The following is a 71,294-nucleotide window of genomic DNA, read 5'->3' as shown; positions in this document are numbered from 1 at the left end:
AACAATTTGTTTTGCTCTTGCCCTGACTTCTTCAGGGTCAATCTTAGACTGAGGGCGGACAACAAAATCCAGAGGCATTGCTTCAGGCCTAGAAGCATGCTGCCGAGAAGCTGAGCTACCAGGTTTTCTCCCTCTGCAACAATATAGATATGTCATAAACGAGGGTATTACAACACAGATCAATAGAAAGAATTGATTGAACAATGTATCCTCTTACTGTGAAAATTCAGCCAAATCAAGATCATCATCCCGAGACTGGATGCCAGTAGATTTAGCAACTTGCCTTTAATCAACAAAACAAGAAAAGAGAGATCGTCAAACCAACCACAAAAAGGAAAACATACTAATATAAGTACAACAATGCCATGAAAGACAAGAAACTGGAGCAATTACTTTTGAGATGGAGGCCTTCTATATGGAACCCTGTCATCGTCAATCCTTCTCATATCCTCAAATCTAGTACTCTTGTTAAATATTGGTCGACTCTGCAGAGAGAGGACGGAGAGAAGATAGTTTACTTTATCAAACTTGAAAATGGCAAAAATATAACACAAGCTTAACAGAAATTCATTGAAAAAAAGATTGCCCATTGCATTTCTAAAGGTCTCATTACCCATTTATCAACTAATTCTTTAGCAAGTTTTCTATTCGCCGTTGTCTCCTCATCTGACTTTGACAGAAACATAATCACCTGAAATATAACATTATATCAATCAGATACGATGAAAGAAAATCAAAATGACAAGTAGAATGTAGTATTTAACCTTTCCAAGACCACTCTTTTTTAGTTGTTCTCTCCTGTCAAATTGCTCCAAATCAATTGGCAACTGCATGACAAAAGCAAATTATAATGGCCCACAAACAGTCAACATCCAGTGACAAAATAATACCACTATGCTGCAAAAACAAACAGTTCCCTATTACTATACTTGATCAACCTGAATATTTTAATGTTTGTAATAATTTCCTATCAACCTGTATATCTTAATGTATACTGTAGCATTATGCTGCAAAAGCATACAGTTCGCTATGACTATTGTTAACAGACCTGTATATCTTAGTGTTTGTAATAGTAAGATAAAATAATGTTTTTACAAAATAAGATTAATCCTAGAAAGAAAAAAAATAAGGAACTCCTTTGTACTTACATCAGAAAGAAGCCTTAGTATTGCAGACCGAATGTTCATGTTAGGCAAACAGCCATCAGGTAGCGGTTCAAGCCAATTCTTGAGTAGAGTTAGTACCCCATGATCAAGAAATTCTTGCTGAAGCTTTTTTCTGCGTTTAGGAGAAGCTCAAAGATGTCAGCTGAGCAAAACTGTTCTATGTGTCATATTCTGGCATAACTAATAACTCTAGAAACCATAATCATCATGTTATGAGAAATTTTACTTTGACAATACTTCAATAAGCAATGGGAGCTTTCTCAGTTTGTTAATGGCTGGTTTATTTTGTCTGTTCAACTCTGCATCTTCTTCAGCTGTAACTTCTAACTCAGCCATAAGATTCTCAACTATCAAAGCAATTTCAGCTGGTGATTTCTCATTTTTCTTCTTTTTCTTTCCGCCCTTAAAAAGCTGTTTGATTTCATCTTCTTCACCCTCTTCAGCCTACAAGGGACAAAAGGCATTAAGAACAAGATCAAGTACATGGTACCCATGGCAACCATCATAATTGATCTAACAAAATAAACAATTGAACAAGGTCAAGTCCTCAGCATCATGTGGAGTGATTGAAGAAATAACTAAAAATGCATCAGCTTGCATACATTTGATTAAGAACCCCACAGCATTAAGCACAAGAATGAAAGCTTGGGGTATGACGAGTATATTAAAATGAATCGGAAACTAAGGCACAAATCACTTGAAATTTGAAAACAAAGATCAATTCATTCCCAAAGTTGACTTTGAGATTTAACAAATTCCAAAAGGATATTTGTTTGTATAAATTTAGGTTGTCCAAGACAAGCAATTCAAAGTAAGCTAACATCTAGAGACTAGAGTTAGCATCAGTAGAATAGCGCAAAGGCTTCAGAAAAACTTTTATGTGATAACTTGATGTTCTATAGCATTATTAACAGTTAAAGAGAACAATATCTTCCAAGGTCACATATTTTCATAATTGCAATTCATTTGTGCTTAATCATACTTTGGTTTTATTTGAAAAGGCTACCACGCCATTGGTTTCATGGTCAAAAATCGTGCAGGAGTCAGTCTATCATAAACTAAGGTATTAGGAACAGACTTACTCCATATAGGTAGTTTGAGTGGTTCAAGTAGGAAGTCTTGTAAACAGATTTTGCAAGAGATGGGCCAGATTTGTTTGTAAGGAAGTTTGAGTTGCTACAAAAAAAATGGCATCAACTTACAATTTTCCATAATCATAGTTATATAGCAACTTAAGATATGGCATTCTCTTACATAGACAAATGTTGGAGATCCTTAGGTTGTCACCTTCACCATCAAACCGTATTTGTTTCCTCTCTACAACTGAGATCCTCTCAATTGTTTTCTCATATTAAGATTGTTTTCTCTCTTCTCCTCAAAGAGTTCACCAAGATCAAGGCTTCTTCCTAGCCAACAAAAACTAAGTATTCCCTCTTCATTCATGGATTGTTCCTGTTTTTCTGAAAAGATACCTGAGTTTTATAGTACTGACGTTTCATGAACATCTCAAAACCGTAATAGATATAGTGTGCACTATGCAGGCATTATCATAGCAAAGGGGGACAAGGCCAATTATATATACTAGTTGACGTAATTATGCACTCATTATACGCAACTATGCCAGTTAATCAAGCAACGGCCAAAGGTCGCATTGCATGAAAAACCTTCTAACGTTCAAATAGCACTAAAACAGACCCACGAATGTTGGAAATGGACAAACATAGCTCCTGAAGCACAAAACAAGAATCTTATAACAAGAGTTTCAAAAGACTAAACCTGGGGTGCATTCCCAGCAGAATGCTCATTATCACTTCCATAACGATCTGCAGGATCCAGACCACTATCATCGATGAAGTTGTCATCATCCATCGTTCTCATGCCTTCTTGATCATCCTGATTCATTAGCAGAGACACATTTGGAACCAATTAACAAAATAATTCACAAAAAGGTGGAGCAAAATTTTCAGGTAAATGAAGCGCCCAACCTCTGAATCTCCACCAGCTATAGTTTTCCACATTTCCTCCTCTTCCTCTGGATCAGCTTCCCCGCCCCTTGAACCCGCACCATAGCCCTTAAACCCCGATTTTGATCCCTGCCCAGCAAAACTGTCTCCTTTAGATGAGGACAGTTTTCCCTTGTTCTTCTTCAAGATCCCTCCTTTGCCCTCTTTCAGAGATGGAGTGTCTTTCATCTTCTTCTGAGACGAAGTATCTTCGTCCTCCCAATCGTCCAACCCCTCTTCATCAAACGCCGGTTTGGAGCTTCCGATCCGACCCGGCGAGCTTTCCCTACCCCTCTTCACCAGCCTCTTCTTTGGCTTTCCGCTCTTGTAATCGCCCATAGAATTCATCACCGGCGTCGGCGAACGGTCCCGCCGTCCCCAATCGCCTTCGTCCTCGTCATCATCGTCGATAGGGAGAGCCAGCTCCGGCGACACCTCCCTATCCGAGGCCGCGTCAGGATCCATCAAAGGCTCACCGTCCTCATCCATATACCTGCGGAAGAAATCAGATCCAAACCCTAAAAACCAACAAAACAAAAGCTGGACCAAATACCGATCGCCGGGAAGATAAAATTTGAGATACGCACGGATCGTTATCGTAACCCATCTCGGTAAAGAGATTGGAAGATGGAAAGAGATGAATCGATCGACGAAACGCCTTCTCTAATTGTGGCCGAGAAACTTGATCGACGAGATAATAGTATGAGGCATCAGCATTCTAACCCTTAATATAATAAATTTTAGAGGTCGGTTAATTTGATTTTAATTATATTTTTTTTTATTATTTTGTAAAAAAAAAAATTAATTTGATATTAATTAATACAATTTATTTTAAATTTAATTCCGTTAATTCAGTTTTAATAAAATTTTGATTCAATTAAATTAGTGGTCAACATTAAATCAATTTTTGATTAATTTATATATCGAATTAACTTAATACTCATTTAAAGGATTTTTACGCTATAGTCCAATTGTTAATAAAATCATGCGTGAATATTTGTGTGATTGTTCAAAGGGTCTAAATTAAAAAAATAAAAAAAACTAAACTAAACTTGGATGACTAACTATTCAGATAAAAATACTCCTCTCTTTCCTTCAAAACTCACTCATAGATGTAAAAATTTTTAAATCATTTTAAATTAAAACTAATATATCCATTAGAATCTCTTTAATATATTTATACCATTTGATCTTAACTTACAATATACATTCAAAATAGTGAAATTTTAAATTTAATAAAATTTATCACAAGGTCAGTATAAGGTTTAGGATAATAATCTTCACTAATTGACACCGCTAATGAATTCTTAGATTTCTCCTAATTCAAAAGATATTAATTTTTAAAATTTTTTAATAATATAGGTCTGTTAGTCAATTTCACCCTAAACTACATTGTTTGAATTAGAAAATTTTAAATCATTTCATATCAAAATCAATGTATCCTTGAAAATCTCCTTAATATATACACTAGATTAGAATACGATAATAGAAATTGAGAGCAGTAAATTTTTAATTTGATAGAGTAAAAATTTAGAGATGTACTTGTAATTTAATTCACTGTTCTCAATTTCTGCTATTAAATTTAGATCCAAGAGTATAAATACATTAAATAGATTTTTAAGAGTACATTCATTTTAATTTAAAGTGATTCGGTATTCTCTACGTCCATCAGTCAGTTTTGGATGAAAACTAGCTGATAGACCTTTAAAGAAAGATGAGGGATACGTAATTTGGGTATTATAAAGGTTGGATATGTAATTTGGGTAATACAGAAACTTACATGTTTGAGTAAAATATCATTCATTTTTTATCAAAAGAATGTTCTTTCCCACCAGTCCCCTTAAAATGACACAACTGCTTTCAAGTACATTGTCTAGTATTATTATCTCCCATGACATATTAAATCTTGAATTAGTCAGTTGTATGAACAAGATAAGTCTGCTTTGTAGAAGCTACTATTTCGTAGTTATAGCCATTATAATTTTTTAATTGCTAAAACATGAGTATTGATGAATAAGACAAGTTCGTGTTATAACAATTATGAAATCATAACTACTATAATACAGATTTATTCTGTTCATATAATTGATTTAAAATTTAATACGTATAGTAAAAGATAATAATATCAAATAATAATGTATTTGAAGATAATTAGGTCATTTTACTTGAATCGGTGGATGTTTTTTTTTTTTTTTGATAAAACATGAAAGACAGCCATCACTTTGATGAATATGAAAAAAAAGAAAGTTCCATTAATTTCTACCCTAACTATTTTGATACCTTTATTAATTTAGATTCAACAATAACACAAAGTTCGATCAGCGATTTACCAAACAATGTAGTTAGTTTTGCATATTACCCCAAAAAACGTACCTATTTTAGAATTGACCAAATCACGTCGTCCCTTCTCATTTTCTTTCCTATAATACCCTCCTATTCCTTTTTACTGTTCATCTAGAAAAAAAAAACTCCGAACCACTTTTTTTCTCCAAAAAAAAAACATAATCTCCTTTTTAATCTCCGCCAAAGAGCTCGCTTATAGAGCGGGTTGATGGTTGCTTTTGTAACGCCCGAAAATTCTCAAAAAAAAAAAAATTAGAAATATTCTATGATTTTTCTGAAATTTTAGGATATTTTTACAGAATTTTTAGAGTAACAGAAGTAGCAAAAATAAATAGAATCGTAGAATAGCCTATGTGAGAATTGAACCCAAGACCTATTGGGTTCTATGACTTAAGGTGAACTCTAGTAACCAAGTGAACCCAACAGGGCCGTGCTGAAAGGAAAGGGAATCAATTATATTTATGTTAGAGTTGGGCCGAATTTATCACTTAATATAAATAGGGAATTAAGGAAGGAGTTTTAATTTTATCGTGACTTACCTCTTCTCCTCACCCTTACACGCCGCCCCCTTCTCCTCTTCTTTCTCTCGGCGCACCAAGCCCCAAGGGCTAGGGTTCCGTCCCAAGGGTTCCAAGAGCACCTTCCGGCGACAACTCCGGCACGAGGACGCTCCTCTCCGTGAGAAAAACACGTAGACGCGAGGAGATCGACGAAGGGATCTTCTCCACCGGAAATCTAGCGATCAGATCGTAAGGAAATCTAGCGCAGGATATCAGAAACCCCTCACCTGCAGTATAAGTAGCTCTTCGTACGTTTTATGCATTAGTTTAGTCATATGCAGAATTTTCAATATATAGGGTGTGAATTAGCGCACACCAAGTGGTTGCTTTAATGCTTAATTCAGTAAAATGTCACCATAGGCATTTCAATAGTTTAGATAAATGCAGTTGATCCTGTCCGAAAGCTGAATCAACGGACGCTGGGCACGTGGCGCTCTCCAAGAGGCTGACGTAGACCTCCTGACTGTCCGCACAGGCCTCCGATGAACCTGCACAAAAGTCGAGCAGGGAAGGGGTTCCCGGCGACGACCCTCCGACGCTCAGGTCAGGTAAGCGGACAACGAAGAAGTGGCTCCAAGTATCAAAGAACGCGTACCTCCGGCGAAGGGTGAGGGCCTTTATATAGGGCTGTGGAGAAGCGAGTGCACACATACCGAGATGCACACGTGTCCTTTCCCATACCGTAGTGTGGGCTTGTCAGAGGAGCTTACCTGACACCATACTGCTACAGTTTGAGCACGTCTTTGATGGGACAGCGGATCCTTCTGTCATAGGATCTTGAGTATGGCCTGAACATAGAACATACCCGCTGTCAGAAAAATATGTCCCCTGTCCTTTTCCCCTTACTCCCTGCCGGGCGTCCGGTCGGCCAGCCTCCGCCTTACGTCCGGCCGGACATATATAGTGGTCTACTTGGGAGATTCTCGGTAATGTGCTTTGTGGAGACTGTTAGCAGTATGCTACCTTATGTCTTCGACCGAGCTTGCCCTCCGCTCGGCCCTACGATCCTATTCCATGAGCGTCGGAGCCCTGACTCCCTCCGGGGCACCTTTTGCTGTCAGTTGGACACCGGTCGGCCGGTCGGCCGGTCGACCAACCCTTATCCGGTCGGCCTATTGATCCAACCTTTTCTCGAGTGTCCGATCGGTTCATCCCTCTACTATCGACCACCTGGCACTTTGACTTCCACGTGGCGTTGACTCCTCAGACCGGGGGTCCCCTGTTCTTACCGCCGGATCAGCAGTAGAAGCATTTTATAGCACATTTAGTCTTGCTATAGCTTTTATGGGACTACGGTCCAATGGGTGGGCTCCCACAGTCGCCTCTAGGTTCAGATAACCTAGCTCTAGGTTCAGATAACCTAGCTCTAGGTTCAGATAACCTAGCTCTAGGTTCAGATAACCTAGAAATAGCAATATAAGAAGAACTCAGCTATAATCAGTATTTTATTTTAGCAGTGACACTGTACTGGATTAGATATCCATTGGGTTGGGCTCCCACAGTCGTCCCTAGGTTTAGATAACCTAGTAAACTCTACTAAATTCGGGACTTGCAAATCCGGGTCTAGTTAGGGATGCGCACATAGCAAGTACAGTTGCCGGGCCCAAACAGCAGCATGATTATGTATTTTAATCTATCTATAATAAATAGTTTTCAAAACTCACAAATCAGTTGTGTATACAGTCTAAACTCAGTTCCAGCTTAGTTTTAGTTTTAGCTCAGTTCATGCTTCAGCTTAGTTTTCATCATTGATATATGTAATAGTTCTAAGATCAGTTTTTGGTTTCCATGTTGTATGATACCATGTCATGCTCTCACCTGTTCAGCGTATCTTTCAAATAGCATGTTTTCAAATCATAAATTGCATCGTATGCATGTTTTGTGAGGTAGATGGTTTCTTACTAAGCGAAAGCTTACAGATACTCTTTCATTATACTGCAGATAAAGGTAAAGGAAAGATGGACTAGCGGAGGCTGGAGGGCAATGCGATGAAGATGTGTGTGGAAGGAACCTGGAATAAAGACATTGGAAGAACTAGAACATTTAAGAACTTAGTGTTTCTTATCATGTTACTCTTTGCTTATTTAGTTATCTAAGTGCATAGAATTATAGAAAATCTGCTTAGATTGTTAGTGATCATGTTTAGGATCTTAGTTATGTGTTATTAGTATGCTTCCAGCTAATATAGAACTCTTGTAGGTAAGTTTGGCACAAAACAGTGCTGAAATCAGAGTTTTGCTGCGAAATCAGAAACCCCAATCAATCAGTGGATCGATTGGGGGGCCTCAATCGATCAATGGATCGATTGGGAGCCTGGTTCCGCGAACAGTAAGCTTCTGGATCGATCAGCCGATCGATCCAGACGCATTCTGTCGCAAACAGAGGGTTCCGGGATCGATCGTCCGATCGATCGGGAAATCGCTCCCGCGAACAGAGAGCGCTGGAATCAATCGCTGGATCGATTGGCCAGTCTAGATCGATCAGCCGATCGATCCAGGTTATTACCCCAAGCACAGTAGCGATCTGAATCGATCCATGGATCGATCCAACAGCTTGCAATCGATCGAGTTCAGTCTAGATCGATTGGGAAGTTGGGTTTCGACCAAGAGACCTTGTAATTCGGCTTCTTGACCATAGGGGATGTAGGATAGGCTATGTATACTTTAGATTGCATCCCTTAGCACATGTAGTACCAAGAACTTGTATTAGCTTAGCAAGGTTTCAAATTGGTACAGTTTTCCGCATCTAGACTTAGTAATGGTCATGGAGATAGCTTAGCACAACATAATGTGACGGTCCGGCCTTACAGCCTAGCCAGTAGAAGGCGGGTCGTTACAGAGTGGTATCAGAGCCAAGTTCCATACTTCCTACACACACATCAGCATTGAACCTGCAGCTTCCAAGTAAGAATATCTCTCACTCTGTTATGTTTATTGCTTTCATATTTGTAGATAACTAAAGTATGCTTAGTTGTGATAGTAACTAACATGATAGTATTAGCCATGTAAACATGATGCTTTAGTTATGTATGTCCTTTGTTCCTTTAGAAATGGCACGAGGACGCCCAGCTAGAAGGGCACCAGCTACTGAGCCCCAGCATGAGGCAGGCAGTTCAGTGCCTCCCCCAGACCTTACAGCAGTAGTTGCTCAGTTACTGAAGCAGCTAGCATAACAACAATAGGAGATAGCCACCTTAAAGGCTAATCAGCAGAATACTCCCACTGTCACCCCGGAACCAAACATAGCAACCCCAGTAGTTATAGAGGTTCCACCAGTGCAGCCTACAGCACCAGTAGCCCCAGCAGCAGAGGCAAAGAGAGAAGCCTATCTGATCCAGTGGCAGAGAGTCAAGCCCGAGAACTTCTCAGGCACCAGTGAACCATGGGATGCTCAAGCCCGGTTCAAAACACTGGAGAGTACGATGGAGCTTCTGGACTGGCCAGAACATGAAAAGGTGAAGTGCGCCTCTTTCTGCTTGGCAGGAGATGCACGTATGTGGTGGGAGAGAATTAGAGCGAAGCGCCCAATGAACCAGATGACATGGGCTGACTTCGAGAAAGAATTCTTCGAGGAGTTCTTTCACATGCGGGTCACAAACCGCCACTACGACGAGTTCACTGAGTTTCGTCAGGGCAACCTATCAGTTGAGGAAGCCGTGAAGAAATTCAATAGATTGGCTCGTCTATGCCCCGAACTAGTCAGCACAGAAAAAGAACGACTCCGATTTATGCTCAAGATGCTGAGGCCGGAAATAGTAATGAACGTGGCTGGCGGCGTTCATAGGCCGCAAACCACCGAAGAACTAGTCAGCAGTGCTCTGACCACCGAGCACTACCAGAACCATATCAAGCAGCAGAAGCAAGTTCTCTCAGAGTCCAAAGGGCAAGGAGGCTCAGGTACTCAGAAACAACAGGGTCACAGCTCTAACTGGAAAGAGAACTCCAGCAACAAACGCAAACCAGGGAGTTACCCAAAGGGAGGACCAGCCAGCAAACAGCCTAGTTATCCCAAATGTGCTACTTGTGGGAAATTTCACCCAGGAGTTTGTCGCAAGGGCACACGAGGATGCTTTGAATGTGGACAAGAAGGGCATATGGCTAAGCAATGCCCGAACAAGACAAGTCTTCCTCAACCACAGCCGATACAGTATGGATGCCAGCCAGCACAGCTACATCATATGCAGGCCGTTTTAGATGGTCCACATATCAGCCAGGGCAGACTAGAAGCCCCTCTAGCTATGACGAATGCAAGGATCTACTCCTTAACCAGAGAGGACGTAGCGAATGTCTCGACAGTCGTTACAGGTCAGATTAGTATTTTACAACAAAGTGCAACTGTTTTATTCGATACTGGGGCAACTCATTCTTATATATCCAGGGCATTCGTCGAAAAGTTAGCAGTACCCCCAGAGGTATTCAGTGGTCAGTTTTTGACCACTCTACCTTCAGGAGAAATTATGGCATCCACGCACTGACTCAGAGAAGTGTCAGTCATTATAGCAGACAGAGAACTCTTTTGTGATCTGATAGTGCTAGATATGACTGATTATGATGTCATCCTTGGAATGGACTTCCTGATCAGATACGGTGCCTCTATAGAGTGTCGTAAACAGAAAGTCGTATTCCAACCTGAAGCAGAAGGGCAATTCGAGTACATCGGAGAACCAAAGAGAAAAGCGAAGAAGTTTCTCTCAGCTTTGAAGGCACAGAAATTGTTAGATTCAGGATGTACGGGATTTTAGCGCAGGTAGTCAATGTCAGTCAGGACGAGGACCAACAGCTAGCAGAAGTCCGAGTCGTATGTGACTACCCAGCAGTCTTCCCTGAAGAGTTACCAGGCCTAGCACCAGACAGGGAGATCGAATTTGAGATAGAGCTCATTCCCGGTATAAATCATATCTCCAAAGCACCTTACCGCATGGCTCCAGCAGAACTGAAGGAACTTCAGGAGAAACTACAGGAGCTGCTTGACAAAGGCTTCATACGTCCTAGTCACTCACCATGGGGAGCGCCTGTATTGTTCGTGAAGAAGAAGGACGGGAGCATACGCCTGTGCATAGACTACCGGGCACTGAACCAAGTCACCATCAAGAACAGGTATCCTCTTCCCAGAATAGATGACCTGTTCGATCAGCTAAAGGGAGCAGCAATGTTCTCTAAGATAGACCTCAGATCAGGTTATCATCAGGTGAAAGTTAAAGAAGGGGATATACCCAAGACAGCATTCAGGACTAGATACAGACACTACGAGTTCGTAGTCATGCCCTTTGGCGTGACAAATGCTCCAGCTACTTTCATGGACCTCATGAACAGAGTATTCAGGGACTACCTAGATAGATTTGTTATTGTGTTTATCGATGACATTCTTATCTATTCAGGAACTCAGGAAGAACACGCAGAGCACCTGAGAATAGTATTGCAGACCCTTCAGAAGAACCAATTGTACGCCAAGTTCACGAAATGTGAATTTTGGTTAGATCAGGTGTCCTTCCTGGGTCACATCATCTCAAAAGATGGTATCATGGTAGACCCCAGTAAAATAGAAGCTGTGAGTAACTGGAAAAGACCCAAGAATGCCAGTGAGATCAAAAGCTTTTTGGGACTAGCAGGTTATTACAGAAAGTTTGTAGAGGACTTCTCTAGAATAACCTCCCCACTGACAGCTCTTACCAGAAAGAACAGAAAATTTCAGTGGACAGAGGACTGTGAGAACAGCTTCAGCGAGTTAAAAAGAAGATTGATCAGTGCTCCCATTTTGACTCTACCAGCCAACACCGACAGCTTTGATATCTATAGTGACGCCTCTAAATTGGGACTAGGAGCAGTACTGATGCAAGAAGGTAAGGTGATCGCCTATGCCTCCAGACAACTCAAGAAATATGAGAAGAATTACCCTACTCATGACCTTGAGCTTGCAGCAGTAGTGCTCGCTCTCAAAATTTGGAAACATTACTTGTATGGAGCTCAGTGCAGAGTGTATATAGATCATCAGAGTCTGAAGTATTTCTTCACTCAGAAGGATCTGAATATGCGACAGCGTAGATGGCTAGAGCTGGTCAAAGACTACGACATAGACATCCTCTACCACCCAGGAAAAGTCAATAAGGTAGCAGACGCACTTAGCAGGAAGTCCAGTGCTACCTTACTATCCCTAGAAGTCATGTCACCGTCCCTACAGAAAGAGATCACAGATTTTGGTCTCGAACTTATAGTGGAATAGCTCTCTACTATGACATTAGCATCTAACCTGCTTGGTGACATCCAGACAGCTCAGGAACAGGATCCTGAAATTCGGAAAATCAAGCAAGGGTTAGCAAAATCAGAAAGTAGAGAATTTAGAGTGTTCGATAGTGGGGTATTGTACTTCGGTGACAGACTCTGTGTTCCAGATCAGGAGGAATTAAAGAGGAAGATTTTAGACGAGGCTCACAGGACTCCTTATGCGATGCATCCAGGTTCCACCAAGATGTACCAAGATCTAAAGAAATATTTTTGGTGGCCCGGGATGAAAAGAGACATCGCTAGATATGTTAGCACCTGTCTGACCTGTCAGAGGGTCAAGGCAGAACATCAGAGACCAGGAGGAGTTTTGCAGCCCATCCAGATCCCAGAATGGAAGTGGGAAGACATTTCTATGGATTTTATAGTGGGACTACCCAAAACCACGAATGGTTTTGATACCATCTGGGCAATAGTTGACAGGTTAACTAAATCAACCCACTTCTTAGCCATCAGGATATCCTACTTCATGGAACAGCTAGCTCAGTTGTATCTCAAGGAGATCGTCAGACTACATGGAGTCCCACGGACCATTATTTCAGACAGAGACAGTCGATTCACATCACACTTCTGGGAGTGTGTACAGTCAGCATTGGGCACTAAGTTAAAATTTAGCACAGCTTTCCATCCTCAGACAGATGGTCAGACGGAGCGAGTAAATCAGGTACTCGAAGATATGCTCCGCGCATGTGCCTTAGACTTCAAGGGAAGTTGGTGCAAATATTTGAGTTTAGCAGAATTTGCATACAACAATAGCTATCAGGACACTATCGGTATGACACCTTATGAGGCTCTCTATGGGCGGAGGTGTAGATCTCCAATCTGCTGGTATGAGAGTGGTGAACAGAAAGAACTAGAACTTCAGACAGATCTAGTGTAGGATCGAAAAGAGGGGGGTGAATATCGATTCGAAAAACAAGAGTTTAAACGCAGCGGAAAAGTAAAAAAGACACAATGGTTTTACTTCGTTCGGAGGCTGTGACGACTCCTACTCGAAGGCCCGTGGTCCTTGACCACTTTCGTTGGGCAATCACTAGCAATTCGGAATAATGATTACAAAAGAACCGTACAGGGAATGCTAATGAAAACTGAAAAACAAATACCGACACAAAGGAAAGAGAGCGGAGCGTAGTGTCGGAGCTTTGTTGGCGTTGCACTGAACGTCGAGCAGCAAGACCAGCAGTAGAAGAGTTCTCAGCTTGATTGATTTGATTGATCTGAAGCTCCTGTCTGGGGCTTCTTTTATATGCTATTCCGGGCGCCTGGAATGTGACGAAACTGCTCAAATCGAGATGCTCCACGTGGCGACGACTTGGCTGGATAGAATTCGCCTTCCGGGCGCCCGGACCACCTTGTTTCAGAAAACTCCATTTTCCTGCAAAACAAAGTTAGTCCGAGGCAAATATACATCCTGTAAAAAATATTGTTAGCACAGTTAAAGTTCAACAGATGGATAAAAAGAGTATGACTTAGATTCCGTCTTTTCGAGACCGGAATTTAGTCACGATCTCGACTTAGACATCCGAAATGGATCTAAGCCGGATCGACGCCTAATGTCCCCTTCCCGGGAACGCGTCCTCACAATCACTCCCCTCCAGTGACTTACCTCACTTACCTGCCAGACGTCCGGTCAGCCCGTCGACCCGTCTGAACTTCTCGCCAAGCGTCCGGTCAGCCCGTCGACCCGCTTGGACTTCTCGCCAGCTATCCGGTCAGCCCGTCGACCTAGCTGGACTTCTCCTGCACACTCGATCAGAGTGTCAGACAACAACAAAACTAACTTAACCTATTTGTTATTCATCAAAACCTGGGTTAAATCGTTAGTGCTAACCGCTAAATTCTTTTCAATCATGGGTTTATAAGAGAAAAGATATCTTCATTGGTCGGGCGGGGCGCCCGGAAGGGATCCGAGAGCTCGGAAGGCGAATTCTATCCAGCCAAGTCGTCGCCACGTGGAGCATCTTGATTTGAGCAGTTTCGTCACATTCCAGGCGCCCAGAAGGGATCCAGGCACCTGGAACAGCATATAAAAGAAGCCCGAGACAGGAGCTTCAGATCAATCAAATCAATCAAGCTGAGAACTCTTCTACTGCTGGTCTTGCTGCTCGACGTTCAGTGCAATGCCAACAAAGCTCCGACACTACGCTCCGCTCTCTTTCCTTTGTGTCGGTATTTGTTTTTCAGTTTTCATTAGCATTCCCTGTACGGTTCTTTTGTAATCATTATTCCGAATTGCTAGTGATTGCCCAACGAAAGTGGTCAAGGACCACGGGCCTTCGAGTAGGAGTCGTCACAGCCTCCGAACGAAGTAAAACCATTGTGTCTTTTTTACTTTTCCGCTGCGTTTAAACTCTTGTTTTTCGAATCGATATTCACCCCCCCTCTATCGAATCTAAACGGTCCTACAAGTGGTCTCAGAGCAGGTACCGCTCTGATTTGGTGCAACCACCAATCAGACAGGGGGTGAATTTTTTTTCTTTGTTTTTGTTAGATAATTAATTTTAAAACTGGTGTTTCGTTAACTTAATATTTATCTAATCAATTTAAATTAGTGCAACACGAATCTAGATTTTTTTTCTATTTGTCTCTTCCCGCACTACTAATCCAAGACCAAGTCTTGGGATTTTTTATTGGTTATTTACCTGTGCACAGAATGTCCCAACAAGAAGGATTCAGCACAGTGCGACCTCCACTCTTCAACGGGGACGACTTCCCTTACTGGAAGAAGCGCATGGAGGTTTACCTCAAAACAGACTTCGACCAGTGGATGAGCATTACGAGACCCTACAAAATTCCAGTGGACAATGCCGGGAATCTAGTGGATCCTGAAGACTGGACAGCAGATCTCAAGAAAAAAGCATCAACAGAAAATAAAGCGATCAACACTCTACAGTGCGGATTGACAAGAGAAGAACTGAACAGAGTCGGTCCACACAAAAACGCTAAAGAGCTATGGGACAAGCTGATCGAACTGCACGGGGGAACGAGCGACGCTAAGGTAACAAAACGAGACCTGCTCCTAAATAAGATTTTTAATATAAAAATGCAGGAAGGAGAAACAGCGAATCAACTACACGCGAGGATCAAGGACATCCTCAACGGGCTTCATGCGATAGGCCACCAAATGGAGAACAGAGACTTAATAAGGTACGCATTAAACGCCTTTCCACGTAATAGTTTGTGGGCATCAATAGTGGATGCCTACAAAATTTCTAAGGATCTTTCTAACTTAAAATTAGATGAGCTTTTCTGTGAATTAGAATTACACGAACAAACTAATGCTGGAGCCAAGAAAGGTATAGCTCTATTTGCAGGTTCCTCCAAAGAAAAGAAAAGCAAGCCTGAATTTGAAGAAGAATCTGACCAAGACCGAAGACGAAGAACACCTCGTGAACTTGGTAAGAAAAATGTTCACCAGAGAAAGAGGAGCTTCAGCAAAAGGACCTTCAAAAGATCAGCTCTCCTCGGAACAAAAGAGCGTGACTTGCTACGCAACAAAAGGGACATTACAAGAACGAATGTCCAAAATCGAAGTTCGACAAACCAAAGCCAACCAAAAGAAAGCACTCAAAGCAACGTGGGACGACTCCTCGGACGAATCGGAGGAAGAAGAGCGGAAACATCAGAGCCACCTCGCGAAGCCGAAACTGAAAATGAGTCGGAAGATGAAGACGGGTCCGAACCCGAAACAAGCCACGAGTCCGTACTCGTTTCCGAAGGCTCGAATGAGGTATATTTTAATTTAAACAAAAAGTTTTTTAGAATTATTTCTTGTTTAAATAGTAAATTAACCAAAGTAGAAAATGAAAACAAATTACTTCTTGAGGAAAATCAGAACCTCAAGGAACAATTAAAAAATTCGAATCCAACTCAAGATCTAACACTTGAGGAGGAGAATTTATCATTAAAAAATGAAATAAACAATTTAAAGGAGATGTTAGAAAAATTCACAACAAGATCAAAAAATTTAGACCTAATCCTAAATAATCAAAAAGCATGTTATAATAAAACCGGACTAGGATATTGTTGGTGCAACCTTAGGTCAAGGTTGACCTGGTTGACCCGACTCGAGTTGACGTGACTCGAGTTGTATTTTGATGTTTGACTTGGGAAGATTGTCGGTGCAACCTTAGGTCAAGGTTGACCTAGTTGTGTTGCATGTTGATGTTTGACACTCGTGAGAGAGTTCTATTCTTGATGTGGGACAAGAATAGATGTTTGGGAAATTATTGGTGCAACCGTAGGTCAAGGTTGACCTGGTTGACCTGATTCGGGAAAAGTCCAAGTATGGAGACTTGGCACGGAAAAGTCCAAGCAGGGAGCTTGGCACTGGAAAAGTCCAAGTATGGGGACTTGGCACGGAAAAGTCCAAGCAGGGAGCTTGGCACGCGAAAAGTTCAAGTATGGAGACTTGGCACGGGGAAAGTCCAAACAGGGAGTTTGGCACGGGGAAAAGTCCTGGTGAGTGAAGCCAGGCAGTCGGGAAATCCTGGTGAGTGAATCCAGGTGAAAATCCTAGTGAGTGAAGCTAGGTGAAGGTGAAAGTCCTGGTGAGTGAAGCCAGGCATTCGGGAAAATCCTGGTGAGTGAAGCCAGGTGAAAATCCTAGTGAGTGAAGCTAGGTGAATGGGAAGTCCTAACTGGGATGTTAGGCAGTGGGGAAAATCCTGGTGAGTGAAGCCAGGTGAAAATCCTAGTGAGTGAAGCTAGGTGAATGAGAAAGTCCTAACTGGGATGTTAGGCAGTGTGGAAAGTCCTGGTGAGTGAAGCCAGGCAGTGTGGAAAGTCCTGGTGAGTGAGGCAGCGGAAAGTCCTAACGGGATGTTAGGCAATGGGAATCCTGGTGAGTGAAGCCGGTGAAAGTCCCGTGAGTGAAGCCGGGAAGGGAAAATCCAGATGGATCGGGGATGATCGGACTTGGTGTTGGAAAGTCCAAGTAGGTCAAAGGATTGACCGGACACTTGGCGAGGAGTTCTAGCAGTCAAGGGAGTGACCGGATGTTAGGGATGAAGTACCAATAGGTCAAGGTTGACCGGATATTGGTTTGAAGTCTTGGGACTTGGTTTGGGCCAAACCCAAGCTCCGGATCGGTCACCAAACCGATCGGATACTTGTTTGCTCGATCGATCGGTGACGATTTGGAGATGCTAATTGATTCCTACAGCACCGGTAGCCCCGCCAGCAGAGGCAAAGAGAGGCGCTGATCGGTCCAGGGCATCGATCAGTTATGTCCCGATCGTGCGGGGACCGATCGAGACGATGTCGCCGAGGTTGGGATCGGCGTGGACCGATCCAGGTCGATCGGTCCGCACCGATCGTAACCCGCATGTAAGGTGGGCAGTTACGGAAGAAAGCCGATCGGGGACCGATCGAATAGGTCTGATCGGTCCCCGACCGATCAGTAAGCCCACCGCCGCAACGGCTAGATTTCTTCTGTGTTTTCTTCGCTTTCGCAGTTATAAAAGGAGGGCTACTACCGCGAGCCAAAAGTTTATTCCCGCTTTTTCTGCTGAATCTTTTACGCTTCTGCCGAGCTTTGGTTGAGCTCTCATTGTCTTGAGTTCTGTTGAACTCGTGAAGCTCGCGTGAGTTTCGGTGTTCTAGCCGGATCCGAAAGCCGCTTGCTTCATCAAGGTTCGATCGACAACAAGAGGCAAGCAAGTGTATTACAATTTCTATTGTTCTTGTTTGTTTTCTCCATTGTTGTACTCCTTTGTTTGCTGTTGCAAAAGAGTGTGGCGAGGTTTCTCCACCCATAAGGAGTTTATATTAGCCGGTTCGCCGGGGACTCATCCACCGACGGATTGACCGGACTCGTCCACCTTACGGACACGCCGAGGAGTAGGAGCCCTAATCTCCGAACCTCGTTACATCCATCGAGTTTGAGGTTTGATTTCTTTCTTTGTCGCTTCTATTGTTTTATTTCCGCTGCGCTAACTCGACATTGTAGAAAGAATCGAACGAATTGGGGTCGGCTATTCACACCCCCCTCTCTAGCCGTACGAAAGATCCTAACAAGTGGTATCAGAGCGAAGGTTCGCTCTTCATCGGATCAACACCCGTGGGAGCAAAGCTAGAGAATGGATCTCTATGGAGAAGATGTCACGATTCAACCCTTCTACGAGTCTCACGACAACTTCACATATTGGAAGGTAAGGATGATGTACTTTCTTAGGACTAATATGTTAAATTGGTTTTGTGTACAAGAAGGTTTTTCCCCTCCGATGGACGAGGAAGGAAAACCTATCAAGAAGAAGGAGTGGACGAAGGAGCAAATCCACAAATCAACCATCAATGATGAGGTAACGAAAATCATTGAATTTTCTTTACCTAATGATGTTTTGTGTAGGGTAGAAGGATACAATAGTGCCAAGGAGTTGTGGAACAACTTGGCCAAACTTCATGAGAAGAACTCCACTTCAAGTCATGAAGAGGAGACAAGTGAGTCATCAAGTAGCTCACTTCATGGAGATAGAGAATTGGGAGTTGAGGGCTACTCAACATCCAAGGAAGAAGAGGAGGAGAGCTCTTCTTCAAGATCGGAGCAAGAAGAAGCATCTACCTCCGGAAGGGATGAGGAAAAGAGCCTTCATCCATCCTCAACCCTAGGTAACTCAAGCATCGTAATTTCAAATAAGTTACATATAATATGCTTTGAGTGTAGGGAGTTTGGGCACTACAAGAGTAAGTGTCCAAGGAGGGTTAGGAAGACTCCACCGGCACCAAAAGTCAAGGGAGCCGGAGTCCCGACACGCAAAGGCAAGGAGCACGTGGTATGCTTCCAATGCAAGCGAAGGGGACATTATCGGAGTCATTGTCCGAGGGGGAGGCAACCTCACAAGGGCAAGAGACCGGGCACATCGATAGGGGGAGCTAAGGCAAACCCTAAGGTAACCTCTAAGGTTCATTCTTGCAATTCTAATAAAATGCATGCTAGGAGTTTTATTGCAATTGCAAATAATGATAAGCATGATAATCTTAGGAATCAATATATGTGCTTAGGTGCCAAACATGTGAGCCTAGATAAGGATAACACTAGGAAGGCTAACCCTAGGATCAACCCATCTAAGGCTAAGGATAACCTAGGTAGGAATCCTAAATCAATTAGACACATGCCTAGGAATACCTCAAGGAAGAGTGATAAATCAAAAATTGAGGTATTAGAGAAGGAGAATCAAGTCTTGAAGTCAAGACTTGATACTTTGGAAAAGACTCTTAAGAATTTGGAGAAGTCATCTCTAGGCTCTAAGAGTCAAAAACCAATGTCCAAGGACAAGAAAGGTTTGGGTCACAAACCTAAGTCCCAAGTGGTCAAGCCCACTTACCACAATGTTCCATTTGATTATGGAACAAAACCTAGGGCTAGGAAGACCATTACCAAGGTCACAAGGGGAGTCACCCTATAGTTGACCTTGATGAGACCCAAATGACCAAGGCTTTAAAGCCTAAGAGGGTCATTAGGAGGGTTGCTAGGAAGTTATTCCTAGTGAATATTTAGTGAACCCAATGAGCTCAAATAGGTATTGGGTTCCTAGGAGCATCTTCTCTACCCCATAAATGGGTTAGAGAGTGTCAACTCCAATAAGAAGGGTAGTTAACCCAACTTTGAGGAAATTGACACTCAAGGAGCATTTTCAAGGTTTTGAGAACTTTTGAAAATGAAATGGAATTATCATTTACTCCCTTGAAGAGCTAAATGTGCCTAATGGTGGAAATATCATTTTTAATCTTAAGTGGCACAATTTGAGGAAAACCTAGAGAAATACCATAATTGGGATTTTGGTTTTCTCTTAGGGATATATGGGCAATCTAGGGTTAGATTTTAAGTTAACTAAGAGATTAAGGATACTTAGATAGGTAATCTAGGTATTTTATTTGTGTTAACTTACCATGGTTGTTTGCCATATGACATGTCATGACATCATGTTTAGTTTTATCATCATTTGAAATGTCATGATAGTGCTAGGCTAGTTTATATGTCATGCTTTATTTAAGTTTTCAAACTTTATGCCATGACATCATGACATTGGCACATGTTTTACTTATGATATCATTATATGCCATGTCATCATCTCTTGCATTAATAATCAATTGAATTGGTTTAAGGATGAAAAACACATTTTGATATTGAGATCAAAGTGTAGTTTAGAAAATGCATGAGAACTTAGCCTAAGTTGACCTTAACCCATATCTCACATCAAATTGACTTGAATGTGGGTTGATACACTTTAGATGTGTGTGAGATATTAGGATCATGAGTTAGGATCAAGGTGCATAATTCTTGTACCTAGATGACCCTAATTCAAGAAATGGAGGATCATAGGGAAAGCTTATGTACAAGTCATGTACATTTAGCCCTAAGATTATGGTCCTAAATTCAAATGGTTTTAAAAGCATTTTAAAATTGATTTGAAAAACCTTGATGAAGCTTTCCTAGTGATAGCATTCATCATTGAACATTGTGATACAAAGTTGAGTTAAAACTTGAACTATTTCAAAGTTTTTGAACTTTGTATCAAGATTTGAAAATGGAAACTATTTTCATAGAAAATTATTTTTCCATGGTAGTGTATGATATGAGGAATGTATCCTCAAAATTTCAGAGGAAAAATCAGAAATCCCTGTGATCAGTGTCTGGATCGGTCGCTGAACCGATCCAGGGAGGGCTGGATCGGTCGCTGGACCGATCCAGGGAGGGCTGGATCGGTCACTGGACCGATCCAGAGTGCTGTGGATCGGTCTGGTGACCGATCCAGTGAGGTCTGATAGCGTGCCAATGTGCTGAAATTCGACTGCATGTCTGAAATTTCGGCTGAAAGTTGGTTTTTAGATTTATAAAGGTTTGAAACTCTCCAAGACATTGTTGGTGCAATGGTCAAGGGGGAGTTGGCCTTTAGGGGGAGTTTTAACTATTAGTCAAGGGGAGTTGACTTTTAGGGGGAGGTTTTACTCCTTGAGGATTAGTGATATGGGATTATCACTAAGTGGATTGTTGAGCTTAGTATCAAGGGGAAAATAAGAGTTTCAATGAAAGGTATGGGACTTTCATTAGGAAGAAACTCTTGACCTTGATACCCTCCTTTTTCTTTTTGATGTGTGTCAAAAAGGGGAGAGTGTTCATTGGAGGATTATTAGAGAACCTAAGTTAGGTTATCGGTTTAACCTAAGCTAGGGGAAGTTTGTCAAGGAATGTTCGAGGAAGAACATTGGAATACTTTTTGATGTGTGTCAAAAAGGGGGAGAATTATTAGAGAACCCAAGTTAGGTTATCGGATTAACCTAAGGGGAGAATGTCCAGAGAATGTTCAAGGAAAGAACATTGGACATTGGAAGATGATTGAAAACCTAAGTTAGGTTATCGGGTTAACCTAACTTGATTATGGTTTTGTCAAACATCAAAAAGGGGGAGATTGTTGGTGCAACCTTAGGTCAAGGTTGACCTGGTTGACCCGACTCGAGTTGTATTTTGATGTTTGACTTGGGAAGATTGTCGGTGCAACCTTAGGTCAAGGTTGACCTAGTTGTGTTGCATGTTGATGTTTGACACTCGTGAGAGAGTTCTATTCTTGATGTGGGACAAGAATAGATGTTTGGGAAATTATTGGTGCAACCGTAGTGACAGGTGAGGTGAACTGATTCGGAAAAGTCCAAGTATGGAGACTTGGCACGGAAAAGTCCAAGCAGGGAGCTTGGCATGGAAAAGTCCAAGTATGGGGACTTGGCGGAAAAGTCCAAGCAGGGAGCTTGGCGCGAAAAGTTCAAGTATGGAGACTTGGCACGGGAAAGTCCAAGCAGGAGTTTGGCACGGAAAGTCCCGTGAGTGAAGCCGGGCAGTGAAATCTGGTGAGTGAATCCAGGTGAAAATCCTAGTGAGTGAAGCTAGGTGAAGGTGAAAGTCCGGTGAGTGAAGCCGGGCATTCGGGAAAATCCTGAGGAAGCGGTGAAAATCCTAGTGAGTGAAGCTAGGTGAATGGGAAGTCCTAGCTGGGATGTTAGGCGGTGTGGAAAGTGAAGTGAAGCGGTGAAAATCCTAGTGAGTGAAGCTAGGTGAATGAGAAAGTCCTAACGGGATGTTAGGCGGTGTGGAAAGTCCCGTGAGTGAAGCCAGGCGGTGTGGAAAGTCCAGTGAGTGAAGCCAGGGGAAAGTCCTAGCTGGGATGTTAGGCAATGTGGAAATCCTGGTGAGTGAAGCGGTGAAAGTCCCGTGAGTGAAGCCGAAGGAAAATCCAGATGGATCGGGGATGATCGGACTTGTGTTGGAAAGTCCAAGTAGGTCAAAGGATTGACCGGACACTTGGCGAGGAGTTCTAGCAGTCAAGGGTGACCGGATGTTAGGGATGAAGTACCAATAGGTCAAGGTTGACGGATATTGGTTTGGAAGTCTTGGGACTTGGTTTGGGCCAAACCCAAGCTCCGGATCGGTCACCAAACCGATCCGGTGATACTGTTTGCTCGATCACGGTGACCGATCGATCATCGGTTTTCTTGATCGACGGTGACCGATCGAACAGAGGCAAAGAGAGGCGGTGATCGGTCCACATCGGGCCGATCTGATGTCCCGATCGGCGGGACCGATCGAGACGATGTCGCTGAGGTTGGGATCGGCGTGGACCGATCCGGTGTCTTTGATCGGTCCACGCACCGATCGTAACCCGCATGAAGGTGGGCGTTTTACGTGAAGAAGCTGATCGGTCCGGGACCGATCAGGAGGTCCTGATCGGTCCCCGACCGATCAGTAAGCCCACAGTACGCATAGCCAGATTTCTTCCGTGTTTTCTTCGCTTTCTTGCAGTTATAAAGGAGGGCTACGCGAGCCAAAGTTTATTCACCTCTTTTCTGCTGAATCTTTTACGCTTCTCCGAGCTTTGGTTGAGCTCTCATTGTGCTGAGTTCTGTTGAACTCGTCGAAGCTCTGCGTGAGTTTCCTGCTGGTGTTCTAGCTGCTGGATCCGAGAAGCTGCTGCTTCATCAAGGTTCCAGTCGACAACAAGAGGCAAGCAAGTGTATTACAATTTCTATTGTTCTTGTTTGTTTTCTCCATTGTTGTACTCCTTTGTTTGCTGTTGCAAAAGAGTGTGGCGAGGTTTCTCCACCCATAAGGAGTTTATATTAGCCGGTTCGCCGGGGACTCATCCACCGACGGATTGACCGGACTCGTCCACCTTACGGACACGCCGAGGAGTAGGAGCCCTAATCTCCGAACCTCGTTGTTGGTGCAACCTTAGGTCAAGGTTGACCTGGTTGACCCGACTCGAGTTGACGTGACTCGAGTTGTATTTTGATGTTTGACTTGGGAAGATTGTCGGTGCAACCTTAGGTCAAGGTTGACCTAGTTGTGTTGCATGTTGATGTTTGACACTTGTGAGAGAGTTCTATTCTTGATGTGGGACAAGAATAGATGTTTGGGAGATTATTGGTGCAACCGTAGGTCAAGGTTGACCTGGTTGACCTGATTCGGGAAAAGTCCAAGTATGGAGACTTGGCACGGAAAAGTCCAAGCAGGGAGCTTGGCACTGGAAAAGTCCAAGTATGGGGACTTGGCACGGAAAAGTCCAAGCAGGGAGCTTGGCACGCGAAAAGTCCAAGTATGGAGACTTGGCACGGGGAAAGTCCAAACAGGGAGTTTGGCACGGGGAAAAGTCCTGGTGAGTGAAGCCAGGCAGTCGGGAAATCCTGGTGAGTGAAGCCAGGTGAAAATCCTAGTGAGTGAAGCTAGGTGAAGGTGAAAGTCCTGGTGAGTGAAGCCAGGCATTCGGGAAAATCCTGGTGAGTGAAGCCAGGTGAAAATCCTAGTGAGTGAAGCTAGGTGAATGGGAAGTCCTAACTGGGATGTTAGGCAGTGTGGAAAATCCTGGTGAGTGAAGCCAGGTGAAAATCCTAGTGAGTGAAGCTAGGTGAATGAGAAAGTCCTAACTGGGATGTTAGGTGTGGAAAGTCCGGTGAGTGAAGCCGGGGGTGAAAGTCCCGTGAGTGAAGCGGGACGGTGGGGAAAGTCCTAAGCGGGATGTTAGGCAATGGAAATCTCGGTGAGTGAAGCGGTGAAAGTCCCGTGAGTGAAGCTGGAGGGAAAATCCAGATGGATCGGGGATGATCGGACTTACGGTGTTGAAAAGTCCAAGTAGGTCAAAGGGATTGACCGGACACTTGGCAGGGAGTTCTAGCTGGTCAAGGGAGTGACCAGATGTTAGGGATGAAGTACCAATAGGTCAAGGTTGACCGGATATTGGTTTGGAAGTCTTGGGACTTGGTTTGGGCCAAACCCAAGCTGGATCGGTCACCAAACCGATCCGGTGATACTGTTTGCTCGATCGGCGGTGACCGATCGACATCGAATAAGCTCTGTTGATTCTTGATCGATCGGTGACCGATCGGCGAACAGAGGCAAAGAGAGGCGGTGATCGGTCCACGATCGGGCCATCTGATCGATGCGGGGGACCGATCGAGACGATGTCGGCGAGGTTGGGATCGATGCGTGGACCGATCCGGATGTCGATCGGTCCGCACCGATCGTAACCCGCACGTAAGGTGGGCAGCTCAGAAGAAGTCGATCGGTCCGGGACCGATCGAATAGGTCTGATCGGTCCCCCGATCGAAGTACCAGCCGCGCCGCAGCCAGATTTCTTCTGTGTTTTCTTCGCTTTCTTCGCAGGTTATAAAAGGAGGGCTACGGCTGCGAGCCAAAAGTTTTTCTCTTCTTCTGCTGAATCTTTTCTGCTTCCTGCTGAGCTTTGGTTGAGCTCTCATTGTGCTGAGTTCTGTTGAACTCGTCGAAGCTCTGCGTGAGTTTCCTGCTGGTGTTCTAGCTGCTGGATCCGAGAAGCTGCTGCTTCATCAAGGTTCCAGTCGACAACAAGAGGCAAGCAAGTGTATTACAATTTCTATTGTTCTTGTTTGTTTTCTCCATTGTTGTACTCCTTTGTTTGCTGTTGCAAAAGAGTGTGGCGAGGTTTCTCCACCCATAAGGAGTTTATATTAGCCGGTTCTCCGGGGACTCATCCACCGACGGATTGACCGGACTCGTCCACCTTACGGACACGCCGAGGAGTAGGAGCCCTAATCTCCGAACCTCGTTACATCCATCGAGTTTGAGGTTTGATTTCTTTCTTTGTCGCTTCTATTGTTTTATTTCCGCTGCGCTAACTCGACATTGTAGAAAGAGGGAGCGAATTGGGGTCGGCTATTCACACCCCCCTCTCTAGCCGTACAAAGGATCCTAACAAGTGGTATCAGAGCGAAGGTTCGCTCTTCATCGGATCAACACCCGTGGGAGCAAAGCTAGAGAATGGATCTCTATGGAGAAGATGTCACGATTCAACCCTTCTACGAGTCTCACGACAACTTCACATATTGGAAGGTAAGGATGATGTACTTTCTTAGGACTAATATGTTAAATTGGTTTTGTGTACAAGAAGGTTTTTCCCCTCCGATGGACGAGGAAGGAAAACCTATCAAGAAGAAGGAGTGGACGAAGGAGCAAATCCACAAATCAACCATCAATGATGAGGTAACGAAAATCATTGAATTTTCTTTACCTAATGATGTTTTGTGTAGGGTAGAAGGATACAATAGTGCCAAGGAGTTGTGGAACAACTTGGCCAAACTTCATGAGAAGAACTCCACTTCAAGTCATGAAGAGGAGACAAGTGAGTCATCAAGTAGCTCACTTCATGGAGATAGAGAATTGGGAGTTGAGGGCTACTCAACATCCAAGGAAGAAGAGGAGGAGAGCTCTTCTTCAAGATCGGAGCAAGAAGAAGCATCTACCTCCGGAAGGGATGAGGAAAAGAGCCTTCATCCATCCTCAACCCTAGGTAACTCAAGCATCGTAATTTCAAATAAGTTACATATAATATGCTTTGAGTGTAGGGAGTTTGGGCACTACAAGAGTAAGTGTCCAAGGAGGGTTAGGAAGACTCCACCGGCACCAAAAGTCAAGGGAGCCGGAGTCCCGACACGCAAAGGCAAGGAGCACGTGGTATGCTTCCAATGCAAGCGAAGGGGACATTATCGGAGTCATTGTCCGAGGGGGAGGCAACCTCACAAGGGCAAGAGACCGGGCACATCGATAGGGGGAGCTAAGGCAAACCCTAAGGTAACCTCTAAGGTTCATTTTTGCAATTCTAATAAAATGCATGCTAGGAGTTTTATTGCAATTGCAAATAATGATAAGCATGATAATCTTAGGAATCAATATATGTGCTTAGGTGCCAAACATGTGAGCCTAGATAAGGATAACACTAGGAAGGCTAACCCTAGGATCAACCCATCTAAGGCTAAGGATAACCTAGGTAGGAATCCTAAATCAATTAGACACATGCCTAGGAATACCTCAAGGAAGAGTGATAAATCAAAAATTGAGGTATTAGAGAAGGAGAATCAAGTCTTGAAGTCAAGACTTGATACTTTGGAAAAGACTCTTAAGAATTTGGAGAAGTCATCTCTAGGCTCTAAGAGTCAAAAACCAATGTCCAAGGACAAGAAAGGTTTGGGTCACAAACCTAAGTCCCAAGTGGTCAAGCCCACCTATCATAATGTTCCATTCGATTATGGAACAAAACCTAGGGCTAGGAAGACTACTACCAAGGTCACAAGGGGAGTCACCCCTAGAGTTGATTTTGATGAGACCCAAATGACCAAGGCTTTAAAGCCTAAGAGGGTCATTAGGAGGGTTGCTAGGGAAGTTATCCCTAGTGAATATTTAGTGAACCCAATGAGCTCAAATAGGTATTGGGTTCCTAGGAGCATCTTCTCTACCCCATAAATGGGTTAGAGAGTGTCAACTCCAATAAGAAGGGTAGTTAACCCAACTTTGAGGAAATTGACACTCAAGGAGCATTTTCAAGGTTTTGAGAACTTTTGAAAATGAAATGGAATTATCATTTACTCCCTTGAAGAGCTAAATGTGCCTAATGGTGGAAATATCATTTTTAATCTTAAGTGGCACAATTTGAGGAAAACCTAGAGAAATACCATAATTGGGATTTTGGTTTTCTCTTAGGGATATATGGGCAATCTAGGGTTAGATTTTAAGTTAACTAAGAGATTAAGGATACTTAGATAGGTAATCTAGGTATTTTATTTGTGTTAACTTACCATGGTTGTTGCCATATGACATGTCATGACATCATGTTTAGTTTTATCATCATTTGAAATGTCATGATAGTGCTAGGCTAGTTTATATGTCATGCTTTATTTAAGTTTTCAAACTTTATGCCATGACATCATGACATTGGCACATGTTTTTACTTATGATATCATTATATGCCATGTCATCATCTCTTGCATTAATAATCAATTGAATTGGTTTAAGGATGAAAAACACATTTTGATATTGAGATCAAAGTGTAGTTTAGAAAATGCATGAGAACTTAGCCTAAGTTGACCTTAACCCATATCTCACATCAAATTGACTTGAATGTGGTTTGATACACTTTAGATGTGTGTGAGATATTAGGATCATGAGTTAGGATCAAGGTGCATAATTCTTGTACCTAGATGACCCTAATTCAAGAAATGAGGGATCATAGGGAAAGCTTGTGTACAAGTCATGTACATTTAGCCCTAAGATTATGGTCCTAAATTCAAATGGTTTTAAAAGCATTTTAAAATTGATTTGGAAAACCTTGATGAAGCTTTCCTAGTGATAGCATTCATCATTGAACATTGTGATACAAAGTTGACTTAACTTTGAACTATTTCAAAGTGGTTGAACTTTGTATCAAGATTTGAAAATGGAAACTATTTTCATAGAAAATTATTTTTCCATGGTAGTGTATGATATGAGGAATGTATCCTCAAAATTTCACAATTTTTTGAATTTTCTGGAATTTATTAGGGGTTTCTGAATTTCGGGAGAGGAAAAATCAGAAATCCCTGTGATCAGTGTGTGGATCGGTCGCTGGACCGATCCAGGGAGGGCTGGATCGGTCACTGGACCGATCCAGAGTGCTGTGGATCGGTCTGGTGACCGATCCAGTGAGGTCTGATAGCGTGCCAATGTGCTGAAATTCGACTGCATGTCTGAAATTTCGGAGGAAAGTTGGTTTTAGATTTCTAAAGGTTTGAAACTCTCCAAGACATTGTTGGTGCAATGGTCAAGGGGAGTTGGCCTTTAGGGGGAGTTTTAACTATTAGTCAAGGGGAGTTGACTTTTAGGGGGAGTTTTTACTCCTTGAGGATTAGTGATATGGGATTATCACTAAGTGGATTGTTGAGCTTAGTATCAAGGGGAAAATAAGAGTTTCAATGAAAGGTATGGGACTTTCATTAGGAAGAAACTCTTGACCTTGATACCCTCCTTTTTCTTTTTGATGTGTGTCAAAAAGGGGAGAGTGTTCATTGGAGGATTATTAGAGAACCTAAGTTAGGTTATCGGTTTAACCTAAGCTAGGGGAAGTTTGTCAAGGAATGTTCGAGGAAGAACATTGGAATACTTTTTGATGTGTGTCAAAAAGGGGGAGAATTATTAGAGAACCCAAGTTAGGTTATCGGATTAACCTAAGGGGAGAATGTCCAGAGAATGTTCAAGGAAAGAACATTGGACATTGGAAGATGATTGAAAACCTAAGTTAGGTTATCGGGTTAACCTAACTTGATTATGGTTTTGTCAAACATCAAAAGGGAGATTGTTGGTGCAACCTTAGGTCAAGGTTGACTGGTTGACCCGACTCGAGTTGACGTGACTCGAGTTGTATTTTGATGTTTGACTTGGGAAGATTGTCGGTGCAACCTTAGGTCAAGGTTGACCTAGGTTATCATGTTGATGTTTGACACTTGAGAGAGTTCTATTCTTGATGTGGGACAAGAATAGATGTTTGGGAGATTATTGGTGCAACCGTAGGTCAAGGTTGACTGGTTGACTGATTCGAAAAGTCCAAGTATGGAGACTTGGCACGGAAAAGTCAGCAGGAGCTTGGCTGAAAAGTCCAAGTATGGGGACTTGGCGGAAAAGTCAAGCGGGAGCTTGGCACGAAAAGTCCAAGTATGGAGACTTGGCGGGGAAAGTCCAAGCAGGAGTTTGGCACGGGAAAGTCCCGTGAGTGAAGCCGGGCAGTCGTGAATGAATCCGGTGAAAATCCTAGTGAGTGAAGCTAGGTGAAGGTGAAAGTCCGGTGAGTGAAGCCGGGCATTGGGAAAATCAGTGAAGCAAGCGGTGAAAATCCTAGTGAGTGAAGCTAGGTGAATGGGAAGTCCTAAGTGGGATGTTAGGCGGTGTGGAAAATCCTGGTGAGTGAAGCGGTGAAAATCCTAGTGAGTGAAGCTAGGTGAATGAGAAAGTCCTAACTGGGATGTTAGGCAGGTGAAAGTCCCGGTGAGTGAAGCCAGGCAGGTGAAAGTCCCGTGAGTGAAGCCGAGCAGTGGGAAAGTCCTAACGGATGTTAGGCAATGTGGAAATCTGGTGAGTGAAGCCGGTGAAAGTCCCGTGAGTGAAGCCGTGCAAGGAAAATCCAGATGGATCGGGGATGATCGGACTTACGGTGTTGAAAAGTCCAAGTAGGTCAATTGACCGGACACTGCGAGGGAGTTCTAGCAGTCGAGGAGTGACCGGATGTTAGGGATGAAGTACCAATAGGTCAAGGTTGACCGGATATTGGTTTGAAGTCTTGGGACTTGGTTTGGGCCAAACCCAAGCTCCGGATCGGTCACCAAACCGATCCGGATACTTTGCTCGATCGGTCCGGTGACCGATCGATCAACAAGCTCTGTTGATTCTTGTCGATCGGTGACCCATCGCAGCAACGAGGCAAAGAGAGGCGGTGATCGGTCCACCGATCGAGGCCATCATCTGATCGATGCGGGACCGATCGAGACGATGTCGCTGAGGTTGGGATCGATCGTGGACCGATCCAGATGTCTTTGATCGGTCCACGCCATCGAGAACCCGCAGAAGGTGGGCGGCTTTGAAGAAAGCGATCGATCCGGGACCGATCGAATAGGTCTGATCGGTCCCCGACCGATCAGTAAGCCCGCAGAACCATATTTCCTTCTGTTTTCTTGGCTTTCGCAGGTTATAAAAGGAGGGCTACGGCTGCGAGCCAAAGTTTTTTCTTCTTCTTCTGCTGAATCTTTTCTGCTTCCTGCTGAGCTTTGGTTGAGCTCTCATTGTGCCGAGTTCTGTTGAACTCGTCGAAGCTCTGCGTGAGTTTCCTGCTGGTGTTCTAGCCGAGAAGCTGCTGCTTCATCAAGGTTCCAGTCGACAACAAGAGGCAAGCAAGTGTATTACAATTTCTATTGTTCTTGTTTGTTTTCTCCATTGTTGTACTCCTTTGTTTGCTGTTGCAAAAGAGTGTGGCGAGGTTTCTCCACCCATAAGGAGTTTATATTAGCCGGTTCTCCGGGGACTCATCCACCGACGGATTGACCGGACTCGTCCACCTTACGGACACGCCGAGGAGTAGGAGCCCTAATCTCCGAACCTCGTTACATCCATCGAGTTTGAGGTTTGATTTCTTTCTTTGTCGCTTCTATTGTTTTATTTCCGCTGCGCTAACTCGACATTGTAGAAAGAATCGAACGAATTGGGGTCGGCTATTCACACCCCCCTCTCTAGCCGTACAAAGGATCCTAACACTCGTTACATCCATCGAGTTTGAGGTTTGATTTCTTTCTTTGTCGCTTCTATTGTTTTATTTCCGCTGCGCTAACTCGACATTGTAGAAAGAATCGAACGAATTGGGGTCGGCTATTCACACCCCCCTCTCTAGCCGTACGAAAGATCCTAACAGATATAAGTCAAATTCAAATAAAACCTTCAAATCATTAATAACCCAATACAAGTCAACCAATCTAGCTTGGGTTCCGAAAGCGTGTCTGACCACGCAAGTAGGACTTAATCAATATTATATACCTAAAGAAAAAATACATTATATAAAAGTGTATAAACCAAACCAAAATCCAAAATACAAACCTAAATCAAATTCAAAATCTAAACAGTTTAAAAATCAACAAAATTATCACCAAGTTAACTATAACTATAAAAAGAATCGACACAAGCCTAAAACCAAAATCTAAATTAATGGCCAATAATTCAGGGGAGGCTCCAGAATAGCTGGCACCTCCAAAACTAACCTACCCGACAGGGTAACCCAAAACAAATTAACCCGGCAGGGTAATTAGGATTAGTTAAAAAGAGACCAAGTTTAACTTGAATCATGGTACTGGTGAAATTTTTGGATGATAGTACGTTAGGGAAGCTTGGGCATCGCATGTCTAGAAAGATATGGCTTCGATCTGGTGCATTTGGCCAAGTGGAACTGACCGAAGCTACCCTTAAATGAATCCTAACCAGTTAGACCAAGATTTAGTTCTAAGTTCCGTGGATAGGACTATTCGGAAAACCTCGAGAGGTTGGTTACTTCTAATGATGTCCATATGACTCACCAAGCTTAGAAGTTTATCCGAAGAATGCCTATTTGTGGAAACCAAAACTAAATCTGAATCTAACACACGTTAAACCAAAACTCCATAATTAAAAATCCAATTTCATCTCACGAAATCATAGGATTCCCTGATTGAAAATATAGATCGGGTGAGATGAATAAGGTTTCAAAATTTTAATTTTAAACTTAAAAATTAATTTCAAAATGTTAATTTTAAACTAAAAAATTAATTTCAAAATTTTAATTTTAAACTTAAAAATTAATTTCAAAATTTTAATTTTAAACTTAAAAATTATTTTCAAAATTTTAATTTTAAACTTAAAAATTAATTTAAAAATTTTAATTTTAAAATTAAAAATTAATTTCAAAATTTTAATTTTAAACTTAAAAATTAATTTCAAATTTTTAATTTTAAACTAAAAATTATTTTCAAAATTTTAATTTTAAACTTAAAAATTAATTTCAAAATTTTAATTTTAAACTTAAAAAAAATTATTTTCAAAATTTTAATTTTAAACTTAAAAATTAATTTCAAAATTTTAATTTTAAACTTAAAAATTAATTTCAAAATTTTAATTTTAAACTTAAAAATTATTTTCAAAATTTTAATTTTAAACTTAAAAAATTATTTTCAAAATTTTAATTTTAAAACTTACAAATTATTTTCAAAATTTTAATTTTAAACTTAAAATTAATTTCAAAATTTTAATTTTAAACTTAAAATTAATTTCAAAATTTTAATTTTAAACTTAAAATTATTTTCAAAATTTTAATTTTAAACTTAAAATTAATTTCAAAATTTTAATTTTAAACTTAAAATTAATTTCAAAATTTTAATTTTAAACTTAAAAATTATTTTCAAAATTTTAATTTTAAACTTAAAATTAATTTCAAAATTTTAATTTTAAACTTAAAAATTAATTTCAAAATTTTAATTTTAAACTTAAAAATTATTTTCAAAATTTTAATTTTAAACTTAAAAATTAATTTCAAAATTTTAATTTTAAACTTAAAAAAAATTATTTTCAAATTTTTAATTTTAAACTTAAAAATTAATTTCAAAATTTTAATTTTAAACTTAAAAATTATTTTCAAAATTTTAATTTTAAACTTAAAAATTATTTTCAAAATTTTAATTTTAAACTTAAAAAAAAAAAAAAAAAAAATTTAATTTTAAACTTAAAAATTATTTTCAAAATTTTAATTTTAAACTTAAAAATTAATTTCAAAATTTTAATTTTAAACTTTAAAAAAAAATCATTTTCAAAATTTTAATTTTAAACTTAAAAATTAATTTCAAAATTTTAATTTTAACTTAAAAATTAATATCAAAATTTTAATTTTAAACTTAAAAATTAATTTCAAAATGTCAATTTTAAACTTAAAAATTATTTTCAAAATTTTAAACTAATTTCAAAATTCTAATTTTAAACTTAAAAAATTAATTTCAAAATTCTAAACTTAAACTTAAAACTTAACTTCAAAATGTTAATTTTAAACTAAAAAATTAATTTCAAAATTTTAATTTTAAACTTAAAAATTAATTTCAAAATTTTAATTTTAAACTTAAAAATTAATTTCAAAATTTTTATTTTAAACTTAAAAAATTATTTTCAAAATTTTAATTTTAAAACTTAAAAAATTATTTTCAAAATTTTAATTTTAAACTTAAAAATTAATTTCAAAATTTTAATTTTAACTTAAAAATTAATTTCAAAATTTTAATTTTAAACTTAAAAATTATTTTCAAAATTTTAAAACTTAAAAATTAATTTCAAAATTTTAATTTTAACTTAAAAATTAATTTCAAAATGTTAATTTTAAACTTAAAATTAATTTCAAATTTTAATTTTAAAAATTAATTTCAAAATTTTAATTTTAAACTTAAAAAATTATTTTCAAAATGTTAATTTTAAACTTAAAATTAATTTCAAAATTTTTATTTTAACTTAAAAATTAATTTCAAAATGTTAATTTTAAACTTAAAATTAATTTCAAATTTTAAACTTAAAAATTAATTTCAAATTTTAATTTTAAAAATTAATTTCAAAATTTTAATTTTAAACTTAAAAATTATTTTCAGAATTTTAAACTTAAAAATTATTTTCAGAATTTTAAACTAATTTCAAAATTTTAATTTTAAACTTAAAAATTAATTTCAAAATTTTAATTTTAAACTTAAAAATTAATTTCAAAATTTTAATTTTAAATTTAAAAAATTAATTTCAAAATTTTAATTTTAAACTTAAAAATTAATTTCAAAATTTTAATTTTAAACTTAAAAATTTATTTCAAATTTTAATTTTAAACTTAAAAATTAATTTCAAAATTTTAATTTTAAACTTAAAAATTAATTTCAAAATTTTAATTTCAAACTTAAAAATTAATTTCAAAATTTTAATTTTAAACTTAAAAAATTAATTTCAAAATTTTAATCTTAAACTTAAAAATTATTTTCAAAATTTTAATTTTAAAACTTAAAAAATTATTTTCAAAATTCTAATTTTAAAACTTAAGAAATTATTTTCAAAATTTTAATTTTAAACTTAAAAATTAATTTCAAAATTTTAAACTTAAAAATTAATTTCAAAATTTTAATTTTAAACTTAAAAATTAATTTCAAAATCTTAATTTTAAACTTTAATTAATGCATGCTCAAAAGACTAACTTTAAATCCTACTTACTGTAGGAAACCAAGTGGATTTTGGACAGTGGTTGCTCCAAACATATGACTGGAGATCACACCAAGTTCATTCAACTCACTTACAAAAGCCTAGGAACAGTTGCCTTTGGAAACAACGGCAAACTCAAGGTAATTGGTATAGGTAATATTGAATTAAAATTAGACTTTATAATTACAAATATCTTACTTGTTGAAAACTTTAAATATAATCTTTTAAGTATAAGTCAATTGTGTGATACGAGGTATAAGGTCAAATTTCTATCTACAGAATGCTCAATCAAACATCTAGATAATCCTACCATAAGCCTAAAAGGTTTTAGAAAAGACAACATCTATGTCATCAACTTAACCATTTCTTCCATTAAGTGTTATTTAACAAAAAAAGAAGAAACTTGGTTATGGCATAGGAGGATGTCTCACACCAACTTTAGAAATATAAGCAAACTAAATGGACTTGTAAAAGGCTTACCAAAGTTACCTAACTTAGATTCAACCATATGTAATGCTTGTCAACAAGGCAAACAAACTAAATCAACCCACAAACAAACAAATCAACCACAAACTACCTCAATCTTAGAACTTCTACATTTAGACCTTTTTGACTCCCATGGAGTCAAATCTATAAATGGAAACTTATATTGCTTAGTAATTATAGACGATTATTCTAGGTTTACTTGGGTCAAATTCTTAAAACATAAAGATGAAACCTTTGAAATTTTCTCAAATTTTTGCAAACAGATTGAAAACGAAAAAGATATTAAAATTAAAAGAATTAGGAGTGACAACGGGGGAGAATTTAAAAATCACCACTTTAACAGTTTTTGTCTAGAAAACGGTTACCATCATGAGTTCTCATGCCCTAAAACCCCCCAACAAAATGGAATTGTAGAAAGAAAAAATAGAACCTTACTTGAAGCTTCTAGAACAATGTTAAATGAGTATAACCTACCAAAATATTTTTGGGCAGAAGCCGTTAGTACAGCCTGCTATGTACAGAACAGAACAACAATAAATAAAACTCATAACAAAACGTTCTTCGAACTGTTTTATAATAAACAACCAAATATAAAATATTTTAAGGTATTTGGGTGCCCAGTTTTCATCTTAAATACAAGAGAACACTTAGGAAAATTCACATCTAAAATTGAAAATTGAATTTTTGTAGGATATTCCCTAAATAGTAGAGGCTACAGAATTTACAATAAGGTTACCTTAAAAATTGAAGAAACTACTAATATAAAGTTTGAAGAAACTAAACAAGACATAGGATCTACACAAACACCTGAGTTTGTTCCAGAAACCAACCAAACTCTGAGTCATGAAGAAGAGGAACAACATCAAGAGAATCAACCTCCTAGAACAATAAGGGTTAACCCAAATCATCCAATTGATCAAATAATCGGTGACCCAGACTTAAGAGTTCAAACCAGATCATCCTTTAGAAACCTAAGTCAAATTTCATTATTCTCAAAAATTGAACCCAAAACTGTGGATGAATACCTACTAGACCCAGATTGGATAATAGCTATGCAAGAAGAACTAGCCCAATTTGAGCGTAATGAGGTCTGGGACCTAGTTCCACCACCTAAGAATAAGAAAATAATAGAAACAAAATGGGTATTCAGAAATAAACTAAGTGAAACTGGGGAAATTACTAGAAATAAGGCTAGGCTGGTTGCCAAAGGATTTAGTCAAGTTGAAGGACTTGACTATGATGAAACATATGCCCCAGTAGCCAGATTAGAATCCATTAGAATGTTACTAAGTTATGCATCCCATAAAGGGTTCAAACTATACCAAATGGATGTTAAGTCTGCCTTTCTTAATGGACTAATAAAAGAAGAAGTTTATGTAGGTCAACCTCCTGGGTTTGAAAGTCTAGAACACCCTGATTATGTATTTAAGTTAAAGAAAGCATTATATGGACTTAAACAAGCACCCAGGGCATGGTATGAAAGGCTAACATCCTACTTAACATCTAAAGGATTCAAACAAGGTCAAATTGACCCAACCTTGTTTGTTAAAACACTAAATTCAAACATATTTATTGCACAAATTTATGTAGATGATATAATATTTGGTTCAACAAATTCAGATTTTTTAGAGGAATTTATTAATCTAATGGAAAAAGAATTTGAAATGAGCCTAGTAGGAAAATTAACTTATTTCTTAGGATTACAAATCAAACAAACAAATGAGGGAAATTACATTTATCAACACAAATACACTAAAGAATTACTTAAAAAATTCGGAATGTAAAATACAAAAGAAATAAAAACACCTATGGCAGTAAACACAATCTTAGATAATGACCCAAATGGAAAATCAGTTGACCTAAAATATTATAGGAGTGCAATAGGAAGCCTACTGTACTTAACTGCAAGCCGACCTGATATTTTATTTGCAGTTAGTATGTGTGCTAGATACCAAACTTGTGCTAAGGAATCCCACTTGACACAAGTTAAAAGAATTTTTAGATATCTAAATTCTTTTCGATCCAACAATAGATTGTTGGTGCGGTTAGCACTAACGATTTAACCCAGGTTTTGATGAATGACAAATAGGTTAAGTTAGTTTTGTTGTTGTCTGACACTCTGATCGAGTGTGCAGGAGAAGTCCAGCTAGGTCGACGGGCTGACCGGATAGCTGGCGAGAAGTCCAAGCGGGTCGACGGGCTGACCGGACGCTTGGCGAGGTCGTTAGGTGCACGTACCTTGTCTCATGAGGTCGAGCTACCTTTGAGAGGATCATGACGGCCCGTCATGGACGCCTCTGGCGGTAAGTGAGGTAAGTCACTGGAGGGGAGTGACTGTGAGGACGCGTTCCCGGGAAGGGGACATTAGGCGTCGATCCGGCTTAGATCCATTTCGGATGTCTAAGTCGAGATCGTGACTAGATTCCGGTCTCGGAAAGACGAAATCTAAGTCATACTCTTTTTATCCATCTGTTGAACTTTAACTGTGCTAACAATCTGTTTTACAGGATGTATATTTGCCTCGGACTAACTTTGTTTTGCAAGAAAAGGGAGTTTTTTGAAACAAGGTGGTCCGGGCGCCCGGAAGGCGAATTCTATCCAGACAAGTCATCGCCACGTGGAGCATCTCGATTTGAGCAGTTTCGTCACATTCCAGGCGCCCGGAAGGGATCCAGGCGCCCGGAACAGCATATAAAAGAAGCCCCAGACAGGAGCTTCAGATCAATAAAATCAATCAAGCTGAGAACTCTTCTACTGCTGGTCTTGCTGCTCGACGTTCAGTGCGACGCCAACAAAGCTCTGACACTACGCTACGCTCTCTTTCCTTTGTGTCGGTATTTGTTTTTCAGTTTTCATTAGCATTCCCTGTACGGTTCTTTTGTAATCATTATTCCGAATTGCTAGTGATTGCCCAACGAAAGTGGTCAAGGACCACGGGCCTTCGAGTAGGAGTCATCACAGGCTCCGAACGAAGTAAAATCATTGTGTCTTTTTTACTTTTCCGCTGCGTTTAAACTCTTGTTTTTCGAATCGATATTCACCCCCCCTCTATCGAATCTAAACGGTCCTACAAGTGGTATCAGAGCAGGTACCGCTCTGATTTGGTGCAACCACCAATCGAAGGGTGAATTTTTTCTTTTGTTTTGTTAGATAATTAATTTTAAAACGGTGTTTCGTTAACTTAATATTTATCTAATCAATTTAAATTAGTGCAACACGAATCTAGATTTTTTCTTCTATTTCTCACACTTTACTAATCCAAGACCAAGTCTTGGGATTTTTATTGTTATTTTGCACAGAATGTCCCAACAAGAAGGATTGACACGGTCGACCTCCACTCTTCAACGGGGACGACTTCCATTCTGGAAGAAGCGCATGGAGGTTTACCTCAAAGCAGACTTCGAGTGGATGAGCATTACGAGACCTACAAAATTCCAGTGGACAATGCCGGAATCTAGTGGATCCTGAAGGCTGGACAGCAGATCTCAAGAAAAAGCATCAACGGAAAATAAAGCGATCAACACTCTACGGTGCGGATTGACAAGAGAAGAACTGAGCAGTCGGTCCACACAAAACGCTAAAGAGCTATGGGACAAGGTGATCGAACTGCACGAGGGCAAGCGACGCTAAGGTAACAAAGCGAGACTGCTCCTAAATAAGATTTTTAATATAAAATGCGGAAGGAGAAACAATGAATCAACTACACGCGAGGATCAAGGACATCCTCAACGGGCTTCATGCGATAGGCCACCAAATGGAGAACAGACACTTAATAAGGTACGCATTAAACGCCTTTCCACATAATAGTTTGTGGGCATCAATAGTGGATGCCTACAAAATTTCTAAGGATCTTTCTAACTTAAAATTAGATGAGCTTTTCTGTGAATTAGAATTACACGAACAAACTAATGCTAGAGCCGAGAAAGGTATAGCTCTATTTGCAGGTTCCTCCAAAGAAAAGAAAAGCAAGCTTGAATTTGAAGAAGAATCGACCAAGACTCTGAAGACGAAGAACACCTGGTGAACTTGGTAAGAAAAATGTTCACCAGGAGAAAGAGGAGCTTCAACAAAAAGGACCTTCAAAAGATCAGCTCTCCCTCAGAACAAAAGAACGTGACTTGCTACGGCTGCAACAAAAAGGGACATTACAAGAACGAATGTCCAAAACTGAAGTTCGACAAACCAAAGCCAACCAAAAAGAAAGCACTCAAAGCAACGTGGGACGACTCCTCGGACGAATCGGAGGAGGAAGAGCAGAAACATCAGAGCCACCTCGCACTGATGGCCCGCGAAGCCGAAACTGAAAATGAGTCGGAAGATGAAGACGGGTCCGAACCCGAAACAAGCCACGAGTCCGTACTCGTTTCCGAAGGCTCGAATGAGGTATATTTTAATTTAAACAAAAAGTTTTTTAGAATCATTTCTTGTTTAAATAGTAAATTAACCAAAGTAGAAAATGAAAACAAATTACTTCTTGAGGAAAATCAGAACCTCAAGGAACAATTAAAAAATTCGAATCCAACTCAAGATCTAACACTTGAGGAGGAGAATTTATCATTAAAAAATGAAATAAACAATTTAAAGGAGATGTTAGAAAAATTCACAACAAGATCAAAAAATTTAGACCTAATCCTAAATAATCAAAAAGCATGTTATAATAAAACCGGACTAGGATATAAGTCAAATTCAAATAAAACCTTCAAATCATTAATAACCCAATACAAGTCAACCAATCTAGCTTGGGTTCCGAAAGCGTGTCTGACCACGCAAGTAGGACTTAATCAATATTATATACCTAAAGAAAAAATACATTATATAAAAATGTATAAACCAAATCAAAATCCAAAATACAAACCTAAATCAAATTCAAAATCTAAACAGTTTAAAAATCAACAAAATTATCACCAAGTTAACTATAACTATAAAGAGAATCGACACAAGCCTAAAACCAAAATCTAAATTAATGGCCAATAATTCAGGGGGAGGCTCCAGAACAAGGTAACCCAAAACTAACCAACCCGGCAGGGTAATTAGGATTAGTTAAAAAGAGACCAAGTTTAACTTGAATCATGGTACTGGTGAAATTTTTGGATGATAGTACGTTAGGGAAGCTTGGGCATCGCATGTCTAGAAAGATATGGCTTCGATCTGGTGCATTTAGCCAAGTGGAACTGACCGAAGCTACCCTTAAATGAATCCTAACCAGTTAGACCAAGATTTAGTTCTAAGTTCCGTGGATAGGACTATTCGGAAAACCTCGAAAGGTTGGTTACTTCTAATGATGTCCATGTGACTCACCAAGCTTAGAAGTTTATCCGAAGAATGCCTATTTGTGGAAACCAAAACTAAATCTGAATCTAACACACGTTAAACCAAAACTCCATAATTAAAAATTCAATTTCATCTCACGAAATCATAGGATTCCCTGATTGAAAATATAGATCGGGTGAGATGAATAAGGTTTCAAAATTTTAATTTTAAAACTCAAAAAATTATTTTCAAAATTTTAATTTTAAACTTAAAAATTAATTTCAAAATTTTAAACTTGGCTATTTTTCTTGGTGTTAAAAATTGTACTTTTATATCTTAATTTTTGAACCAAACTTAGATATATTTCAAAATTTGATTACCTTTTACAGTAACTCTTCACTGTGATTGTTTACCTTTGCTTATTTTTGATGAATGCCAAAGGGGGAGGAGGGTTAGGTGGTTAAGTTAGCTAAACCAATTTGAAAACACAAACTAACTTTAAAACCACATAAAAGCATGTTGTTTCTTGCATATGTTTTCACTAACTTAACCAGGTTGTCATTCCATCAAAAAGGGGGAGATTGTTGGTGCGGTTAGCACTAACGATTTAACCCAGGTTTTGATGAATGACAAATAGGTTAAGTTAGTTTTGTTGTTGTCTGACACTCTGATCGAGTGTGCAGGAGAAGTCCATACAGGTCGATGGGCTGACCAGCAAGGTCGACGGGCTGGCCGGACGCTTAGCGAGAAGTCCGGCTAGGTCGATGGGCTGGATAGGTGGCGAGAAGTCCAAGCGGTCGACGGGCTGGCGTGGCGAGAAGTCCAGACGGGTCGACGGGTGACCGGACGTCTGGCGGTAAGTCACTGGAGGGGAGTGACTGTGAGGACGCGTTCCGGGAAGGGGACATTAGGCGTCGATCCGATTACATCCATTTCGGATGTCTAAGTCGAGATCGTGACTAGATTCATCTCGGAAAGATGGAATCTAAGTCGTACTCTTTTATCCATCTGTTGAACTTTAACTGTGCTAACAATCAGTTTTACGGGATGTATATTTGCCTCGGACTAACTTTGTTTTGCAAGAAAAGGGAGTTTTGAAACAAGGTGGTCGGGCGCGGAGGAATCAGGCGCTCGGAGTCCGGCGCCGGAAGGATCCGGCGCCGGGCGAATCTATCCGGCCAGTCGTCGCCACGTGGAGCATCTCGATTTGAGCAGTTCGTCACATTCGGATCCAGGCGCCCGGAACAGCATATAAAAGAAGCCCCAGACAGGAGCTTCAGATCAATAAAATCAATCAAGCTGTAAACTCTTCTACTGCTGGTCTTGCTGCTCGACGTTCAGTGCGACGCCAACAAAGCTCTGACACTACGCTCCGCTCTCTTTCCTTTGTGTCGGTATTTGTTTTTCAGTTTTCATTAGCATTCCCTGTATGGTTCTTTTGTAATCATTATTCCGAATTGCTAGTGATTGCCCAACGAAAGTGGTCAAGGACCACGGGCCTTCGAGTAGGAGTCGTCACAGGCTCCGAACGAAGTAAAACCATTGTGTCTTTTTTACTTTTCCGCTGCGTTTAAACTCTTGTTTTTCGAATCGATATTCACCCCCCCTCTATCGAATCTAAACGGTCCTACATCTAGTAGCAGATACCACAACAGCTATACAGCAGATCCGCCAGAGGATAGAGACAGCTCAGAGCCGGCAGAAAAGCTATGTTGATACACGGCGTAGACTATTAGAGTTTTCAGTTGGGGATTCAGTGTTCCTCAGAGTAGCTCCCATGAAGAGAGTAATGCGTTTTGGGAAGAAGGGCAAATTGAGTCCCAGATATGTGGGACCATACATTATCACTAGAAGAGTTAGCAAGGTAGCATATGAGCTAGAGCTACCCCAGGAGATGTCAGCTATCCACAATGTATTTCACGTCTCTATGCTAAAGAAGTATATCTCAGATGCCACCCAGGTGATTGAGCCCCAGTCGGTACCAGTCCGCGAAGACCTCAGCTATGATAGTCGGCCTATTCAAATAATAGACCGAGCAGTTAAGAAATTGCGGAACAAGGAGGTACCATTAGTAAAAGTCATTTGGCAAAATCACACAGCGGAAGAGGCAACCTGGGAGACAGAAGCTAGTATGAGGCAGAAGTACCCAGAGTTATTCTAAGTTCGAGGATGAACTTTTTATAAGGTATGGGGGATTGTAACGCTCGAAAATTCTCAAATTTTTTTTAGAAATATTCTATGATTTTTCTGGAATTTTAGGATATTTTTACAGAATTTTTAGAATAGCAGAAGTAGCAAAAATAAATAGAATCGTAAAATAGCCTACGCGAGAATTGAACCCGAGACTTATTGGGTTCTATGACTTAAGGTGAACTCTAGTAACCAAGTGAACCCAGCAAGGTCGTGCTGAAAGGAAAGGGAATCAATTATATTTATGTTAGAGTTGGGCCGAATTTATCACTTAATATAAATAGGGAATTAAGGAAGGAGTTTTAATTTTGTCGTGACTTACCTCTTCTCCTCACCCTTACACGCCGCCTCCTTCTCCTCTTCTTTCTCTCGGCGCACCAAGCCCTAAGGGCTAGGGTTCCGTCCCAAGGGTTCCAAGAGCACCTTCCGGCGACAACTCCGGCACAAGGACGCTCCTCTCCGCGAGAAGAAAACGTAGACGCGAGGAGATCAACGAAGGGATCTTCTCCACCGGAAATCTAGCGATCAGATCGTAAGGAAATCTAGCGCAGGATGTAAGAAACCCCTCACCTGCAGTATAAGTAGCTCTTCGTACGTTTTATGCATTAGTTTAGTCATATGCAGAATTTTCAGTATATAGGGTGTGAATTAGCGCACATCAAGTGGTTGCTTTAATGCTTAATTCAGTAAAATGTCACCATAGACATTTCAATAGTTTAGATAAATGCAGTAGAAGCATTTTATAGCACATTTAGTCTTGCTATAGCTTTTATGGGACTACGGTCCAATGGGTGGGCTCCCACAGTCGCCTCTAGGTTCAGATAACCTAGCTCTAGGTTCAGATAACCTAGAAATAGCAATATAAGAAGAACTCAGCTATAATCAGTATTTTATTTTAGCAGTGACACTGTACTGGATTAAATATCCATTGGGTTGGGCTCCCACAGTCGTCCCTAGGTTTAGATAACCTAGTAAACTCTACTAAATTCGGGACTTGCAAACCCGGGTCTAGTTAGGGATGCGCACATAGCAAGTACAGTTGCCGGGCCCAAACAGCAGCATGATTATGTATTTTAATCTATCTATAATAAATAGTTTTCAAAACTCACAAATCAGTTGTGTATACAGTCTAAACTCAGTTATAGCTTAGTTTTAGTTTTAGCTCAGTTCATGCTTCAGCTTAGTTTTCATCATTGATATATGTAATAGTTCTAAGATCAGTTTTTGGTTTCCATGTTGTATGATACCATGTCATGCTCTCACCTGTTCAGCGTATCTTTCAAATAGCATGTTTTCAAATCATAAATTGCATCGTATGCATGTTTTGTGAGGTAGATGGTTTCTTACTAAGCGAAAGCTTACAAATACTCTTTCCTTATACTGCAGATAAAGGTAAAAGGAAAGATGGACTAGCGGAGGCTAGAGGGCAATGCGATGAAGATGTGTGTGGAAGGAACCTGGAATAAAGACCTTGGAAGAACTAGAACATTTAAGAACTTAGTGTTTCTTATCATGTTACTCTTTGCTTATTTAGTTATCTAAGTGCATAGAATTATAGAAAATCTGCTTAGATTGTTAGTGATCATGTTTAGGATCTTAGTTATGTGTTATTAGTATGCTTCCAGCTAATATAGAACTCTTGTAGGTAAGTTTGGCACAAAACAGTGCTGAAATCAGAGTTTTGCTGCGAAATCAGAAACCCCAATCGATCAGTAGATCGATTGGGGGCCCTCAATCGATCAATGGATCGATTGGGAGCCTGGTTCCGCGAACAATAAGCTTCTGGATTGATCAGCCGATCGATCCAGACGCATTCTGTCGCAAACAGAGGGTTCCGGGATCGATCGTCCGATCGATCGGGAAATCGCTCCCGCGAACAGAGAGCGCTGGAATCGATCGCTGGATCGATTGGCCAGTCTGGATCGATCAGCCGATCGATCCAGGTTATTACCCCCAAGCACAGTAGCGATCTGAATCGATCCATGGATCGATCCAACAGCTTGCAATCGATCGAGTTCAGTCTGGATCGATTGGGAAGTTGGGTTTCGACCAAGAGACCTTGTAATTTGGCTTCTTGACCATAGGGGATGTAGGATAGGCTATGTATACTTTAGATTGCATCCCTTAGCACATGTAGTACCAAGAACTTGTATTAGCTTAGCAAGGTTTCAAATTGGTACAGTTTTCCGCATCTAGACTTAGTAATAGTCATGGAGATAGCTTAGCATAGCATAATGTGACGGTCCGGCCTTACAGCCTAGCCAGTAGAAGGCGGCGTTACAGCTTTGACACGTAGTGATCTTTGTTTAGGAGTGTACGATTGTCACGCGAGGTAGGGTCACCATCACCGAGGCTATCATCGTGACCAAGAAGCACCTTCGTAGCACCAGAAAAGACACGTAGATTGTTTGCACCATCTTTCTCATCCTCGTAGTTTGCTTTATCATCGAGAGGAACTGTGAGTAGTAGCTGAATAATGTTAGATCGAAACACACGTGAGAGGGGGAGGGGTGAATCACGTGGTTTTGAAAAACTTGTTCTTTTCGGTTTTGAAAACAAAGTGTGTTGTGGAAATACAAACAAAAATAAAAAAGTAAAATCAAGTAAAAGGCACGAACTCAAGCAGTTTTACTTGGTTCGGAGCCTTCAACAACTCTTACTCCAAGACTCAGATCTCGCGGATCTATCGATGAGTAATTCATTAAAAGCCTCTCCCGAAATCGTCAAAAGAGGGGATCGAGTACAAAAGAATCGAAAAGTGTAATAGACTACACTTTCCATTTGTAGAAATTAAGCACAAAAATGAAATTATGTTACCAAACACTTTCATAGACGATCTGCTTGAGCTCAGTGTTTGATGGCTTCTCGGCGGTAGTTAGATGTAGTAGAGTCAAAGTAGGGCAGTAGCAGGAAGCTGGAGCAATCGAAAAGCCAAATTGGGCGCGTAGGAGCTCGTGTAGAAGTTGATATTGAATGAAGAGGTTGAATGCTCTTTTATAGAGGGTGGAAGGTGTCTTCCATAGTCTTGAAGGCGCCTACAGTATTCTAAATTTGATTCCGATCAATTCGGCTCTTATCGGCGTTGAATTCTGAATTTTATCTTTTGGAAGGCGCCTTCAATACTATGTATGGAAGGCGCCTCGGGCACTGTTCACCCGAGGCTTTTTTTGCTCCTCTTGCCCTATAAAATATGTTAGTCCAATACACCAAATAATAACTTGCAAAACAATGTTAACATAGTAATAATAAGGAGTAGTAATTAAATTCTATCTTCCCGAGATCAGGATCTAGTTCAGGTCTCAATTTAGATTTATGAAATGGACTTAAATTAGACTGATGACTACTGTCCCTTTGAATGAGGGCGTGTCCTCACTTAGTCACTTTTATCCAATGACTTATCTCTACTTACTAGGTGTAGAGTTATCTTCCGAAATCACACATCTGAACTTCGGGAATCGAACATCACAACTTACTAGAATCGCACATCCGGTCTTTACCTATTGGGAATCAGACATCCCGACTTGCTAGAAATGCACATCCGGTCTTCTCTACTCAGGAATCGCACTCCCCGACTTGCCGAACTCACACATCTGGTCTTTACCCATCAAGAATCGCACATCTCGACCCTTGTCAGAATCCCACATCTAGACTTCAATCCGTCGAGAATCGATCATCCAGACTGGGGTTAGTCAACCCTGCACACTCAGTAGCAAGGTTAGATAGAAGCACATCTAACTTTAACCTATTTGTTATTAATCAAAACTCAAGTTTGACCATTTGTACTATCTGTACCAACAATCTCTCCCATTTTGATACAATGACAACTTAGGTTAAAGTTAGAAAAATAATGCAGAAGAAATAACATAAAAATTAAGCAAGTTCTATTATATTCTCTTGAGCATTTTAGGGTTAAGGTTTTCAAATTTTTAGTTTAGTTTTTAGTTTTTCTTACATAACCCTTATCGTCCTCCTTTAGCATTCATTAAGAAATAAGCAATGGAGGGTTTCATTAGACTCCTTGCAATCTCAAAAATCCACCATATCTGAAATGGATCTAATCAAACTTATCTAAGTCCATTAGTGGATTTCAATATGAAATGAGTCCAATCGAACTTGTTTAGGTCTATTAATAGATTTTGACTGAAACACATAGATGGACCTAGACAAGTTTGATTGGATCTATTTTAAATCCTGTGAATTTTTGACACTGCAAGGAGTCTAACAGTGCCCTCCATTACTTATTTCGATTTCACATAGACCTGAATCATATCAGGATCAACGTACACCTGGTATAATTTATATTAGGTAGGATTAGCAACACGTTGCACGTTGTAAACTTTAAAAAGTCATAACTTTTGATTCAAGTTGAATCATGAAACACACAATATATCAAATCGAACCTTGTTCAAAGATCTTCGATTTAAAATATTATGCGTCTTATGGATCAATCCAAATCAAAAGTTATGACTTTTTAAAATTGAACTTTAACTACGATTTCATAGTTGCTACAATGTGTATACTAGATAAATTTTCAGAGATTATAACTTTTGACTAGAGTTAATTCATGAGGCGTACAATATATTAAGTCAAAAGTATCTAAATGAATTTTATTTTAATATATTATATATTTTATGATCAAAAGTTATGATAATTGCTTGTTAGGATAATTTTATTCAATGTGAGTTTTTAAAATAAAAATATTTTAAGATTAAAAATAGGATAAAACATTGGCGTAGATTACAAGTAGAAACTGCATCTCCCGTCATAAGTTCACAATAATTTTCAAAATGTTTATTTATTTATTTATTTAATATTGAAATTTGAAATTCTGAATTTTTTCTCAAAAGGAAAAAAAAGAATATCCACGTGTCCATTTTGAGGCACGTCCTGGTCCCATCAAAGAAAATCTACAAAATACCACAATTTATAGGTCAATTAACATGGCATTAAGTACTAATTAATTATGTCTTAAGAGCATACTAAATTAACTTAAGCAATTAATTCATTCACATCGTGGCTTAAATTCTTACAGTAAACAACCCATCAATTGATGTGTTAACTTATTTCGCTAAAGCTGTTCGTCATCTCTGATTTTGAGATAGACGGTAAGGTCCGAATAGTTAGCTAGTATATAATAATAATATTATTATAAAATTTGAGATCAAATTTTGACTAATAATTAGATGTCTTTTTTTTCTACACGCTATTTAACTATCTAAAATTAATAATTATTCATAATTTATCTCTTTTATATTAATATAAAAATGGATTAACAAAAACACGGGAGCGAACAAGAACACGGACGCTAACGGTAAGACCAACTGAGCTAACTCACTGTGTTTTTTTTGCTAAGATAAAGCTGTCCGTTAAATGTCGTTTATTTAATTTAATAAAAGGATTAGAGTTGGTAATATTTATTTCATTAAATACTCTAAATTAAACCCTTTAGGGTTCAATGCGCGACTCCTTGGCTATATCTTACCGTCCGTGTGTCGATCCGACGGTGGAGATCGCTCTTCCCTTTCGTTTTTGTTGCTCTCTTGCTGGCTCTCAATTGGAGCTTACAGTGGGGGCTCGGAGTGGTGTAGCACGAAACAGGGTGCCCAATGCGAAATGGCGGAGTGGATCAGCGATCGCCGGACGGTTTCACGATGGATATTTAGCTAAAGATGGAATCTTTTTACTCCGATCTCTCTGCTTGCTCGATGATGAGCGGTAGTTATAATCCGGAGTCCGGACCTGTTCTGGGAATGTTCATGTTTGTGTTCTCTGAGTTTTTGTTAAGGATCTTGAGAAAATGGTGTGTTTGGTCGCTTTTATCGTGAAAGATTTGATTTTGTTTGGTGAAACCCCTTTTTTTTTTTTTTTGGTTTGGTTTTCAAGGTATGGAGATGTTAAAGCTGCATTTTTTTTCGCCTTATTTTGTCTTATGGTTTAAGTTGATTTCTTTCTTGTTAGGGTATTGAGAAGCAACTGATCATGTTGTCTAATATGGGAGTTCATTCTTTGATCGGGAGCGGAGGGGATGGTTTTGGCGGAGAGGATTTTGAGGAGCTGGGTTTACTTCTAAGGGAGCAGAGAAGGCAAGAGGCGAGTGATCGAGAAAGGGAGCTCAGCATTTTCCGGAGTGGATCCGCTCCGCCCACCGTCGATGGTTCCCTCGCCGCAGTGGGAGGGATCTATGGGTGTGAGGGTGCATTCGGTGTGCCAGATATTTCCTCCGTGAAGAATGGGCACGAAATTTCGTCAGAGGAGGAACTCCTTTCCAACCCAGCATATGTCTCTTACTACTACTCGAATGTGAATTTGAACCCTCGACTGCCTCCTCCTGTGCTTTCCAAGGAGGATTGGCGATCGACACAAAGGCTTCAAGTGGGTAGCTCATTAATAGGAGGGATTGCTGATAGAAGGAAAATCAATGGAGGGGAGGAAGGGGATGACAGATCACTCTTCTCTAAACAACCAATATTTACTTCGATGGAGGAGCAACAGGTGGAGCCAATTAAGGAGCATAGATCAGGGGAATGGGTTGATAGAGGAGATGGGTTGATTGGACTGTCACTTGGGCACCAGAAGAGCTTTGCTGATGTTGTGCAGGTGATCCATTTGACAATATATAGCTGATATTGACATTTTTAGAAGTGATCTTACTACTTCAATCCTGCATGATATAGTTATTTACTATACTCTCTGTGTACTTCTGGAGTAAAGCTCCAGTTGCACAATTTATAGCTCCAATTCATATCCTGCCTCTTTGCATTGGATACTTGTTGCAACAAAATTCAATGTTCACACACAGGTATCAGATGAAGACAATTTATATGACTAGTATTTTCAGTTAGTATGGACCTTTGTTCTTTTTGGTATGAGTCTTTTAGAACCTATAAAACATCAAAACTTTGTTATTGTTCTGTGAGACAGAGAACATCTTGTAGTCCTAACTGAGGCCAACCTATATGACAAGTTTGCTTACATGTTTTAATCCTGGTCACAACAGAGAACAAATAATAAAATCTTATCTTAAATTGAAATTTTTGGTGATCCTTTTTTGGATGAAGTATGTTGGTAACCTCACACAAATGTTTTTAGAAATTGAAAATATGTTTTTCATTGTTGGAACCTATTGAAGTTGCATACCACTTTGTTTCTGGTAATATATTTGATCATAGCTTTGGAAACATTCAAACATCAAATTGCCAACTCAAGTATTGAAAAACAATGAAAAAAATTATTGACCTCAAAACTTTGTTGCACTTGTCCAGTTATGTTTCTGGGGATTTGACAGCATAGTAAATGACAGAACTTGTGTACCAAAAAAACAAAACCTGACACACATGCATATTCCAATTCAACTATTTTCTTGAAAAATGAAATGAAAGTTAATGCTTGTCACAGATGTGAGTTTTAGATTTAGCATTGGACTATGTCATGCCTGTAAGGATGGTAGCAAAAGAGACAATCAGTGAACAATGGATCACAGTGACTCAATGTCTTTAACCGTAGTTCATCCCAGGAAGATATTAGTATATGGTAAAGTGATAGATGTGGTAAGAAGTTATGAATGGCTCTATTCTATGAGGGGTTTATGTGAGAAATATGGTGGCATTCACACTGATTGTCATGAGTGCATAAAACATTGGTAGCAAAGACGCCAATCCAAAGTCAAACAAAGTAGACATGCAAAAGCTGTTTGACTTTCTGGAATTCCCAGAAAATCTTCATTCATCTGTATAACTCAAGATTGGGATAGAATATAGAGATGACATAACTTATGAACTTCAGTCTTTATGGACCTTTTTGTTCTACCTATCCAGAAAGTAGGATTACAATCCAAGAGATAGATTAAGTCATTAAGACAAATGAACCAGCATCACCCTCACAAGGCATTTAGTCCGTGTGGAAATGCATGAAGTGATCAATTCTCCTTCCTTTTGGAATTTCATTATATAATGGAGATTCATCCATCAAAGCTGCATGGTTTTTATGTTCATAACTGTGATTAAAAGAAATATAAACAGAGTGATAACTAGAACCCTATATGTGTTTTGCAGTGTAGTGGCTAAGTAAAAGTACTGTGATTAATTGATCTTTCTCATCATCTCTGTAGTTTTGAGTGAAGGGAATATATCCACATCAGTTATATCATGTGTACATGTAATACTTTTTATACTATGCTTGACACTATACATACTGTCATGTGACATACTTATAGATTCTGGAGCTAACTAGAATCATGATTGGCTTAATTTGAGTGTTGAGTTTTTCAGGATGAAGTACGAAAGGGTCCCAGTTCAAGCCGTCCCTCACGCCCTGCAAGTCGTAATGGTTTAAATGGCCCTGAACGATTATCTTCTCCTAGCACTCAGTTAGCATCACATAAAGGAAGTGGATCAATGGATGCAGAAAACAGTGCACTTCTACATAGTGACAATGGACATGAGAAAACTGGTACATCATTGCCACACAGTTATGCATATGTTGTTGGCTCCTCCTTGAAGCGAAGTACTACTCCCGATGCCCAGGCAGTAGCAAGGTCTCCTAGTCATATTCCACATTTAGGTCACAAAAGCGCTCACGACTCCTCCTTGAATGGTGTTTCATTGGGTACAATTGAATCTGGTGAACTTATAGCTTCCTTATCGGGTATTAACCTATCAACTGCTGTTCCTGTAATTGATGAGAATCTTACAAAATCAAAGATTCAACAAGGATTATATGATAGCGAGTTTCCTTTTGCTTCACACCAGAACAATATTGAGAGACAACTTAACCTTGAAAGTTCTGATCCACAATATCTAGGCATGCAGGCTATTCCCAAGTCAACCAAACCTTCTTACCCTGGTTCCATTAGCAATTCAGGAGGTTTAGTGGAATTGAGAGCTTCAGGATTAGGTTTGAATGGGTCAGTTGAATCCCAAAAGTCTCCCGACAAGTCATATCTAGAAGCACCTTCTCATTATATCACTGCAAATGGTGGTTCTTCTCTCTATGAGAGTGTAAATGCAACTTTTGCAAGTACTGGTCTGAATGTATATTTGGAAAATCCAGCTCTATCACCAAGTTTGATCAATCACGTTGGCCTGGGTACTTTGCCTCCGATGTTGGAAAATGTTGCCACTGCATCATCAAATGCATCACTTAATATGGAGGCAAGGGCTTTAGGAGGAGGAACTTTTTCACCATCAAATTCAGTTGGGCATGCAGACTTACGAACTCTTGGCAGAAGTGGCAATCCAGTTTCTGCTCCAGCAGCTCTTTGGACATCACTTAATGACCCATGTTATATTGAATACTTGATGGCAGCTGAATATACTGCTCAACTTGCAGCTAACTCTTCTAATCCATCCCTGGAGAAAGGTTACCTAAGCTCTTACACTGATTTACTTGGGATCCAGGAAAGTTATTTAGAGTCCTTACTTCAACAGCAGAAGCAGTATGGTATACCACATCTGGCTAAATCTGCTTCTCTAAATCTTAGTTATTATGGAAATCCAGGATTTGGCCTGGCTACTTCATATCCAGTAAGTTCTTTAGCAAATTCTATGGCTTCTCCCATTGGACCTGGCAGCCCTCTTAGTCTCAATGAGCGGAATATGCATTATTCTTCCAACTGGAGGAACTTAAGTAGAGGTGTTCTGGGATCTTGGCATTCTGAGGCTACTGGGAACATAGATGGACATTTTCCATCCTCCCTCTTGGATGAATTCAAGAGCAATAAGACAAGAAGCTTTGAGCTTGCGGAGATTGCTGGCCATGTAGTTGAATTCAGGTATAAATTATCTAATCTTTTACCTTGATTTTTTAATTTTGCTCACATTATCACCTTCAATTACATTTGTCGGCATCAGGAATCTTCCATCTTATTATGCAGTTGAGAAGGATAAATATGAGATTTCCAATCATAAGAGAACAATTATACCCAGATATGTGAATATAAGAAAATATCCAATGTCCTAATGTCTCGTGAAACTAGTTTTATATTCTAATCAATATAACTGGTAATTCTAACACTCCCCTCAAACTAGAGCATATATGTCAATCAATCTTCGACTTGTTACTCGGAATAGAAATTATCCCACAAAAAAAGGGACTGAGACATTGAAGACATAACACTAGTGCAGTGGTTAAAGGACTTCAACACAACACTTTGATGAAGCTGATTGGGTTCTTAAATGAGTGAAATCTTCATCAATGCAATTTTTTCCTTAACTCCTTTCAAATCAAAGATATCCCGGAATATCTAAATTTGTAATAGTGAGTCAAAAAATTGTGGTGGGTTGCGGAGAGAAGAAATCAAATAGGGTCCAGAATCCATTCTTGGTACATAAACCAGAAAAAAAAAATCGAGAGATTAAGCAAAATTATACTCACTTCAAGGGACAAAATGTGAAGGAGGAGATTGAGTAAAGTTCACATGGATTTGAAAGAAAATGAGGAACCTAACTTTGTGTCATTATAAGAGAAATTTGTTGCCTCTTTTTTTTACTCTCTCTCTCTCTCTCTCTCTCTCTCTCACACACACACACACACTTATTTGCTTCAAAACAACTTCCGATTTTTTTTTTTCAATTTTAAATTTGTAAATCTTTATTAAGAATCTAGCCTCATACTCGAACCATTACAAGACTAAGGCCTAGTTTCCAACGAGGAAAGAAATGTGGCATGAAAGTTGCTTGGGGCAGCTGCTGTTTACCTCCATTTTTTCTTAAGGAAATACAGGGAGTGGAAGAATCTTTCATTGAAAGGATGCTGAGAGGAAAAAACCTCATCTAAATCTAAGTATGAAAATCTTCTTTTTTCCGCAGCCCTCCATGATCTCAGTCAAATCATCTAACATCACATCAAGTTTAACAGTTTGCTTGTTAAGCTGAAGCAGTGGTTGACACATGGATGATGGAAAAGGAGCTTGCTGGGTAGAGCAAGGAACTACAACCTGGGCGGATGATCAAGAGGTGTGTGCTTTTCAGCTGTAGGAGGTTGAGGCTGCAATTAATGTGGTTGTTGATACGGTGCTAGAAAGATAATATGGACTTGTGAAGAAGAAAACATATATGCAGGCATCAAGGAGTATGGTAGGATGCTAGAGGCAATGTAGGAGATGACGACATTGCTTTCATATTAGGTACTAATAATATTAGTATACTAGAGGGTTTTGCGGTGCCTTTATTTTCTGTTGTTTCGGAGGAGTTTTTTGGGTCCTTTTCTTCCTATCCAGGCAATTCTAGTGGAACAGAGTCCTCTCCTCAATAGTGAAATTTCTTATCTTCCTCGGAATCTTATCTGCATAATTTGTCATACTATATGTCTATATTTGACTGGTTCGTCTATCTATGTTTTACTCTTGCAGTCAATGCTCCAATTTATGAACTGTCCTGTCAGATATTTTTCACCATCATATATATACAATAATATTTCTGAGTTTGACCTTCCTTTTCAGTGCTGATCAGTATGGGAGCCGTTTCATACAGCAGAAACTTGAAACAGCTACAACTGAAGAAAAAAACATGGTTTTTTATGAGATAATGCCTCATGCTTTGTCTCTGATGACTGATGTGTTTGGGAATTATGTGGTTCAGAAGGTACCATGTCTTTCCTGTGAACTCTAGGAGTGTTTTTTTTTTTTTTGCAAAGTTCTTTGAAGGTCCTTACAATTTTCCTCCTTTTAGTTTTTTGAACATGGCTGTTCAGCTCAGAGAAGGGAATTAGCTAACCAACTTAATGGGCATGTATTGGCTCTCAGCCTCCAGATGTATGGTTGTCGGGTGATCCAGAAGGTACCTTTTAGCTGGAAATATTCAACTAATGGTTTAGTTGTAAAATATATTGATTCTCCTAAGCTTATACTTGATTCTGCTTTTGTCTGCATTGTAGCCTTCATATTTTTGCTTTACTTTGCGCTGATAGTTGGATGGCCTTATTTGGAAAAAGTTCACTTTTCACTTCTTGTTTCAGGCAATAGAAGTAGCTGACTTGGACCAGAAGATAATGATGGTTGCAGAGCTTGATGGGCAGGTCATCCGCTGTGTGCGTGATCAAAATGGGAATCATGTCATTCAAAAGTGTATTGAGTGTGTTCCTCAAGATGCAATTCAATTTATCATCTCAACATTCTATAATCAAGTTGTGACATTATCCACCCATCCATATGGTTGCCGTGTTATACAGGTTCAGCAAATTTTCATTAGACTTCCTGTGTTACTGATACATGTGATTGCATATTTTCCTGTATGGTATTATTGATTTTGTCTCAGAGGGTGTTGGAGCACTGTGACAATCCTAATACTCAGCGGATTGTCATGGATGAGATTCTAAATTCTGTTTGCATGTTGGCGGAGGATCAGTATGGTAACTATGTTGTACAGGTTTGTTGTTTCTTCACCATAATCTACCCTTGTTAGATTAGCTTCAGTGGTATTCGAAATTGTTCCTGGCTGGGGTTTTATCAACAGTGTGAACTCCTTTTCTATAGTTCACAATGTTTGCCTAATTATACTTTTTTTAAATGGTAACTATAGCTACATAAAGTTCTGCATATCCCACAAGCACCTAGCACGTTTTCTATCTCTTCCTTGTAATGTACTGGTAGCAACATGTTCTTTCTAAGAGCACTATCACTCGATGACTTATAGTTAAGGATTGCAGTATGCATATAATAGGCACCTAATTATCTTGCGTATGACCTTGTTTGATGAAGTAATTTGATTGTTCACCTTAGTTCATTCATGTTTTTCTAAAGCAACTCATAAAAATTTTGCTAGGAATATCGCATCTATGATCAAATGAGTAGTATCATGCATAATATTAAGCATGTGTGGTTTCCATGCTAAGCCGAACTTCTTGTTGTGTTAACTAATGCCATGACATCAATGGTGCGAATTTAATTTGTAAATTTGTGTTTGTGTAATGTACTGAAGCTGTCAGTTCTCCTTGGTTTTCAGGTTAGGGAATTATGAGACCTTTTATTTTTATCTAAAGTTTTAAAACATTTTTGTGACACCACATATATCATGGCAGCATGTACTTGAGCATGGAAAGCCTGATGAGAGATCTGTGATTATCAAGCAATTAACTGGACAAATTGTACAGATGAGTCAACAGAAATTTGCTTCAAATGTCATTGAAAAATGCTTGGCTTTTGGTAGTCTTGAGGAACGGCAGCTTTTGGTGAATGAGATGTTGGGATCAACTGATGAAAATGAGCCTCTCCAGGTTTATCGAAGGCACCTTTGTTTAATGCATGCTTTTTCACTTAATTATCATGATATGATATATTTTCCTATTGTCTATTAATATTCTTCTGAGCTTCTTTAACAGTGCAATTTAGCTGACACAGTTGTTTGAACTTAGATTTTGGACAACAGTTTATACATTTATAGCCCGAGTGCTCATCTAGTTAAGGCTTATTGTCTCATTCCATGTGTCAGAAGAGCTTTAGTGGCATTCTTCCTTCGTATTCAATCTGCACACCCAATTGGATGCTGATCAAACCATTCTATGGGCACAACATGAGAATAACGAAATTGCGGAACACTTGTAATAAAATTTTACCAAACTTAGGACTTATTTTAGGGGAACAAAATGGGTCTATTAAATTTAGACATGCTGCCTAGAAAATTATAATAGAACACTAATCAGAAATGTCCACAAATTTTGTATACTTATGTTGAGATCTTTCTCTTCTAAAGTTGATATCCTGGTTATCAGCATACCAAAAGAACGACTACTCCGGCTGTGGCAATCTACCTTGTTGAGTTTTGTACAAAATGTGCTATTGATTGTGTATTTATTTGTTTTTATTTTGGATCATTTCTCAATTTGTCTATGTCATGAATGCATAGAGGCTATGCTGATCCTTTTTCTAGTGAAACAATATTTGTGGAATGCCAACATAGATACATCAGATAGAATCAGTGCCCTCTTTATGAGCATGAAGCGTTGCACATCGTTCCTGCATACTAAGTTGCCATTGCAAATTGATGATTACTTCTGACCAGTTGTTTTCTTCCCTTCATAGTAAGCGTAAGAAAAATTAGTATGTTTCAAGAAATGTGATGACGTGTATGGGTTTGAATACAACAGTTAGCAACTATGAACTAACACTGTTAGAGAGACTTTTCAAATTTACCTCAGTCAATTTTGTAAAGATTCATTGCTTGAACATTTTCGAATTGATATGCTTTCTTGATGTTCTTATGATTAATAGAGGTACTCCATATTCATCTTGAGATAGAGTAACAATGACACAGTTTGCATTACTTAAAATTTTTTTCGTATGTTTCTCTACTTGATTGATGGCAGGCCATGATGAAAGATCAGTTTGGTAACTACGTTGTACAGAAAGTATTAGAGACATGTGACGATCAGCGACGAGAGCTGATCCTCTCGCGAATTAAGGTCCACTTGAACGCGCTTAAAAAATATACTTACGGAAAGCATATTGTTGCTCGTGTTGAGAAACTCGTTGCAGCTGGAGGTGAGTGTTAAAAAAATATACTTACAGAAAGTATCAGTTGCACCTTTCGATTCTTCTGTTCCTCATTACAACTAATTAACCTTTCTGCAGAGAGGAGGATGGGACTTCACTCATCCTTTCCCTCTTAAATTGGCGGCAAAGCACTGAAGGTTGTACAGCTAACTGAGGCTAGTTTTAGCTCACTCTTATCTATTTAGGGATCGATCGATCGGCAAGCTTGTCTGGAAACAAGAATGGATGTTGCTTGTACTGGAAATCTGTATATTTTTTGTAATTTGAAGGTAGTAGTTTAATTAAGCTAAGGCTGTGGCTCAGATGGCTAAATATAAAGCGAAATGATGTCCAATGTTTTTATGGATGTAAAGAGATGAGAGAGTTCATTTGTCTTTTCCTTTTGTATTCATGGGATGATTGTACGTGAGGATATCTATACGTTTTTCAAATGCAAGTAATCTTTATATTTATGAACATTTTCATTTTCAGCTTTGGTGTAATAATAAGTTGTATGTTTTTATTATTATTATTCATTTGTATTTTCATTGTCATTTTCAGCTTTAGTCCCCTTGTATTAGCTATTCGATGTTCATATATGAATAAAGAGAAACTTTTCACATAAAAGATATAATTCAATAATTATAAATAATTAAATTTATATCTAATTTTGAGACTTTTATTCATTTGTTGTTTTATGGTGAAAATTAGCTCATGCACTTGATATTCAAAAGGATATTTTTCGAATTTGTGAATAAAGAATATTTTAGTCCTAATTTAAAAATTAACATTCGAATTATTTACGCAAATTTTAATTCAAGTTGGTAAAAATAATGTCGTAGGTTTGTCTGAGCCCGGGTTCGAAGCGGGGACCTCTAGTGTGTGAGACTAGCGTGATAACCAACTACACCACCCAGACAACGATAAAGTTCTTTTCACATTTATATATATACTATTAACGTATCTGCACTGAAACTACAATCTCTTAAATATAAATTAATAATTCTCTTCTATTTAATTTATCATTTTCCAAAGCATTTTGATTTAGTTCAACCAATTATCTGATCAAATAAATATCTTTATTTAATTTATAATTTCCATACCATGTTAACATATTTTAATCACAATAATTTGCACAAAAAATATTATACTGAAGGTGTGATGCGTACAAAAGGACATTTATTTTATCTAAGATGAACTTGATCTTCTCCCTAATTCTATCCAATAATATACGAACCTTGTTACACTGCCATTAGATGTTATTCAGGTATAATAGTTTTCATATTCCAACTATTTGATGACTCAAAAAATTGGAGTTAGTTAAATTTTACCATAGCACGCAAAGTTTGCCCAAAAATAACATCATACAAAAAACTCTTGAAGTACAAGAAATCCCAAAACATAATCATATAAAGTTACATCACAAATGAATTGTTCGATTAGTCTACAACTTTTTTCTACTACATTGTGTGCCATAAATGATGAAATTACAATGTTTGCTCAAACACTTTGGAGCTTGATGTCATTAGTTTAATATCATTCGGTAGTCGGAAGAAATTTTAAGCTTTGAGGTGTGGACACTTCTTCACTGGGTTTTTTCTGCATATAAAATGACAAAGAAAAGGAGCAAGTTACAGATTAGAATCACAATAACGACCACCACTCCACCTGCAATCAACTTGCATTTTTAAAGACTTTACGAACAATTAAATCCTGTGGATATCTGACATTTCTAAAAGTCTAGCTCGAACTGATGTTTCCAAGGAGTTCTTGACAGTTTATTTCTACAGAATGTCAAGTGCTGATTCCTTTGATCATTATGTTTGGAATCAATGAAGTGCTCCAAATAATGTGTAGATTTGCAGTGTCAGATTTCATGTTCTAGGCTGCAGACTCTTCGTTTCAAGGTTGAACATGGCTTACAAATCGCATTCTTATATATCAAGAGCAGTAGTCATTCTAGTAATAACAACTTATAAAGATATCATAAGAAATACAAAGTTAAATACACACCAAATATGATAGTTAATAATACCTTCTGTCCCTCTAATATTACTGCGCTCCACTAGTATCCGCTGGTAGATCATAAGTTTTTGAAATACTTTTCTCTCTCCAGATTGCTTGAACTTCATCCGTACGGAACCTCTGGGTAAATGTTGATTCCTCTAATGTGGTGGTCATACCATGCGCGAAAGCAAGGAGACCAGTGTATGCTATCATTGCCCCATTGTCAATACAGTATCTATCATCAGTTGCAAAAAGCTTGCCTCCTCTTTCAGAGCACATTATCCTCATCATCTCTTGCAGTCTTTCATTGCATCCCACACCACCAACAATTAAAACATCCTTCTTATCGCAGTGCGCCATTGCACGTTCAGTGATCTCAACCAGCATAGCAAAAAGTGTTTCCTGGCCACATACAGTCATTTATTGTGTAAGTCCATAAGATTCAGTGTTTTCAACAAAGTTCTGTTATCCTTCACCATTTCCCTACAAAAATATCTCATTTTCCTTCAGACAAAAGACAAATGGAATAGGCAAATAGAAAGAAGCATTACCTGCAAAGAGTAGCAGAGATCAGCAGGTGTACATTCATTGTTTTTAAGCTGCTCAACAGCAGTAGCTTCTATATAACTTAATATACCACTGAACGAAACATCCATTCCCTTAACAACATAAGGAAGATCAATGAACTTCTCACCTTTCTTTGCAAGCTGCACTTGAAAATCACCAGAATCAATTCAGTTGCAGATGACATGGTTATAATGAATAATGCAAAACAAAAAGGTACTATAGGACCACTGAAACTTGTACAAGCGATCATATTGCAAAATTCGAAGTCTATCTTTTACATTATTATATAGATAACATTGGTAGCCTCTCATATATAATCAAGGTACGACAAAAGCTCTTATTCAATACTAATGCAAAAAATGACGTCAATCACTAGCAGCACTCATTAAAAAAGTTCACATTTTCAAAAAAAAGAAAACCACTTAAGCCAAATGAGTTGCGTTTATCTTCACTGAATTGGAAGTTCTTGGATCAACTAAAGATAAGTCACAGGATTAAAATTATTTGAAAAAACTTATGCTGAATCCAGACTATGTATTAGAAGCTTCTTGGAACAACTAAAGAAAAAGTGCAAGAATTAAAAAAAAAAATCTATATTCAAGTACTAGAAAAAATCCTTTATACACAAAACAACCAGGTAGTGTTACTAACCTTATCAGCTCTTTAACAAAATGCTATGAATAGCTCATAAGCTGCAATGCAGTATTAAATTGGTACTTATCATTTGACCTCACAACAAAGACTGAGGAACAGAGATACAAATTAGAAAGCCAAAAGTGAATTTGATTCCATACTGACCATAAGTGTGAAGTAAGGGCAAGTTATTATACTTTAAGACTGTTGTTCAAGGTTCTTGTCAAAACGTTTATATGAAAAAGAAAAGTATAAGAGATTTTGCAGCACGCCAACATCAATCTTCTTCTCAGTTTCCTCTCATTAATGCAAAACAATAGTTTTTTTTAAAGTTTAAGCATTTGTAAATATCTAAAAAAAATCTTCAAAAGAACTATTTTTAGAAGATGAGTGACGTTTAAACCTGCTCAATGTTATACCCAGGGCTGGGATCATTGGACAAGGTAAGAACCCTAGCGAAGCGATCCAGGCAGTTACCCACGGCGATATCAATAGTTTCCCCGAAAATTCGGTATTTTCCCTCGCTGTACGCAATGACCTGAGTGTTCCCTCCACTGACGTAAAGCACGACGGGGTCCTCGGCCCCCGTGACCACCCGGCCCATCTCGATGTGGGCAACGCAATGGTTGACGGCAACGATGGGCTTGCCCCAGAGCTGGGAGAGGACGCGTACAGCAACGGCAGAGATCTGGAGGGGGGCGCCCATGCCAGGGCCCTTGGTGTAGCAAAGGCAGTCGATGTCGGCGGGGGTGAGGCCAGCGTCGGAGAGGGCTGTGCGGAGGAGAGGTAGCAAGTGGAGGAGGTGATGGTGGGCAGTCTCACGGGGGAGGAAGCCGTGACCCGGCGGCGTGATGTAGGTGTGGCGGGGGTTGGAGAGGATCGCGCCGTCGAGGTCGACGATGCCCACGCCTATCTTGTTGGCCGACCCCTCGAACCCCACGGCGATCAGCGACTTCTTCCCATCAGCCATGATCGGTCCTTCTCCTACTCTTTCCGAAAAGATTGGAGGAAGTGGAGACCAGGGTTTGGGAAGCCGCCTAGGGTTTAAAGCTCCGATTTTTATGGTCGCAGAAACGTGCCAAAATGATAAAGCCGAAAGACGGTTGTAACGGTGAATATTCCGAGACCAGATCTCCTGCTTCACGTTTTTGGATGGACCATTTCTAATTGTGATCAGTTGTGATTTTTTTTCATTTTATCGTTTTCACTGTATTATAATTTGAATCAAAATAAATGATCGAAAGACGTCGAAAGTGAGTAAGTGTCTAAATTATCAGACGTTGAAAATGAGTAAGTGTCTAAGTTATCAAACGCTGAGAGAGTAACTTCTGACTATCCGTCCCTACTCAAACTATCATATGATAAGAACAATGAATTTAAAAAAAATCACAATTAATTACAACTATGATTCAACTATAATTACAAATAATTCATCCCTTGATTTATTTTTTTATGGACAAAAAGATCAGCTCCTGAATATTCCGACAGAATCACAAAATTTATTAAAGGGTAAATATAAAAATATTTTTATTAGTGAAGAGGAGAACTTGCACATAAATAAAATTACACACAGAGATAAAAATAAAATAAATATATAAACAAAATTGAATCAGAATAGAAATACTAAAATCCAAATAAATGGTTATCTTAGTTATTGCATCAATTAGATTTCACTCGAAAAAAAAAAAACAAAACAAAAAAAAGGTAATCTATAAGAGGTGATAATACAATCTCAACATTGATTTTTTTTTTTGTCCTGTACATGATTCAGTGAACGAGCGTTTGGTTAAATGATGAAAATGACTATGAATATGAGTTTGATAATAGAGTGGAATGAAAATAGGAATGAAAATGAAACCCATCAAGTTATATGAGTTTGGTTAATTCCCATAAATTTGATAATCATTCCCAAAATGTGATTCCTAAACTCACAATCCAAACACTATCTTTTACTATCATTCCATTTCCTCATTCCCAAACCCATCAACCAAATACCCCCCTAGTATAATAATACATTGCTGAGAATAACAACATTTCCTTTTGTTTGATACCTGCACTAACTAAATCTCTAACAGTAGAACATAGTTGCAGTTTAAGCTCTCTGATTATGGAAAAGGCAATGAAATTGTATGAACTATTACTGGAGGTCCACTAATTTGTTTCCTCAGCCCTGTTTATATATGCTTTATCTTCACCTGAATGCAAGCTCGAGCCACTTATTTGATCAGCAAAATACTCAACTGAAACATAAACGAAAAAAAAAATCAAAAGCATGTCAGTCAATTCTTGTGTTTGAGACTTTGAGTGAATTAATTTTTTGTTTTGGAATTAATCCTCTTTATCAGTATTTGCTCAAGTGGAATTCAAAGCATTCTTAAAACTTGAAGATCCAACTAGAATTTTCAGAACTTGTGATGTTATGGTTTGAGTCTAAAACTAAGTTAATTACCTACATCATCCTCAACTGGCAAATCGAGCAAGAGATCTGAACCAAATGAAACGAATGGGGAGCCACTGTAGTCGCCAATTGCTCCAAGATCTTCCATAAAGCAAACAACAATAGGAGATCAATGTGTTAGTCATCGATTAATAAATAATTCTGCTTGTGACATCATATCATTGATTACCTAAGTTTTCGCAGTCGGTTGTTAGATCTGAAAGGCTGAAGTTCCAAATATGGCTTAACGACCTGGTAGAGTCTCTTGAAGATGCAAAATCAACATCTAGTCGGGTTTCCAATTCTCCGACATTTACATCGGATGTGAATGTTGAACCAAGAGCTGGGGAATCCATTCCCATAGACAGTTCAAGTGGAGTGAGTGGAAAATGATTGTTTGATGCTACTGGTGATGGGCGCATTGCCATCTCTGACATAGATGCCATTGCACTGTCCTCAGGTGCCGGAGCAGCTGCTTCAGATGTTCCACTGTTGAGAAAAATGTTCCAAACTATAAAACTAATTTCCTTAAAAGGAAGATAAAAGTTAGTATAAGTCCTTATGGGAATGAAAGGATAACCATGAATTTTTCAGATAAAAGTTCCAATTTAGGCCGGTTCTTGAACATACATGGCCTTACTCTCCTTAAAATCATAGTTGTTCTCCAAACATCAGGATTTGTTCTCGAAGAAATACTCTTTCACAAACTAAGTTAGCAAGTCAACTTCATGCATCAAATCAGTTTACGGCCATTCTGAATCCTTATTGTATATATGGTTATTTCTATTTTTCACAAATGCAGAACTGGCTTTATTTTATCTTTTGAGAATTTGTTATTTAAACAAAGATTAATGATTTAGACATGTAAGACAACCATGAATTTTGTTTTCCTATGAATGTAATTGAACAAGGATCTTTCCTGTCAAATGGCCTATTCCTTTATAACGATAAGGGTCATACAGCGAAGTAGCAGGCAAATAGAGTTACAAAAATGCTCTTACTCATTATCCAGCCAACTGAGTTGAGAAGTTCCTGGAGAAGGCTTTCCATTGTTTACATGAAGCTGAGGTGAACAACGAGGGGGCTGAAAAGCTGGATATCAAATTTGTAACTTGTTAACTTCACTGAAAAGATTATAGAATAAGAATGACAAGAGAAGAGGGACTACAACATACTTATACTCGAATAACCTATGTACATAATTTCATAAAAACACCGCAACCTCTTCGAGTTGAAGGCAATTTTATACTCAAGAGACAAGGTAAAAAAAACCATCGAGTTCATAAATATTTCCAAGTGTAATACTTTTGGTGAAATAAAGAAAATTAGAACTCTTTAATTATTAGCTGCTTCTATTTTTTTTTCAGAGATTGCAAGTGAAGGAAACTACCAGCTGTTGGTTGAACTCCATTAGGAGAAGAACAAATAGTCAGATTGTATTGATGCTGCAATAACTGATTAAATAAAATGATTTGCTTCTTCAGCTTCACTCGAATATAGTAAGATCTGAAGAATTCAGAATTCTCTTCTTCAAGCTTCTGCCACACTGTAAATTAAAAGAGAGATCAGACCAAGATTTCTGACACACTTGCATGTTTGGAGAATGTGCTTAAAACAAGTCTTATCATCTCGACGAATGAATATTAACGTCATAATGTTAAGAAAAAGCTCCAACAAATATGTATTTGATATGCAAGCTATAAGAAAGTTGAGTTGATACTCTTCACTGGACAAAGAAATGTGGAAAAGGATCCTCTTTCACACAAATGTGAAAAGGACAAACAGCATTAAGTTTTAACCTTACCCTGATAATGTATGGAAGATAAACTTACCAAGTGCAGTAAAATCAGGTTCAACTTTAGCTCGAACAGACAAGGTTCTAATTACCTCCTTTTTATTCATATACAGTTGCAGACAATGTTCTATTAGATTCTGGACCTGAGAAAGAATTGATAATTAGGAATTATTGAAAAAAGATAAGTCACAACCAATGTGTGCATATGCGTTATCCTACATTGAATTAACCATAAGGATTAACATAGAAAAATATAATAATATATAAACTCACGCTAATAACATTGTTTTGTCATCTCAAAGTTTCATTAAACTGACTTGTTCTAATGAAACAAGTAGCTAGATATCTTACTAGTCCAATGTCTTCGTGAGAAATCTTTTTGTCATTACTACACAAAATGAATGATTGACCTGGATCTTGTTCTAAAGTCTCACTAACTGTAGGACTTTGATGTTTACTTTGTATCTTGTGTGAAGCTTGAGACGATGATTTTACTTCTGCTGTTCTTTGTGAATCCTGCAGAAAAGCTTTCTTAAGTAAAAGAAAAGAAGTTGCAAGCATTAGAACATAACCAGATGGGTTTATGGCAATACTCCCTCCCCTCAAAATAAAATAAGTTCTGCGCTTCAGGACACAGATATAGAGTACAAATACATAACATCTGTGAAATGAATTTTTTATCATTAAGCAAACATTTTTCATTAAAACATTCATTATCCACTTCTTATCGGATGAAGACATAAAGGAGATATATAATAAACATTTCTCAATGGATAAAAGTGTTGGCTATGCAAATGGTGTCATATACGTAACAATGCTTGTTCAACTCCTCTTCTTGTGTACCTCTACACTGATTTGGGTTTAAACTCTCGGATAAACATATATAATGCGGCAACAAAGGGGGCCCACCGAGCATGAGTCAAGGGCGAAGACAGCAGTCAACTTGGAGATCAAAGTCAGGGAAATCAAAGCCAGAGGACCAACGGGCTCACCAAAAATGGGTCGAGCGGTATTCGACGTCAACTGTCGATCGGTCTAGAAATGTCTGATCGCCCAGCAGGTTCATAGGGCAGATTGCTCGTCCGAACAAGATTAGTACAACCGGAACATCAAATGCTCGCAATTGACTAAGCGAGTGCCAGGCCGACCGGAGCTCATGTCCGATCGGACCAGAAACAATCTACCAAACTGAGTCACTACGAAGAAAAGCAGCTGAGGTCAACCGAGCGGAGAATCCCGACTGAACGGCTACCCAACTTGGCCAAATAGTGGAGCCCCTCCCATATCTCTTAATATCCCTCTGGGAGGTAATGCTGCTGACAACAATGCATGGTTGGCAAATCATACGACGGAAGCTTCTACTATCTTATCAGGATGCATGCCATGTTAAGATATGTGTCAGAGACACTTTCCTGACATATCTTTTCATAGGACGTTAGGAAAGCATGTCCATGCCTTGGGGGGTGTGCACGTCGCCTATTGTAGCACTACATAAAGGAGGGGTTCGTGCACCGACGGAGATATGTGTTATTCATTATTTACAGTTATGCTTTCACTGCTACTACGTTGCCCGCCTTCTACTATTCCGGTGACTGACTTGAGCATCGAAGGGCCAACGTTGGGACCCCTTCCTGCCCAACATTGACGCTCTGTGTGTTCCAGATCGGAGTGAAATCTTCGCGAGGTCAACAAAGGAGCCGCATCCTTAGCCAACCTTCTTCATGATTTTCAGAGAGGATCAATATACTATATGGAATTTGTAACAATATCATGTTTCTTCCAAAATATAAGTAAACTAGAATCTGAGAGCCATGAATTTTCTTCAAGATTATGAATATACATACAAGATAATGTTTGTCCAAGTCATTGGAAAATTGGCATGGATATAAGACCAAAAAAAAAAGCTGACATGCACAGAGATATCTACTATAACTCAATTATGAGGACGAGATAAATATTCCCAAAACTATGTGATTTAGTACAATCCAGTCCAGGCTTGGTTTGCAGCAGCAAAAGCTAATCGGATGCAAACCAGGATACCTTTACAGTTCATCAATAAGATGCTAAAATTTCTAAAGATTCACAATAGAGTAAACTCCTAACAAGGATGGAAACCATGTCATCAACGGATAAACAAACAGAACCGAAGCTTTATCCACAATAACAAATAGAAATGCAACTCAGACACCTTCAGATTTGTGCATACTTAGAAGAACACAACATGAGACCACGCTGCTGCAGCTTTCAACACCATTATGCAACGCAGGCAAGTTCTCCACTAAATTTTGCTACTTATACAGAAAACAGCACTCTTTTTTTTTCTCCCGAAACCACGGAACGAAAGATTTGAGTCAATCTGACTGAGTCCAAAAAACAAAAACACATACCATTGCGCAGAGGAAACCATTAACACGTTCGCCAAAAAGAGTCGATCGACTAGTGGCACTTGAAGAAGAAGAAGAAGAAGAAAGACGGTCACATGAATGGCTTCCGTAGTTAAGATTAACCTTGTAGAAGAGTTTAAAGGGAACTCTTCCAATTTAAGAATTCCAAATTTCGTCCTCCAAGCTTGGAAAAGTTATGAAAATTTCACGCTCTGAAAACTGAAAAGGGCCTAAATGAAAATTTGTCGCGGAAGTTTTGGAAAAGTCACGGGGAGCCGGTGACGATGCGTACGCAATCGACAAATCAAGTGGATTTTAATTGGGTCGGATTGGTGCGCACGTGGATCCGACTCGGACCCGTGTCCCACCAATTAATACTCCATCTTATCTCATGATCTTATCCAAATGTGACTTTTTAGTTTTCGAGGATCCAGTTTTAAACGGATCGGGTCCCACCATAAGAAATATTAAAGGTCCGATAACTCGGGTGAAAAGAAGGTTGGTCGTCCATCAAGGCTAGGGGGCCCCAATGGAGATCGCCGACTTTGACCGACAAGACTTCGGAGATCTCGCAACGACGGCGATTTGTTGTGCAGCAGCAGTTTCGAGGTCTGCGATAGGAACTTTGCTTCTCTTGTTGATCCATGACCGAATGCTCAGATCATCAATTCTTGCAGTCGTGGATTAGTCTAGCGTAAATACTGACAGAATTCTCATCCTTGATCACAAAGCCTCTTTTCATCATCATTCACGATATCAACCAGCCTCTTTCGCCTCATTTCATTGCATCAGCGCTTACTGTGTCACTCTTGGTGAGGACGAGAAAGATATAAGGAGATGTTTGTACTCTTTCCATTCTCAGAGTAGGTGAGCACTACAGCAAGGTCGCAGTTTGACAGAGTAAGAATATTCTTCACCTCTCTCCCTCCACTGGTAGACGTTTTAGTAAGACTTAAGAGTTGCATATCTGGCCTCCAGTGCACATCTACTCATGCACTGTCAATATGTGAATCGTCAAATCTTCTTGGAGCTGTCATGGACCATCCAGTGGTCCAAAGGTTTCTTTTCAGATCTAGCATGGCAGTATTTGGTCTGCTTCTGTGAACACATTTCTCAAAGTGCAACTGATGAATTTTCTTTTATGCAGTTAATCTTTGCTAGAATAAATTTTTTACTGTTGTCGAGTTTGGAATGCTCCTTTGCTTTTAGTGGCTCTCTCAGTGGGCAATTTTGTATTGTTTCTCTGTTTTTATGTACTGAATGGGTCCAGGGCCTATTCCTCTATTAGTACATTGAGGATTTGAGGTCATGAGAATGCAATGCATAGTCTCATTTTTCACATGGTTTCTCTGTATGATTCTTTTCGTTTGCTTTTCCTCTGTTACTAAACTCTATCAAACCTTCCATCAAGGGATATGTTGATCTTTCAGGTACCCAGAACATCTCTTAATTCCTTTTTGTTAATGAATCTTTTCATATGTGAAACTTAACTAACTCATAAGCATTATCATTCTCTTGTATATTGTGTGCTATATTGAGGCTTTGTTGTAAGCAAACCCATCCTCATTACTCTATCAACATTCACCCGACACCAAGAGAGAAAAAATGGATATCTTGGGGGATTAGATTCAATTTGGCATGAATCTCTTTAATTGTGATATTCTATATGGTTCTTCTTCGCAATGGAGATAAATTCATTCTCAGAGGGAAAATAAAATGTTATGAAATTATCACTGTTATTTCATGATGACAGTATGAAAATATATAAGTAAGTTAAGGATGAAACATCTTTAATATATATATATATATATGGGTAAATTTGCATGCACTCCCCATTGGCAAACATAACTTTACATGCAGTCCCCATCCATAAAAAACTTTCTTTTCACTCCCCAGCCAAACATATTTACCTAATTGTCCATGATATTTTTAGGTACAAAAAGTTCAAAAATCAGTATAAATCCTCTTAAATTCAGTATATTAAATTAGAATCTAGTATATTTTCTATTAAATTGACTACGATTCTTTTTTCACCTCAAAATATACTCGATTTTAGTTTTTTTGTACTCAATTTTGGACTTTTTGTACCTAAAAATCTGAGGGACAATTTAGGTATCAATATTTGCATGAGGGAGTTGAAACAAGTAATACTTTGCATGCAGGGAGTGAAAACAAAGTTTTGTAGGCATGGGGATTGCATGCAAAGTTATGATTACCATTGGGGATTTTTCTCTAATTTACCGTATATATATAGGTTTATTGAAACATCATATATTAATTCATTTTCAATAAAAAAATGGTATAAATATATAATAATATTATTTAGAAAAGATAAATTTTCTGTTTTGAATGGGAAATAATACTCAAAGTAATTAAAAAAATAGATTATCTATTTATTTTATTTATATATTTCTTAAATAGTTATGTTTGCAAGTTTAGTTTGAGTTTGTAAGAAATATTTTGCCATCGAGTATCCTAGAAAAAGAGGATGCTGTCCTCGCAACTTTTAATTGTAACCAAGTCCCCATATGAATATTTATTTAACCATGAAGCAGCTGCAGTGAAAATTATATTTCCAACATACTCCCATCAGATGAATTTGACATCTTATTTTATTTTTTATTTTTTCTAGGAAAAGGAAAAATCCATGTGATGGTACTTGAGGTGCTATACATTGGAAATGGAACTCATGGGAATTTGTGAAGTGGAGCAACACCCCTAGGCGTTTAAATCTGAGGAAGTGCATGCATATTCCACTGGCTCAGGTGGAGATTAACACTAATAAAAGAGGTATTTAGAAAGTGGAAGTTTAGAAAATTATGGTTAGGGTTATAATGAGGGATAGGTAATTAAAGATTATATTTGAAGCTAGGGTTTAGTCTTGCACTGTCATTACTTAACCTTTGTAACACCTCGTATATTGAACAAAACTGCAAGTAATACTGCCTTAACCAGTAGAATTTTCACTGCAAGATTTTGGTTCTAACCAAGTACATAAGCTAAATTTAAAGTACAAGTCCTCGATCCATGCAATATTATGATCGCAGTTGCATTACAAATAATTCACTGCCCATTCCTCAACTTGGTAATTTTAGGCAATTTTAATATATATCATTATATTTTATTCCAATTTTTTTTTTTGTTGTTGATGTGATGCCCACTGAGTTCTTAGCTATTTATTGACCTTCCTCTTACAAGGGTTTTTACACTTGCTTCCTTTGCTTCCTTCTTGTTTGCTAGTTCTCATTTTTTGCTGCAACTTTCTCTTTGCTAATCTTTCCACATAAAACTAAATCACTCAACTTGCTACAAGTTTTTCTCAGAAATATTCTTGTTCTTGTTTCTTTTTGTTTGTTCTAAAGTTGTAGGGTGTATAAAAGAGAGCTTCCTTCTGTCCACTCATGGATGGCGATCATGAGATTTGATTAGCTGCTGACTCATTCATCCACGTAGCAAGTGAAACAAAAGGAAGAAAAAAATGAATTTAAATTTATTGATCACTCGGTAGATGAATGAATGATGCGGGAGGTAAGTTGGATCTCATGTTGTCTTTGCTTGGACTGAAGGGAGCTCCCTTGTAGATCTTCTCCTTTTACTTCTCTACAAAAAATATCAAACCCTTTTTTTATATAATTTGTTTTTCATTGCTCTACTCTTTAATCTCGGTTTGTTTCTTTGGTATATTTATTTGCATGAAATGATTCACCTTTTATTGGAGAAATATTTAATGTTTATGATTCACCTTTTTTCCCCTAAAAAATAATGGATCTTGAAGCTTGTGGGTTGGTTTCCACTGATCTTTGCAGCGAGGGACATTATTTACTTGTTGGCATCATGGTGTAACTTGATCTGTTCTTTAGATGATCATGTATATGTGTGCTAGTGAATGACTTTTACCTCATAATTGAATAAAAGTTCCAGGAGTTTTTCTCTGCAACTATTAAAAGATTCATTTCTGTTTAAGTTTTCTCTCATTTCTTTGTTTCTTTAAATTGAAGTCTTTAAAATGATCAAACAATTTCATGCAGGGGATGAGTTTGTCTCTCATACATAAAATCTGATCACTATCCATCTTGTGAACGATACTAAATCACTTCTATAGCTTATTTCTTTTTTCCTTCACAGTACGTAAGCAAGTTAACTTGCATGGCTTAGAGTTTAGACCTTGCTCAGTTCACTCCATTTGCTTTCCTTTTTTAGTAAACATTTTGTTGCCTGTAGTTCTTCAGATTAGGGTTTGGAGGAACCATGCAGTTTCAGGAGGAGGAGGAGGGACATGAAACAACTATGTATGTTTCTTTATGTTCATCAGATAAACCATTCACAGAAAAAGGAGTCCCACTTTATTATTTTCTTCGTAATATACACTTGCACAAATCTGGAACAAACGTTTTCTTCTCTCTTCTTCAAGCTCTTCTTCTTCTCCATCATTGGCTAGGGCTTCTTGACTGATGAGTTGTGTAGTTGCAGCCGTCATTAAATTTACCCTCCATTTTTGTACTGCCATATTTGTTGGCCTATGCAGCTACTTGAAAACCTACTAGTCCCATTTTTCCTGCACAGGTCTCGTTTTACAGTGAAGAGAAGAAACATGCTGATTGCATTTAGTATGAATAATTACTTACTGAAAGTGTGTTTTTTTTGTTATTGTTTATGATTTATCTGAAGAAAATTTATTAT

General features: G+C 38.8%; 4 protein-coding genes and 1 non-coding gene across 9 annotated transcripts in view; 1 reads left to right on the top strand and 4 right to left on the bottom strand.

The window, feature by feature from the left end:
* The window catches only part of LOC121988795 (protein IWS1 homolog 1-like), a 4,761-nt gene extending 873 nt beyond the window's left edge, over positions 1–3,888 (bottom strand). Inside the window, exons 1-10 of the mRNA XM_042542455.1 lie at positions 3,757–3,888; positions 3,152–3,662; positions 2,943–3,059; positions 1,393–1,610; positions 1,149–1,278; positions 765–827; positions 614–691; positions 394–485; positions 218–283; positions 1–133 (exon numbers count right to left, since the gene is read on the bottom strand). The exon at positions 1–133 is cut by the window's left edge and continues 21 nt beyond it. Of these exons, the coding sequence (XP_042398389.1) occupies positions 1–133; positions 218–283; positions 394–485; positions 614–691; positions 765–827; positions 1,149–1,278; positions 1,393–1,610; positions 2,943–3,059; positions 3,152–3,662; positions 3,757–3,776 (1,428 nt within the window). The 5' untranslated portion in view covers positions 3,777–3,888. The remainder of the gene's footprint in view (positions 134–217; positions 284–393; positions 486–613; positions 692–764; positions 828–1,148; positions 1,279–1,392; positions 1,611–2,942; positions 3,060–3,151; positions 3,663–3,756) is intronic.
* A 43,970-nt stretch (positions 3,889–47,858) lies between these two features.
* Positions 47,859–57,282, top strand: LOC121988794 (pumilio homolog 1-like). Of its 4 annotated transcripts, none has more exons than XM_042542452.1 (10): positions 47,859–48,042; positions 48,286–48,924; positions 50,595–52,096; positions 53,765–53,906; positions 53,994–54,101; positions 54,280–54,492; positions 54,579–54,689; positions 55,342–55,536; positions 56,626–56,800; positions 56,891–57,282. In XM_042542452.1, the coding sequence occupies exons 2-10, from the start codon at positions 48,307–48,309 to the stop codon at positions 56,926–56,928; spliced, it is 3,102 nt and encodes a 1,033-aa protein (XP_042398386.1). In that variant the 5' UTR covers positions 47,859–48,042; positions 48,286–48,306; the 3' UTR covers positions 56,929–57,282. The 4 variants fall into 4 exon arrangements, with proteins under 4 accessions (XP_042398386.1, XP_042398388.1, XP_042398385.1 ...); XM_042542454.1 differs by having other exon boundaries at positions 47,859–48,085; XM_042542451.1 differs by having other exon boundaries at positions 47,859–48,127.
* Positions 57,283–57,636: 354 nt separating this feature from the next.
* TRNAV-CAC lies at positions 57,637–57,710 on the bottom strand. The gene has a single exon. It is a non-coding gene; the product is annotated as a tRNA-Val (tRNA).
* A 1,116-nt stretch (positions 57,711–58,826) lies between these two features.
* LOC121988793 (probable tRNA N6-adenosine threonylcarbamoyltransferase) lies at positions 58,827–61,092 on the bottom strand. Its single transcript, XM_042542449.1, has 3 exons — positions 60,402–61,092; positions 59,350–59,505; positions 58,827–59,200 (listed from the first exon to the last, which is right to left on the bottom strand). Exons 1-3 carry the CDS (start codon positions 60,966–60,968, stop codon positions 58,844–58,846), a joined length of 1,080 nt encoding a protein of 359 aa, XP_042398383.1. The 5' UTR covers positions 60,969–61,092; the 3' UTR covers positions 58,827–58,843.
* Positions 61,093–62,048: 956 nt separating this feature from the next.
* LOC121988792 lies at positions 62,049–66,725 on the bottom strand. 2 transcript variants are annotated; one of them, XM_042542447.1, is made up of 8 exons: positions 66,618–66,725; positions 64,582–64,746; positions 64,268–64,373; positions 63,826–63,981; positions 63,437–63,527; positions 62,626–62,924; positions 62,448–62,537; positions 62,049–62,238 (listed from the first exon to the last, which is right to left on the bottom strand). In XM_042542447.1, exons 1-8 carry the CDS (start codon positions 66,618–66,620, stop codon positions 62,150–62,152), a joined length of 999 nt encoding a protein of 332 aa, XP_042398381.1. In that variant the 5' UTR covers positions 66,621–66,725; the 3' UTR covers positions 62,049–62,149. The 2 variants fall into 2 exon arrangements, with proteins under 2 accessions (XP_042398381.1, XP_042398382.1); XM_042542448.1 differs by having other exon boundaries at positions 62,452–62,537.
* Between the last annotated feature and the right edge of the window lie 4,569 nt (positions 66,726–71,294).

Source organism: Zingiber officinale, chromosome 6B (assembly GCF_018446385.1).
Source record: "Zingiber officinale cultivar Zhangliang chromosome 6B, Zo_v1.1, whole genome shotgun sequence".
NCBI classification, from domain to species: Eukaryota; Viridiplantae; Streptophyta; class Magnoliopsida; order Zingiberales; family Zingiberaceae; genus Zingiber; species Zingiber officinale.
Note: the sequence above shows the minus strand (reverse complement) of the source record. Positions and strands in the feature narration are given on the sequence as shown.

Bases quoted from the DNA above. Each gene is read 5' to 3' on its own strand.
- LOC121988794 (XM_042542451.1), top strand. The intron at 54,102-54,279 runs GTACCTTTTAGC...TTCTTGTTTCAG, and splicing joins GTTGTCGGGTGATCCAGAAG to GCAATAGAAGTAGCTGACTT. The intron at 56,801-56,890 runs GTGAGTGTTAAA...ACCTTTCTGCAG, and splicing joins GAAACTCGTTGCAGCTGGAG to AGAGGAGGATGGGACTTCAC.
- LOC121988793 (XM_042542449.1), bottom strand. From the start codon at position 60,968: ATGGCTGATGGGAAGAAGTCGCTGATCGCCGTGGGGTTCGAGGGGTCG. The intron at 59,506-60,401 runs GTTTAAACGTCA...TTTCAAGTGCAG, and splicing joins CTGGGTATAACATTGAGCAG to CTTGCAAAGAAAGGTGAGAA. The intron at 59,201-59,349 runs GTAATGCTTCTT...GTATGTGGCCAG, and splicing joins ATCTCTGCTACTCTTTGCAG to GAAACACTTTTTGCTATGCT.
- LOC121988792 (XM_042542447.1), bottom strand. The intron at 62,925-63,436 runs GTAAGAGCATTT...TTTTCTCAACAG, and splicing joins CTCAGTTGGCTGGATAATGA to TGGAACATCTGAAGCAGCTG. The intron at 62,538-62,625 runs GTAATCAATGAT...GCTTTATGGAAG, and splicing joins AACCGACTGCGAAAACTTAG to ATCTTGGAGCAATTGGCGAC.